This window comes from Cupressus sempervirens, chromosome 5 (assembly GCF_028749045.1).
Source record: "Cupressus sempervirens isolate cs-2001-9-10 chromosome 5, ASM2874904v1, whole genome shotgun sequence".
In the NCBI taxonomy this organism is placed as follows: Eukaryota; Viridiplantae; Streptophyta; class Pinopsida; order Cupressales; family Cupressaceae; genus Cupressus; species Cupressus sempervirens.
In genome coordinates, this window is record NC_143122.1 from 958,470,408 (window position 1) to 958,542,496 (window position 72,089).

Consider the following 72,089-nt stretch of genomic DNA (forward strand, 5'->3'; position numbering starts at 1 on the left):
ACAACATTTCGGTAGTCTAAATCGAGAATTGAAAGAGTGGAGAGACTGATTGTGCACATTAATTACCATTATAAAACCGTACTCGTACAAGATAACGTATGTTTGGAGTGATGGGTAGTTCATAGCAAGATTTGTTGACAAGAATACTTCATTGGTTTCTTTTGGCAGACTAGAATTTTTTATTTCTACTTTCCCATGACTTCTATATAACTACCTCGAAGAACCCATTCTATACCATTTGCATCCATGTAACTTGAATTGCCGCTACAGTCAATGCTGATTATAAATCTTGCTTTAACAGAAATACATTCAAATATAGAAGCGTTGTCAATATAAGAAAAATTGTACAACAGTACAAATGGATAAATCATGTGTCTGTTTGGTTATTCTCACCAGATTAAGCAATAATAGAACAATCTACAAGGAATTTTTTTGATGGCAATTGATATACAATATAAAATTGATCCTGTATGGTTTTATTAGTTTTCAACGATTTCTCCATTAAAACTCATCACACTCAAAATGCCTAACAATATTGACACAGTGGGAAATACCGCTTGAAACTTATTATATGGCTTTTCGGCCTGCCTGTGCTACTGAGAGAAATAAATGCTAAAGATAGTAATCAGACAGAATTAATTAGCCTACTACTAGCCGCATGATTTGCATGGTAGGAAAAACTACAGATTGCTTCTGTGATCTGGAAAACAATGTGAATGAGCTCTGAACAAATGTTTTAAATTTTCCTTTTATTATGTTGTGTCTCGGAAATAGAAATGAATGGAAACTTTTTTAAAAATATTACACATAGCTCACCTGCATGCCAAAAGATACGTGCAACTATGCCAAGTGTTATGGCATGGGAATACCCTGTGCAATAATTATAGACCCAACACTCGGTAGTAAGCCCCTCATGCCAAAATCTGTCATCAATGATGACCACCTGCGAACACGGTAAACCAAAACACTGTCATTTTGAGTTTCCCGTCTTCTCTTGCATTGAAACCTGCGGAATCATTTATCTGACCAGAGGAGATGTGCCAACAAGCATAGTGAATAGTTCGTTAATAATGATCGATCATTTCATGTGTATTTAAAAGGAAAATTATCAAACGAAACGAATGCAAAAGGACAATGAAACGATTCGATTGGTAGTGGAGTAGATGATTAATCACCAGTTATGCTGATCCCTCGGCAATAGTTTTCTGCTACGGAGGATAAACTCACAATATTAACAATCATATTGTTAATAATAAGTAAATGTTAAACTAGGCCGCAGAATAAAGATATTTACTCTTAATAACTTAGACTCTTTCCATGATAACGAAAAAGATAAATATAATGACTGTCAGAATTGATTTACCTAAAGAAATGGACATTGGTCTAATTTTTAATGTTACTGAAAATATACCTATATTAAGCTACAACTATTGAAGCTCAGATTGAAATTGAGCACAATGAAGGCAACGACATTTACAATGAGAAGTTCGCAAAGAACAAGAGAGAGAGTAGAATGATGGCGATGTTAACCATTTCATATAAATTTTATTTCATTAAACTGGAAAATTCGCCAGATCCTTAAAATTTTCCAAATTCTTACAATTCAGATTTTATCAAAGGAGGGAAGAATGATATGGAGCATCTTCTTTAAATTTCACTACCCATGTTCTGACTGTGGAACTAATAGAGTATATGCTTTTTGCCCTGCTGCTTTCTACTGTTTGCGTTGTGTTATGGTGCTGTTTTGAGCTTTCTTCTATTTTGAGGTATGAATGTTATGTTGTGATATCAACCGCATGTTGGATATGTATCATTTAAAAAAAAAAAATTTGACAACTTTGGTGGGATATGTCCTGAGGATGACCGAAGAGAAACAAATGAAACACGATATTCTAAACAACTGGTCTTTATTTTCCAAGAATGTAATGGTTGCATATTCAATAAGAATTAAGTAAGAGAAAAGACTAGTTCTATATCAATTAGAATTAAGTATAAGAGAAGACTGTTTAAATTTGAGCCTATTTATGTTTCATATCAATGTTTTTGACATTTGTTTTCTGTAGGTTTTGTATTTCAATTTTTTAAATTCTATTATAAATGATCTATTTGTAAACAGATTCTAACAGTTAATATCATCAACTCTTACATGGCATCATAGTTCATTCTTTAATATTCTATATAATATTAAAGTTCAATATATACTAAAATTATAATTTTAAAAAAACATAGATATTCTAAATATTTGTAATTTAATTAACATTATTGATAATAGATTCAAATTGTTTTTGTTAAATAAAAGTGTAAAGAGAGTGCTGGCCCGTGAAACAACAAAGAGCAACCCTACATTTATATCTATCAAATATAACAGTATTATCATAAAATTATAAATTCAAATTGTTGACTTCCATGTTATAATGACATTTAATTTTAAAAATGAACAAGACTTACAAAAGATAGAAAAAAATAGAAAAAAAGGTAGCCTTCCGTTAAATAATTTTATCTCTAATATGGATGGTGTTGTTAGAATCTGAAAAGATTAATAACCTAGAAAACTAGTGCAAAGAGTAAATATCTAAACTATGAATGCAAATGATACAAAATCAAAATAACATCATAGAGTTAGTTTCCAAGAGAGTAATGCAAATGCTGGAAGCAAAAAAGCATTAAGAGGACGCAAAAACAAGAGATGCAAATACAAGCTAGGTAGCATGCTTATATAGGTTAAGAAGAGGGAGGAGGTGGCAACACTAACCAATGAGGAGCAACCATCTATCGGACTAAAGATAGAAAAGTATCTTCCCAAGATAGCTAATGGATGCTCACATGTAGTAAGGTAACACCTCACAACCATTCACCTAATAAGACATGCTTTATTAACCTAAGCAAGATTACTAAAAGTGTAGGAAAAACCTAGCAAAATAGGAAAAATAAAAAACTACACTAACACCCCCCCATAAGCAAAGCTTAGGTGGATATAGAAATGGGTCTCGGCAAGTCAAGCCTGATGAGGTACCCATGTACATAAAATTCCCCCAAAAGAGAGAGAAAAGAGACTCTCCAAAGAAAATTAGGACTCCAAGTGAGAGGAAGAGGCCCCCCCAAAAGATGTAGCATCTTACGCCTCCAGCAAAGCTTGCAAATTTTGTCCGGTAGATCCACTTACATCGAACAAGTTTTCTTCCCTTAGGAAAAGGGACAAGATCCTAAGTGTGGTTCCTCATCAAGGAACTATACTCTTCCTGCATAGCTGTATCCCACTCAAAAATACTAGAAGCCTCATGAAAGGACTGTGGATTTGAGGTAGTAGCAATGAAGATATGTAGAGCATCCTAGAATTGTGAACGAGTCTGCTTGGTGTCTGATGGATCCCCAACCCAATCAACTGCAAACTATAAGGTCTGTCTAGCCCAAAGTGGACCAAAAGATGGAGAATCTAGAGGAGAATCATCAACCTGTAAATGATGACTAGGAGAGGAAGGAGGTGAGTCCTCTGAATCACTCTCTGCATCAAAAGTGGAGGTAGAAGACTGTTCAAGTGAATCTGACCCATTAGAAGATCTATCATGTATTCCAAGTGACTCCAATGTCAAAGTAGAAGGCAACCCTATGACCATGCTTTCCTGGTTAAGTTGATGCAAGTAGTGAAAGTTAAGATGGCCAAACCGCTCATGCCATAATCTGCTCACATCATTAGAGTGAATGAGTGAAACAGTCAAAGGAGGATCAAGAACAAAGTGAGAAAACATATAGAGTCGTGACTGATGATCTGCTCTCCCAACTGCAACTGTAGAATCATTGTGCAACTCACATATCTCCACTGAATCAGGAGTGAACTCAACCCGCTTGCCTAAACCTATGTGAGTGATCTGGTATACCGATAGGAGATTAGTTGACAATGAGGGTACACAAGGAACATCATGGAATGTGCCAACCCCCAGATCAACAGACCCTCTCCCACACACCTTAACAGGAGTGTTATCACCCATCAAAATAGAAGGCATAGTACATGGCTCCAAGGATGCAAGTTCTTCCTTAGATGAAGCCATGTGGTGTGAAGCACCCAAATCAAGAACCCAACTGGATGGTGAGGAAGCAACTACAAAAAGGGCCTTGCCCTTTCCTGTCCCCTTGCTATTTTCTTTTTCTTTGTTAGACCCTTCATTAGAAATTTGTTTGATAGACTCAGGAATACTGATATTATTCTTCTCAAGAATGTATGTTAAGTGATCAAGTTGTTTCTGCAAACATTTATGTTCATCATGACCAGGTCTTTTACAATAGGCACATTTGACCTTTTCTTTCTTAGGCTTATCACCCTTGGAAGATGGTGTATCAATAGTTTCTTTTGAAGAAATCGATATCTGATCCTTCTTCTCCTCGCTATTCTTTTGTTTCTTATCCTTACTATTGTTGTTACTACTTTGTCCTTGTTGTTCTTTTGTGCCTTGGTTGGCAACCAAGGCATGTGACTTAGAGGACTTAAGAATGCCCATCTGGATTAGCTTGTCCTGTTCTCGAGTGAGATTGACAACAAAATCATCTAAAGATGACATGGTGAATTGAGTACCAAGTGCACCCTTAGTAGCATAGAAGGTAGAGACAAATTCAAAATATTTTGAACTTAGCTTAGAGAGAATACTAAGAATCAGTTGTTCATCTTTCTTTTCAATTCCACATTGTTTTAACTGTAGCCTTACTGATTTCAATTTGGTGAAGAAATCTTGGATTGTGTTGAAATTGCCTGGACTCAAACTAATTAATTCATTTTCCAACATATGACCCCTCATTGAACCTTGTGTGCCAAATAGTGTTTCTAGATTTGTCCATACTTCATTTGGGGTATCTAAAGATTCAATGTGAAATAGCAAGTCAGGAGAAACAGACAAACACAATGTTCCAAATGCCTCATCACATTTGTTAAACCACTTAGGCTTATCTTCATCTTTAGTAGGTTTAGTTTCAAGTCCCATAGTTATCCTATTTAATCCAGCTTTCCTTAAGTGAATTGTCATGTGTGATTTCCACTCAACATAATTGTATAGAGTTAGGATGGGCATATTTTTTGATCCATGATGAAGAAATGCAGAGAAGAAATGCTAGAAAGAAGAGAACCCAGCCACGACAATGCCCCCCACCTTTTTACTCAATCAAAGAACCCTCCCCCAAAGAAATATGATTTGGCACTTTATTTTAGTGTGTTTACAACTACCACTAGAAAAAAATACTTAGTGGTCTTGATTTCAATGCACTACAAACCCTCATGAAGAGCATATGTTAGAAGTGAAACTTGGGCACAATAATCAAGGAAACCAATAGCACCACTACAATCTACTCAAAAAATCATGCACTTTCAAAAGAAGAATCGCCTCGATACGAGGTCGTATGAGAAAGTTATGATCCTCCGAAATTTCCAAAACGAGAACTGTGCACAGTCACGATTGAGAATTTGCAATTTCTGAAGAATTCATGCATGCAAATCAAAAAACAACTCCACTAGTGGTTAAAGCACAAAAAAATAGCCAAGTTCATAACAAGAATCATCAAAATCGGAGTCTGTATAAGCAAGAACGAGAAATTTGAAAACTTCATTCAAATCTGCGACTGCCAACGGAGAGGGGTATGGCTATAGCTTTGCATGCTCTATTTTGAAAAATATACACCTTGTATGCAAAATCTAAAAGATACCCAGATGGTTTTTCGCGGCTGCAAACAAAACCCAGAAAGTATTTTTCATGTTGATGTACAGAAGATGTTGCTGTAGTGCAAATCAGACGCCTTTAACAGTTAAAAACGGCTCCAAAAATCAAGAAACGACCCCAGCAACCAAAATATGACATGCAAATGTTGGATCAGCTTCCTAAGTCCATCAATGGCATGCTGGAACCTGCAATACTGATTGAAACCTCCAAATATGCAAGTTGGTTGTCAGATTTGAGATTGAAACCTCAGAGAAAAATCGTTTTTGTCAAAACTTTTCTGATTCTCAAGATCATCCAAAGATGCAAGAGAAGAGCATACTTCGTTTTTCAAAAAACTATAATAAAGTTTATTAGCCCCCCTCGAATCTCTCAAATAAGGAAACTAAAATCTACTCTTGCACATAGAAAAGCTCTAATACCTTGTTAGAATCTGAAAAGATTAATAACCCAGAAAACTAGTGCAAAGAGTAAATATCTAAACTATGAATGCAAATGATACAAAATCAAAATAACATCATAGACTTAGTCTCCAAGAGAGTAATGCAAATGCTAGAAGCAAAATAGCATTAAGAGGATGCAAAAACAAGAGATGCAAATACAAGTCAGGTAGCATGCTTATATAGGCTAGGAAGAGGGAGGAGGTGGCAACACTAACCAATGAGGAGCAACCATCTATCGGACTAAAGATAGAAAAGTATCTTCCGAAGATAGCTAATGGATGCTCACATGTAGGAAGGTGACACCTCACAACCAAGACATGCTTTATTAACCTAAGTGAGATTACTAAAAGTGTAGGAAAAACCTAGCAAAATAGGAAAAATAAAAAACTACACTAACAGGTGTTGGTGCTCAAAATTGCATTCTCATTTTGAGCATCTTTTGAAATTTTGAGTCAAATCAAGCCCCATAAATGCATATGTACCCAGCTATACCTTTGAGGCCCCTGAGGTGTTTAATGTTTCTAACACCCTCTGTTTAGCCTGTCCACCTGTTCCATGAAGTTATTTTGAGATTCTAATTCATTTGGTGAAGTCCTATTTTGAGCTAGTGTCGATTTTGCATTTTCATCTATGTGTCAAACAACAATAGGAGGCCTTGTTTGCAAGTGAATATCTCAAACCAAGAAATGTTTTGTGTTTCACTACTTTGAGAGTGCCTAGTGTCCATATCTGAGAACCTATGTTTCATATTTCACGTTTTTTCAAGTTTTTTTGATTAGGTTTTTAACCCCTCAAAGTTGGTAGTTTACTGTTTTCATGCTAATGCACATTGCACCTAATTCTGGGAAGCCGTGTTTGACGTGTTGTAATTTTCACCTAGTTGACCAAAATGCTAAAATTCCTATTGGATTGCATTGTAGACATTAGATACTTGTAATGTTTCAAGTTTCATCTCATGACGAATTCGTTTGATCAGTTTTCAAACGCAATTCCAAAGGAAATTTCTATCTTTTTATTGGTGTCAGTAAGTGCAAGTTGTTTGGTATCCCTGTTTGTGATATTATAACTCTTGATCTGTGATTGGTCAAGTGAAATGGATTTTACCCCTCTATTGTCCTCTGAAAATACTTTAAGTGTGCCTAGTTTCAAGTCATGAAGAATCCATATGTGCACTTTTCCAAGTCATTTTCATTTGCGAAAATCACTTTTCAGTCATTGTTCCAGTTTGCAAAATCCAAGTAACCCACTTTGACCGTCTGCCATTTATGCCCTGTTATTCATCATGAGCCCAAATCAAAAATCTGTACTCTCCTCATGATAGAGAACCAATGTCCTAGTTTTCAGAGCTCGATCAAGTGTTTTGATAAGTTTTTAAGCCTAGTCAAGGGACCCTCTAGCATCAAAATGACAGTTTGCAGATCACTGGTGAAATGACTTTTTAATGATCGATCAATGCTCAAATTTGAGTTTAATTAGTATCAGATTGATCAATAGGTTGCTTTGCAATGTTAGTCGCCCAAAAATGAATATTTTTTTTTAGTCAAGCCATTATGTGACCCGACTCATATGATCAGGATATGGCTTTATCAACATTGTTGCATTGTAGGGATGACAACATTTATTTGCCTAGAGGTAAAATTAGATAAGGATGAATATGATGAGTTCAAAAATGAGGTTACAAGTAGTTTAGTCAAGGTCAAGATGATGACAATATAGAGACAATAAAAAAAATTCTTTATAATGTTTAGGGCATCAACTTTTCCCGTAGTTGATTACTATGACTAAGGCAAAGGTACTTAATATGTCTTCTTGTTATCCAAAAGGGAGAGGGTCTTAAAAGAAAAGAAACCCATGTAGTAAGGAAGCCTTGAACAAGAAATGAGAAAAGAGAGGTTGTTGAAATAGAATGTAGAACAAAGAACAAGTTATTGTATCCATTGATTCACATCCCATTATTTATGAGGCAAGTGAACAGGCACAATAAAAGTAGCATTCCACACAATGAAAGGGTAAATCAATTTTATTAAAGGGAATCAACTAATTGAAGAGCCATCCATGGTTGTTAGAGTGGGATAGTATTTTAAAAAGATGCCCAATCTATATACTGAGACACAAAGAAGCTCACACTAAATCACAACATCCATGCATAGATTAAAGAGAAGAAATTCGCAAGCAGATGAGTTTCAAAAGCCCATGCAAATCTACGCAAGGCAACTCGATGACATCTTCAGAGGAACACTCATATCTCCAACAGTCAACGTATCTAAGAAGCCACTGGTCAAGGTAAAAAGCTCAGCCCAACACACGATCAAGGTAAAAAGCATATAACAATAGGGAAGCCATTGCAAAGGATACTGCCTAGATTATAAAGGGAGTTTGTGGCATGTAAAGGAGTACTCACGCTAAGAAGAAGGCAAGCAAGTTTGAAATGTCAGAGGCAGGGTAGAGAAAGATAGACACAAAAATCAAATGAAAAAAGCCGCAGCACATTTGAGATACTTATCCCACGATGGGGATATAGAGGATTTCTAAGATATTTAAATGCCCCAACACAATAAATATTAGTAATTGAAAGCCACGCGGGTTTTAGGGCTCAAGCAAGAGTTGAGGGGCTTGCAAGGTCAAAGCTTAAAGTATTTTGATGATCCCTATGATCGAACGTATGAGCATGAGATAATTTCAAAACCTCTCTACTCTTACACCTGAACATATGAGCAAAAGATGAAAATTTAAATGCTTCCGATGATACGAGAAAGGAAGTGTCCCATATGCTCAAGAGGCAATTTTCAAACCTCTTTGGTGTTATGACAATGAAAGGCACATCATATGGGCCTGAAGCAAATTTTGATGCTCTCTGGTGTTACGCCAAGGTCATGAGAACGTACAAGGTAGACTTAGGTGTGTGAATGTGAATAGAGATGAGGAAGGGTCCCAGGGCTAGGCTATGAGATTCATTGTGCGTGAGAGCGTAGGGAAATTTTCATATGCTCACAATCTCAGAGGAAATGAGAATGATGTAATCAAAGGAAAATTAATTAATTAATATTTCAAAGGTCACAGCAAATCAAATTTTGACACATGGCAATAGCAGGTCGAGGAGACAATAAAGTGAATATCAAATGGAAATTCAGAGGAGCATAAAATGAAAAATTGAAATATTTTGAATTGTTATATAGTTCTAACTATGTACATTTTTTTTTTTTTAATTTTTTCATTTTTTAAGGCTCTGATACAATCCAAGTCTAAAATTTTCAAACTGCTACTAGGAGGCATTTTTTATCCAAAATATTCCTTATAATATACCATCAAAATTGGGAAAAGCTAAATTTTCTAGATTTGAGATCAGATATTGCATAGGTCTTCATTAGTTCATTCTATAAGCAATTTTGTTATTCCTGGGGCCTTCTCAGTAGAATGGGCAGATTTGATCATAGAGCATCAAAGTTGGTTACAGGGAAAATTTGAATACTTTTTGAAGCCTGAATGTGGAGAAAATAGTCTAGAAAAGGTTATATTGGCTTCTTGAAAGCACTTTTCAACTGATTTTTACTTTTATTGTGAATTCACTTTGACATCAAAAATCAGTTATGATGGTGAATCAAATATTTGAGATTCTTTATGCCTTTAGAAGCCAGACTCATGGGGATTTTATTTTCAGTTAGAGAAAGAAGGTAGAAAGATATTTTTTCTACTTCTTGAGAAGGTTTTCTAAGTGGACAAATGTCATGTTTTGATCAGATCTGGGAATTAACTCTTCTACTATATCTTCTTTTCTTTTGCTCATTATAAGGGTTCCAATTTTTTGTCACTAAGAAACCAGTTGGTTCCAGTCTTTGGAGAAAAACTAGTCATTGTTGTGATACCAAGGTTTTGGATCCAGTTCTTGTTGCATTCCCAATATTGAGACACCATTTCTTTCATCATATTCTCTCTTGTATGAACAACAATAGGAAAATATATACAAAGATTTCAGTTCCATTAGGTTTTTCTATGTTTTTATTTCATGCATATGGTTGTATTATTTCAAGGAAATGAATACAAATGAATAAGAATTTCATCAGTTTCATTTTGATTCTCATCTCCTGTCTCAGTGAATTTTCAATTTTTTATGGTTTTTGAACAAAGAGCCTAGGTCATAGTTGCAGTCCCTTAAGGTTGTATGTTGTTTCATTTTTGCTTATGACTCAAAGGGTTATGTAAATGCTTCAGAGAATTCAATAGGGTTGCAAGTTTACTGAGGGGGATATCATGTAAGAATGAGGTTTAGATTGAGCATAGATGTGTATTTACAAGGTAAATAGATAGATTGTATATCTGAATATATAAATAAGTATCAGATATCCATATGTATGCATTTGATTCATGAATTTTCCCAATGGTTAAGGCACTGATCAGCTACAGGGTCACTTAGTTCTTGTTGTTATATATTAGGGGTTTTGCTAAATTCAACATTATTAATCAAACATGTTTTACGCTTTCATATTGAAGGACCTAAATGTAATGCCCTCACTTAGCTTCTGAGATTCATAGATCTCTATTTAGCTATTGTAGGTCGATGTCTTTTCATAAGCCATTAGGAGATATAAGGTTTTTCATCTGCTTAATAGATTCAGGGATATGTTTTTGCACTGGTACAATAAGAATTGAATCTGAGGTCTACTCACTTAGGTTTAGCAGAGCCTTAAGTAGAAGAAGGGTCATGCCTTATAGTTGGCCCAGTTTCTAAAATAGCATGTTGAAAATGGGAGTTAGCTACCCCTAGATGTGTCATATTCTCATTGGGATAATTGAAAACCCTCCAGCATTTTCAAACACCAATAGATGGAATCATGAAAAACAACCTCTATCATTTGAAGATAGTAGTTTTGCATAATCTATTAAAATTGTTTAGTGGGTATTTTTTGGATAGACTGTGTTTCTATTTTTGCATGAAGGTTTTTAGTTTATGTCTGATCCCCAAATGTTGAAGCAAAAATAGGAACACAATCTATTTGGAAAATAGTATAAACAACTTCTACCATGCTAAAATTAGAAAATAGCTCAAAAAGCATGATCAGACTGCATTATGTCAAATGATAGAAAAAAAGTTCTTTTAGGAACACCCTATTAAGGATTTCAAACTCCTAAGTAATACTTGCTTAGAGGATTTAGACTACAGATCATGTTAGAGATGTTGCTCACTCTTGTTAGAAGTAACCTCATTGGAGAATTTAATAAAAGACTAATCTTATTGGAAAATTTAATTTGCAAGGTTATTAAGACTTGCCTTAAATAGACTCAAGATAAAAATTACCTGAACATACCAACACTCATCAATATACATAAACGAATTGATTGCACCTTTAGAAAATATCCATCTACAATTTTTTTCCTCTATCAAAAACATAATACTACTCATAGAGCTAAAAGTGTTACCATAACAATGTATCAATAAAAGTAATGACATTTAAATTCAAAAGTGAAAAAGACTTACAATATATAGAAAATCAAACAAATGGAACATTCCATTAAATACTTTAATCTGTATTATGAAAGAAGCATCTACCCAAAAAACATAATAGACTTCAATCTATTATTAAAAATTAAATTAAAATTTACACAACAATTACTTTAGAATTTATAAATAATTAATAAATTACAATAAGAAGCAATTCCCTTTGTTGGATAGTCATTTCCCATGAAGAATAGCCAAACTGTATTAGGTTAAAAGAAAGAAGAAAAGTTCTTTTAAGAACATACTAGTAGGATTTCAAACTCGTAAGAAATACTTGATTAGAGGTTTTAGACTTCAAATATTGTTAGAGATCTTGCTCATTCTATTAGAAGTGACCTCTTGAAAATTTTAATAACAAAGTGACCTCATTGCAAAATTTAATAAGAGTGACCTCATTGAAAAATTTAATCTACAAGCTTATTATTGATAGAAGAGAGAGGATGTCGCTATCCTCCCAAAAAATTGTATAGTTGACCAATTTTCAAAAGATCAAAAACATCATGGATTATTTTGAAAACTTCAGCAATTGATCTTTATGATCTGCATAATTTGTATTCGAGAAAAAACAAAAAAAATTGGAAAAAAAATCACTAATTTTTTGTGAATCCGAATAGAGAAGAAGTTTGTTTTATCTTTGGTATTTTTTTGTTGGAGATTAGCCTATACCAAAGTAAAATTTGTATCTAAGCAGCAATTCCCTTGATTGGATAACCATATCCCATGAAGAATAGACAGAGTGTATTAGGTGAAAAGAAAGAAGAAAATTTCTTCTAAGAACATACTAGTAGGATTTTAAACTCATAAGAAATACTTGATTAGAGGTTTTAGACTTCAGATGCTGTTAGAGATCTTGCTCATTCTATTAGAAGTATCTATTGAAAAATTTAATAACAAAGTGACCTCATTGCAAAATTTAATAAGAGTGATCTCATTGGAAAATTTAATCTGCAAGCTTATTATTGATAAAAGTAAGAGGAGCCGCTATCCTCCCAGAAAACTATACAATTGACCAATTTTCAAAAGATCGAAAATATCATATATTATTTTGAAAACTTCAGCATTTGATCTTAATGATCTGCATAATTTGTATTCGAAAAGAACAAAAAAAAATTGGAAAAAAATCACTAAGTTTTTGTGAATCCAAAATTGACCAATTTTCAAAAGATCGAAAATATCATATATTATTTTGAAAACTTCAGCATTTGATCTTAATGATCTGCATAATTTGTATTCGAAAAGAACAAAAAAAAATTGGAAAAAAATCACTAAGTTTTTGTGAATCCAAAAAAACAGAAGAAACTTGTTTTATCTTTGGTATTTTATTTTTTCGTTGAAAATTAGCATGTACCAAAGTAAAATCTGTATCTGAAAATTAGCATGTACCAAAGTAAAATCTGTATCTGACATTTACAAGAAAGGAATTGAGTACCCTATGTTATTGAAACTAATTTAATCTGCAAGCTTATTAAGACTTGCCTTGAAATAGGGTGGAGCTAAAAATATTACCTGAATGTAGAGAATCGAATCGATCGGTCTATGTTATTGAAAGGATCTCCGTCAGACCAAAATAGGGATCCATACAAGGCAGATCTCCGTCAGACCAAAATAGGGATCCGTACAAGTAGTTCTCCTCTCTGTACTCGTCGAGAAAAGGAAACTGAGTCTGCTGCGCCCCCTCGTCTTGAGAGTCTTGCATCAGTCTATCTTGATCACCGCCAGAGGCATCTGATCCTTGTGCTAAATTGGACAGACATATCGGTGCTAAGTCTTGAACAGGAGCATCCAAGCATTCGCCTTTGCTGGTTGTGGTTGTGGTTGTGGGAGGCACGTACTGGTGGTGACCTTCCCCAGAGAGGGCGGCAACATGGCGGAACAACTTATTCTTGGTAGAAAACGTGGCGTTGCAGGAGCAGCGCCAGGAAGAGCGTCCGCATCTCTTTCCATGGGTTTTAAGATCAGTAAGAAAAGAGAAGTCCTTACCACATCTGTTGCAGGCGTACATCTTGGGGCAGTGGCGTCTTCTGTAATGGTTCCTCAGGCACACCATCGATTTCAGGGGCTTGAAATTCGGATGCCCACCGTTCCGCCTGCAATCCTCTATTGGGCATGCAAAATACGATTCTCCTGCAACCCTCTTCGGCCTCTTCGATTTGAGGGCCTCGTGTGTTTTGTATTGCTCCCCGTGGGATCGCATGTGAATGCGGACATTCCCACCTCGCCTGAATTCTTTCCCGCATACCTCGCAGAAATGGACGAGCTCTTCCAGAATATCGCCTTCCTTGACCGTTATAATCTTTTCCTCCTTTGGCAGCTGCGACAGAATCGAAGCAGATGTGTAGATGATCTCGCTCAGGACCGAATCCAGGGATAGTTTTGCTCCATGAAGATTCTGTTGTTGCTCAGGATCGTACTCACTCCTGAAAACCTGTTCCAGCTCATGGGCTTTCTCACCAAGGCGTGAAAGCTTAGACGTCAGAGCAAACAGATCTCTTCTCTCCTCTCCCCGCTCAGATTTCTCATTGGGACTCTCCAGCTGTGAACAATACTCTGCACTAGGAACTTCCATGCCTTCGCTACTGCTGCAAAACCCAATCTCTTCCATCATCATGCTAGGGCAATCTCGCCCTAGTTTCTTTGGTCGTTCGAGAGGAAGGCGACGCGAAGCTTCCTAAAGGCACCTCCTCATGGGAAGCTTCAATTTTTAATGGATGTGTTGAGAATAGAGCCTGTGACCCTATCAATACTAATTTCTGTGCAACTCAAATTTCAACATAAAATTTTGTTTTTCAGTTATTCAAGTCAATTGTAGCTCTGGCTGTCACGTAGAAAATAATTACACTATAAGTTCTTTTGCATTTTATAATTTTCATGTATGACGAGTTTAAAGTTCATATACAATAGCATCGTTTTGAAGAGACTTTGCAAAGATTATCTACCAACTGTATAAGATTTCATCATTCCACAATAGTCTTAGATGAACAATAGAAGACATTCGATAATTTTTAATCATAAGATCAAAGATTGCAAATAATTTTTTCAATGGTTTTAAATATGCATAATTTAGCTCAATTAAATTGTACTCAATCTAAATTAAATTGTACTTTTAATTTTCAACTGTGTATTAATTTTTACTCCATACTTGATAAGGTGTTGACTTGAGATGAACCTTATGTGAAAAATCAAACTATTGCAGTCACTGATTATTAATCTCCTATCATAAATGATTATTAAACTGCTGAAAACAAATTTCAAGCTAATATTGAAAAATAACACAACTGCAACTTCACTTATAAAATACGGAAAGAAATGAACAACACAATGAACAAAATATTTTCAGACAAATTGTCCCTAGAAAAACCCCTAAGGGAAAACCAGTTCTAGAGATGAGGAATTATATTAAACTTTAGCAAATCAAGAGATACAAAATTCCTTGCCTCTCACTAGCAGAACTCCGACAACCTCTTAATTTCTCCCACTGATATTCCCCACTGCTATCTTCACGCTACCACTGCGCCCTTGCTAACACTGCAAGACTTTTTGCTAACACTGCAAACGTTTCTCCACAACTTCTTATCCAAATGACCCAATGACCCCATTTTATACTACTCCTGTTGGTAAACCAACGACCGAGATTAAATCAAACCAATGGCTGAGATTAAGACAACTCGACAGCCAATAATAGAATTGGTTGCAAGGTGTCCAAAAGGGAATCTCTAAAATTAGTAAATAATAACCATTTACTAATTCTTGGCAAGTGGACAAACAGTTGTCCAAACCACCCATAAATACAACTGCTATTCATAGATAAGGACGAACAGCTGTCCAAGCTACCCATAAATACTACTGCTATTTTCGGGTCAGAAATAACAGCTGTCCAACTAACAATAATTAACACTCCCTCTTAGCGAGGAAGTTGTTCTGCATTACACCCATCTTATCTCTGAAAAATATAAATTTGGCCTTTCCCAAAGCCTTCGTCAGAATGCCTGCTACCTGCTCCTCTATAGGTATGTACTGTAGTTGAACAACTTTCCTTTGTACACAATCTCTGATGAAGTGATATCTGATATCTATATGTTTAGACCTATCATGAAACACTGAATTCTCAAACAACTTGATGCAACTTTGATTGTCACAATGTATCACAGTAGTCTCAACCTTCTGACCAAACAAGGCTACTAACAACTTCCGAAGCCATATAGCTTCACATGTCACCATGCTAGCTGCTATGTATTCTTCTTCTGCTGAACTTAGAGCCACAGACTTCTGCTTCCTGTTGAACCAAGATACAACTCCTGATCCCAAGCTGAAACAACACCCTAAAGTGCTCCTTTTATCTATTGTACTTCCTGCCCAATCTGCATCAGTATAGCCTATCAACTTGATACCTTCACCTCGAACATATCTGATCCCATACTCGACTATGCCATGCAAGTAACGTAGCACATGCTTAGCCGCTATCCAATGCATTCTCTTTGGTTCAACCATGAACTGACTAAGAGAGTTAACTGCAAATGCTATATCTGGTCTAATGTTGACCAAATACATAAGCGAACCAATCAACTGTCTATATAAAGTGGGATCTACATCTTTCTCCTTAGATGTATCTACCTTCCTCCAATTTGTGATCATGGGTGTAGACATGGCTTTGCAATCCTCCATCCTAAATTTCTTCAAGATTTTAATGCAATATTTCCCTTGACCAAGGAAAATCTCCCCATCTGTCTGCCACACTTCCATGCCTAGAAAGTAGTGCATAAGTCCTAAATCCTTCATCTCGAACTCTTCTGCAAGGTTCCTCTTGCAATCCACTATGAGCCCTAGTGAACCTATAAGAAATAGATCATCCACATTAAGAACAAGAATAAGAATCTCACCCCTAACCATCAAGTAGTAGAGGTTAGCATCTGCTTCACTCTTCACAAAGCCCATTTTCTGCAAGTATGTATCAATGCACTCATACCACGCTCTAGGAGCCTGCTTGAGTCTGTATAATGCTTTCTTCAATCTGCACACGTGGGTCTCTTTGTTGTGCGCTACAAAGCCTTCTGGTTGTTCTATGTATACCTCCTCCTTAAATTCACCATTGAGGAATGCTGTCTTGACATCCATTTGATGGATTTGCCATCCCATCTGTGCTGTAAGTGAGATTACAGCTCGTATAGAAGTATACCTGGCAACTGGAGCAAATGTCTCCTCATAGTCTATTCCCTCCTTTTGAGAGAACCCCTTTGCCACAAACCTAGCCTTGTATTTCTCGATGCTACCATCTACACCGTGCTTTATCTTATAGATCCAGCGTGATCCAACTACAACCCTATCTGTTGGTCTAGGTACTACCTCCCACACATCATTCTGCATTATTGAAGAATATTTCTCAACCATAGCATCTCGCCATACCTGATGTTCTACAAATTCTTGATAGCTAGAAGGCTCACTATCTACCAACTAACTAACTAATGCCACATAGTCATTGAACTTGGCTGCTTGTCTTCGCTGTCTAGTATTCTTCCTAGGAGCTCCCACAAACTCCTGAGTATTCCTTTGTGTATCTAGAACCACATGATTCCTACTGCCAACTGTAGAAGATGAAATGTCAACCTCTAAGTCTTCTAGATGCATTTCCTATTGCACTTGTTGCTCCATACTCTGTGAATCTTCACTAACTGAGTCTACATTCGTACTGGTAACTGTGCTTGAGCTTTGCTGTCCTTGACTTGGTCTTGGAGCTTCTATTGGCTGCTTACTCTGATCATCTGCTGGAAAATCTCTGGATCTCCTGAATGCCTTGTACTCCATGAACTTGACATCCCGTCTGATAATAATTTTTTTAGTCCCTGGAATGAAAATCCTAAATGCCTTTGAGGTCTCACTGTACCCAACAAAGTACCCCCTCTCTATAGTCTGATCTAACTTTGTACGTGTATCTCCAAGAATATGACAATATGCCAAACTCTTGAATATCCTGAAGTGACTAACATCTGGCTTCTTCCCTATGAAAGCCTCCTCTGGTGTCATATTCCCTAGCACCGTGTGTGAAACTCTATTCTGAATGTAGATTGTTGTATTACACGCCTCTGCTCATAAGTAACAGGGCATATCCTGGTCATTTAGCATAGCTTTTGCTGCCTCCAATATAGAATGGTTCTTCCTCTCAGCAACTCCATTCTACTATGGATTGTAAGGAACATTCCATTCTCTCTTGATTCTTTCTCTAGTACAGAACTCCTGGAAGACATTTCCTTTGTACTCGCCTCTATTGTCTGACCGAAGAACCTTTATCTTCTTTCCTGTCGAGTTCTCCACAAGAGCCTTGAACTCTTGGAATCGACTGAAAACCTCATCCTTAGTCTTCAAAAAGTATATCCAGGTCTTTCTAGAGAAATCATCAATAAAAGTAACATAGTACTCATATCCTTTGAGATATTTCATTGACATTGGTCCACAAACATCTGAATGTACTAGATCAAGAACACCCTTAGATCTGGTGTCACTCCTTGGAAAAGATGCTTTCACAAACTTCCCCAACACACATCCCTTACATTCATCGTCATGCTCTGTGCTTACCTCTGGAACACCTGTCACAGTCTCACGAAGCAATCTAAGTGCTCCATGATGAATATGGCCCATCCTCCTATGCCATAGCTCTCCAAGATCTCTAGGATTACTATTGCTCATACGTGCCTTAGGAGCATCAAACTGTAATCTATAAAGGCGACCACTCCTAACTCCAATAGTTATGGGTGATTTTCAATCCTTGCGCTTAATCAACACATGTGTCCCTCTAAAGAGTACATTATACCCCCTATCCTGAAGAACAGATATAGAAATCAAATTCATACCTAAGCCTGGCACATATAACACATCATGAAGTGGAATTATCTTTCCATTCTCCCTCTAAAATTGAATAGTCCCTTTTCCAATAGGGTTGAGTTTGGACAAGTTTTCCATAGAAATCTGGATGGTGGTGTCCTCCTCCTTGTAATTGGAGAAGTACTCTCTAACTCTTGTCATATGAAATGACGCCCCACTATCTATATACCAAACACACTGTGAGGTTGAGCTAACCATACAAGCTATGAGTGCAAACTCATCTTCCATTCTACTGGAGAGTTCTTCTGCACTTGCTGAAGCTGTCACCTGCTTCTTACCCTTCTTCCTCTCTGGGCAATCACTGACATAGTGGCCAAACTCATGACATCCAAAGCACTTGACCTTAGAAAGGTCCTTCTTCTTCTTTTCACTTTTTGAATTTGATCCTTTGCTAGATCCCTTCTTTGCTTTCCCTTTACCCGCTAGGGCAACGTTCTCTTGTTCCACCTCATTTTTCTGACTCTTTTTGGCCCCATTGACAAGACTTAGTCTAAACTCCTGCTAAGTGAAATCAGTCCATAGTCAATCCCAACTCGGTGAAGTATCTCGTCCACTGACAACTTGAACAAAGACACTCCATTTTTTAGTAAACATATTTAGGGCTATTCTCACTAGCTCATCATCACTAGGGCTATCTCCAACAACTGCTAACTCATCCTTGACAAGTCTGAGCCTGGTGAGGTAACTTGTGACGTCTTCTCCTTGATTCATTCGAGTATTCTTTAGCTTCTTTCTAAGAATCAACTTCATGTTGGTGGTAGCATTCTGGTACAAATTTAGAATGGCGTCCCACATCTTCTTCATTGTATCTAGCTCTGAGATATGTGGAACAATATGATCTTTGACACCATCAAGGATAATCCTCCTCACTTTGGCATCGTCCTTCCTATATGCTGCAAGCTATGTTGCATCCATTGGTACAGGTACACCACTGGTAGCATAATCCTTGATACCATTCTCTTCTAATAATAAATTTTTTTTGGCCTTCTAGACACCAAAATTTGAGGCACCATCCAATCTATCCTGATCTCTCAAACCAGCTAAAGCCATCTCAAGGGTTTAAAGCAATAATAAATCTAAAGAGATCAAAATTTCTTTCCTATGGAAAAACTCTTCTACCCTTAACAATGTTCTGATACCATGTGAAAAATCAAACTATTATAGTCACTGATTATTAATCTCCTATCATAAATAATTATTAAACTACTAAAAATAAATTTCAAGCTAATATTGAAAAATAACACAACTACAACTTCACTTATAAAATACGAAAAGAAATGAACAACACAATGAACACAATATTCTAAAGAGATCAAAATTTCTTTCCTAGGGAAAAACTCTTCTACCCTTAACAATGTTCTGATACCATGTGAAAAATCAAACTATTATAGTCACTGATTATTAATCTCCTATCATAAATGATTATTAAACTACTAAAAATAAATTTCAAGCTAATATTGAAAAATAACACAACTACAACTTCACTTATAAAATACGGAAAGAAATGAACAACACAATGAACACAATATTTTCGAACAAATTGTCCCTGGAAAAACCCCTAAGGGAAAACCAGTTCTACAGATGAGGAATTATATTAAACTTCAGCAAATCAAGAGATACAAAATTCCTTGCCTCTCACTGGCAGAACTCTGACAACCTCCTAATTTCTCCCACTGATATTCTCCACTGCTATCTTCACACTAACACTATGCCCTTGCTAACACTGCAAGACTATTTGCTAACACTGCAAATGTTTCTCCACAACTTCTTATCCAAATGACCCAATGACCCCTTTTTATACTACTCCTGTTGGTAAACCAATGACCGAGATTAAATAAAACCAATGGCTGAGATTAAGACAACTCGATAGCCAATAATAGAATTGGTTGCAAGGTGTCCAAAAGGGAATCTCTAAAATTAGTAAATAATAACCATTTACTAATTCTTTGCAAGTGGACAAACAGCTATCCAAACCACCCATAAATACAACTGCTATTCATAGATAAGGACGAACAACTATCCAAGCTACCCATAAATACTACTGCTATTTTCAGGTCAGAAATAACAGTTGTCCAACTAACAATAATTAACACCTTACATATGTATTATATAAGTGAAGATGATATGTTACCTAAGTCAACTACTTGTTCAAGGAAGATTAAAGTGAATATGGTGATACTTAAAAACTTGGAAAAAGTCAACTATCTAAAATTTCATAAAATGGATTAAAAATTCCAAGTGATAACTTTGAGATTAATTTTAAAATCTTGCTAAATTCCATTAGATTTAAGTTGTACATTACAACAAAAAAGATATTTGTGGAAAAAATATCTTCTTTTTTAACTTTAAAAAATAAAAAGCACACATCTAAACAAGTGCCACATAGAGGGGTGTATTTTCTATTATAGTAAAAAAATTATTTACAATATAATGGTAGTTTTGTTTGATCTAATGAAATTTGTAAGATTAGAAATAAGAATTATTTTTTATTAAGAAATTCAACAATTAATGAGTATTGACCCAAAGTACGCTTAGGCCTCTAGACACTAATAACAATCCATTATTAGTGCTTAGTAATGAAAAATGTTGTAAGATAAGTTCTTCTTCTGTCAAGGATAAAGGTCCACAAGAGACTGACCCACCAATGATGGTCAATGTTGTCACTAGAAAACTTGAGACAAGCCCCCACAGTAGCTACAGACTTAAACCAAAAAAAAAAACAAAGGACTAGAGTGTGCCCTTTAAAACTACCATCAATCGCTCCATTATAAGGAAAAGAAAAACTAAATATCATCATAATAAAAAGCAAATAAACTCAAGCGATTCACACATGTTAGGACCTTTAAAAAAATATAAGACCAAGCAAGGCTATACCTCTAGCCTTGGGAAAAAAACTACATATCTTTCAACCATGGGTCTAGGCAAAGGTCAACCTTCAGCTTTGCAAAATGCAATCAAAAGTATTCCAACACCCCCCCTATTAGGATAAAACCAGGACAAAAATTTTAAAAAATAACTACATCAAAATATAACCAATAATAGAAAATAATAGATCACATAGAAATGAACACAAGACACCAAGATTTAATGTGGTTCATCTAATCCCTAGGTTACATCCACCAAATAACTAGTCCAATATTATTACAATCTAGTGAATACAACCTAATTACAATCTGTAATCCCTTACAACTCAATATTGCCACAAGAACTAATTTTGCATCACAACATAATGAAAATACCTAACCCTAAACCCTTTTATACAAGTATTTTATGTTGTTTTAGGGTTACAACATGTCAGGCATATGTTAGCTACAATATCAGCCACAAATCTCAAAGAATTTATGAAGTATGTATAGTACTTTCCTAATCAGTCACCACAATCTAACAATCTCCCATTTGGAGACTAATCAAGCTCCACACTAAACAACAATCTCCCACTTAGAGACTGATCCTGTAGCAATACCACTACCACTTGGGGCTCCCACTAGATCAAACCACCCTGGACTTTGCTATTCTTTTATTCATGTTCAATCTAGAAGACTAGCCGAAGCTGAAGAGGAGTTTAGCTTCTCCCTTGTTACAACCTTCGTCAACATATCTACTAGATTTTCATTTGTATGTATCTTCTCTAACTTTAATTTTTCATCCTCCAAAACTGACCAAATGAAATGGTACTGCAATTGTATGTGTTTGATCTCAGAATGCAGAGCTAAATTCTTTGCAAGATGAATGGCACTCTAACTATCTGTGAACAAATAATTATCCTTCTAAGGATGTCTCAATTCTTCCAAGAAGAACTAAAGCCATATCATCTCCTTGGCTGCCTCTATAGTAACAACATACTCTACCTCTATAGTAGATAGAGCATTAATCTTCTGTAACCTAGAAACCCAACTTATGGTTGCCCCACCAACAATAAAGACATAACCTATAGCAATTCACTTGGTATAAATATCCTTTGCCAAATCTAAGTCAACATAGCCCTGTAAATTAGTAGTAGAGCCCCCAATATGTAAACACTTATTAGATGTGCCTCTCAAATATCTGAGAATCCATTTGATTGCATTCCAATACTCAATTCCTGGATGACTCATATACCTGCTAACGACTCCCACTGCATGTGCAATATCTGGCCTAGTGCATACCATAGCATACATCAAGCTTCCTATAGCTAAAGAATAGGGTACCTTGAACATCTTATCCTCCTCTTCTTGTGTCTTGGGACACATCTCCTTAGTCAACTTCAAATGACTAGGTAAAGGTGTGCTGACATCTTTGGCATTCTCCATACATAAATGTTGCAACACCTTATCAACATAATCAACCTGAGATAACTTCAATGTTCTATTCTTTCTAGCTCTACAACTATTCATAGCAAGCATTTTTTTTGGCTGCCCCCAAATCCTTCATAGAAAATGCATGTGCTAACTAGCATTTTAGCCCCTTAATATGATGCATGTTAGACCCAACTACAAGCATATCATCAACATATAAGCATAAAATAATGTAGCTATCATCATCCAACCTCTTAAAATAAACACAGTAATCTGAATGACACCTATTATATCCATGCTCATGCATTAAATTGCCATATTTTAGATACCATAGCCGAGGTGCTTGCTTCAAGCCATATAAAGTTTTCTTCAATTTTCACACTAAGTTCTCCTTACCTTTGACCTCAAAACCCTATGGCTGAGCCATATATATTTCTCCATCCAAATCATTATGAAGGAAAGTTATTTTAACATCAAGCTACTCTAAATGAAAATTTTCAGTAGCCACAAGACTTAAAATAGTATAGATAGAAGTCATTTTAACAATAGATATCTCATCGAAATCAATTCCCTTTTTCTATGAAAATATTTTTACAACTAACCTGGCTTTAAATCTTTTCTTACCGTCTTCCTCTTCTTTCAACTTGTAAACCCACTTATTTTGTAAAGCTCTTTTACCTGCAGGCAACTTGCACAAATCTCATGTCTTATTCTTCAGCAAAGACTCCATTTCATCTTTCATTGTACACTCCCACTAAATCTTAGTATCCACTTGCATAGCTTCATCATAACTTTCAAGTTCACCAGCATCAGTAGGTAAAATAGAATACAAAGAGGGAGAAAATCTTTGTGGAGGTCTAATTTGCCTCGTTGACCATCTAACATTCACCAGTGTGTGTTGTATTTGTTGTTATGACTATTGCACATCATGAGGAATGGCTGGAACATAAGCTTTTGGAGTATCATCTAGCACTACATAATCATCTTTCTTCTTGATACAACAGATCTTTGTACAAAACTTTGTCATTGAATATGACATCCCGACTTCTTACAACTTTATTATTTTCAAAATCCCAAAGCCTATAACCAAATTCATTAATGCCATATCCAACAAAGACATATTTCTTTGGTTTAGCTTCTAGCTTGGTTCTATTTTTAGAGTCTACATGAGAAAAAGCTTCACAACCGAAGGTCTTGAGAAAAGAATAACTCAGCTTCTTACCAATCCATTCCTCCTCTAGAATACCACAACCCAAAGGAGTAGATGGACCTCTATTGATCAAATATACAGTAGTATTTACAGCCTCCACCCACATGTGTAAGGGCAACCTAGCATGCAACCTCATATTCCTTACGCGCTCCATTATAGTCATGTTCATGCATTCAGCCACTCCATTTTTTGGTCGAGTCCTTAGAATAGCTTTCTATCTATGAATACCATTAGTCGAGCAATAATATTCAAATTCATGACTACAATACTCACCACCATTATCAGATTTGAGACATTTTAATTTCTTACCAGTCTCATTTTCAACCAAGCATTTCCACTTCTTAAAAGTTTGAAATACATCAGATTTCTATCTAAGGAAATAAACCCATACTTTTCTAGTTGCATCATCAATAAATGCAACATTATAATGAGAGCCACCAAGGGAAGATACCTGAGCAAGTCTGCATACATCTGTATGCATAAGCTCTAATTTCTCCTTTTTGTTTTCCTTCCCAGTCTTTACAAAACTCACTCTCTTTTGTTTTCCATACACACAACTTTCACAGAAATCCATATTAACACATTTCAGACCTGGTAAAACTTTCTTTGAATGAAGTACTTTCATACCTTTCTTGCTCATGTGCCCAAGTCTGTAGTTCCACAGTGTTGTATCAGAATCTACAGTAGCTATTTGTTCTCCCTACTCAACTGCAACAATTGTTCCTGAACATTCATTTTTCTCTAAAACAATCAAAGTAGAATAAACAATATGACCTATACAAAGATATAAGGTGCCTACTTTCACACCTTTTGCTACTACAAGGGAACTTTTTGAAATCTCTCAATTTTTATCATTAAAAGTAACTGCACAACCCTCATCACCGAGTTGCCTTTCTGAAATTAAATTCCTACTCAGCCTTGGAATATGTCTTACCTTATGTAGTAGCCAATGATTCACATTCTGCAATTTAATATTAATTTTTCCCTTTCCAACAATCTAACAGGGTTCATTATCCCCTAAATAAACAAGCCCAAAATCCCCTTGGACATAATCAATGAAATAGCCTCTATGAGGTGTAGCATGAAATTAAGCATCAAAATCTAAAACCCATGAATCATCAACACTTTCTAAAGTCAAAAGCAAAGCATTCTCTTTAGATTTGTTACTTACCACATTTGCTTCCTTGTCTCCATCTGATTTATCTCCTTCATTTTTCTTTCAATTCAAGAAATCTTTCTTTTTGGGCCCTGGTTTCCCACAGTACCAGCAGTCATTTGGTCCTTTTGATTGAGACCTCCTCCCCTTTGGCTTTTTTCTTGATTTCCCATAATTTCTAGAATTACTTCCTCTCTCAATCGTTCTGCTCCTGCTTTGTGCATTCAAAGCACTTCCTCATGTAGATCCATGTGAGGTTTTCCTACGAGTTTTCTCACTTAAAATAACATCGATCATATCATCATATTTTAGGGTACTAGATCCATGAACAGAATTACTCATAGCCATTACCAAGCCATTCTAGCTTTCAAGAAAAGAACACAAAATCAAGAGAGCCCTAATTTCTTCTTCAAAATTGACACCCACAAAGGATAGCTGACTAGTAATAGTATTAAACTCATTTAAATGATATGTAACAGATCCACCTGCTGCCATTTTCATATTAAATAAATGCTTCATGAGAAATACCTTGTTTGAAGTGGAGGGCTTTTCATATAGTGTCGCTAGGGTTTTCATCAATTCTTCTATCGTCTTTTCTTTTGTAATATTAAATGCCATCGATGGTGCTAGACATAATCAAATGCTTCCAAATACCTTTTTGTCCAAAAGATCCCATTCATTATTTCACATAGTTCCCTGATTCTTGGCTTTGCCTTCCAACGACTTCCATAAATCCTTCTGATACAGATAGTCTTCCATTTGCATCTTCTATAACTGGAAGTTCTGCCCATTAAATGTATCAACCCTTATCTTACCCTCATCTGCCATTGCTCTCACTCAACCGTGAGACTCCCACTTAACTATGAGACTTTCCTATAGAGTATAACTGAAAGACAACCTCGCTCTGATACCACTTGTTAGGATAAAACCACAAACATAAATTAAAAGAAAAACCACATGCAAATATAACCAATAATAGAAAATAATAGATCACACAAAAATGAACATAAGACACCAAGATTTAACGTGGTTCACCCAATCCCTAGGGTACATCCACCAAATAGCTAGTCCAATATTATTACGATCTAGTGAATACAACCTGATTACAATCCGTAATCCCTTACAGCTCAATACTGCTGCAAGAACTAATTTTGCATCATAACATAATGAAAATACCTAACCCAAAACCCTTTTATACAAGTATTTAATATAATTTTAGGGTTACAACATGTCAGCCATATGTCGGCCATATGTCGGTCCAAAAGATCCCATTCATCATTTGACATAGTTCCCTGATTCTTGGCTTTGCCTTCCAATGGCTTCCATAAATCCTTCTAATATAGATAGTCTTCCATTTGCATCTTCCATAACTAGAAGTTCTGCCCATTAAACATAGCAACCCTTAGCTTACCCTCATCTGCCATTGCTCTCACTCAACCATGAGACTCCCACTTAACTATGAGACGTTCCTACAAAGGATAACTGAAAGACAACCTTGCTTTGATACCACTTGTTAGGATAAAACCACAGACATAAATTTTAAAAAAATTACATGCAAATATAACCAATAATAGAAAATAATAGATCACATAGAAATGAACACAAGACACCAAGATTTAATGTGGTTAACCCAATCCCTAGGTTACATCCACCAAATAGCCAGTCCAATATTGTTACGATCCAGTGAATACAACCTGATTACAATCCCTAATCCCTTACAACTCAATACTGCCACAAGAACTAATTTTGCATCACAACATAATGAAAATACATAACCCTAAACCCTTTTATACAATTATTTTATGGTTTTTTAGGGTTACAACATGTCAGCCATATGTTAGCTACAACATTAGCCACAAATCCCAAAGAATTTATGAAGTATGTACAGTACTTTCCTTATTATTCACCACAATCTAACAATCTCCCACTTGGAGACTGATCAAGCTCCACACTAAACAACACTCCCCTCTCAAAAAAAATTAAAAAATCTCCAACATCACTATAATAGCAATGAAAGGATTAGGGAGGAGGAAGACCAAACACTAGAGTTAAGAGACAATCTACCTACTTCTAATAACCAAGCTACTAAAAGTAGCACATTGTTAAGAATATTACACTAGTTACAATTAATTTTATACATATAGTTGATAATAATAATAATAATTTGGTTTGTTTAAATTAGAAAACTTATTGTATACATTTGAATTGATTTAAATTATTAGGTGTTAATAGAATATTTATAGGACTAAATATTTAGATTTAAATTTATAAATTCTATATTTTATCAACTAATTAAGATCGAAGAGAATCCAGATTGTAAACTTCAATTTTTTTCAAAATAATATTCACATTTGTTAATTCTAAAAAAAAAATTATTAACATTACAATTTAGAAATGGCATACCTTCAATGTGTTAATGTATTTGAACAAGTAAAACTTAATATTTGAAAAATTCAAAATTAATGAAGGATAATTAAAAATTGAAATACTATTAACAACAATTTAAATAAATGATTATTTCACATTTTTGTGAGAGTCATGAAAGTGGAAAAAATATTTTTGAAAACCTAATATATATAAATATATGTGTGTGTATGTGTGTGTATGTGTATATGTGTATATGTATGTATATATGTGTGTGTATATATATATGCATATATGATTATATATATATATATATATATACACAGAAGGTCAATGTCCTATAGATTATATTAAAAGAATGAAAAATAATATTTACAATGTCTCTATCCAAATGGACACTAGTAGGAAAGAATGGAGAATAAAAACCTCCAGTCTTGCCCAGTACCAAAGTCCTAATAAAGAGTTAAAAGGGGCATACCCCAATTTAATTTCAATTAGAAATTTCTCACTATTAAAGAAACATACATTCAAGAAATTTTGAGATTCTCCGAAGGGTTTGGCTTTGACAACTTTATATTTTCTTGCCTCTTTCTTCCTCAAATAGCTAATAAGATGTAGCTTTTGTAACCATCTTGCTCCTTTTGGACCTAAGAAACATCTTAAAGAAAATTGCATTCCTTTGTTAGTCTTATAAAACCTTTAATCACTTCTAAAAAAGGATTCCTTTTAACTTTATATTGATATATACATCAACATTTAATATTTCTATTTTCTATAGCTTTTGAATTGATATGTTTCTGATAATGTTGTTTGACATTCCTTAATTGAAACTATTCCTTTTAGTAGACCTTTTTATCCTTTCTTTCTGATGAAATTAATATAAGTTGTACTAGTTTAGTTATTTACTTCTTTTGTATGTTGCTATTTTGAACCTAGGAAAATCTTAAGGGTATTCTATATGTTAATTTTAGTAGGTGATGAGATAAGTGTGCTAGGTTTCAAGCATGATTAAGAGTGTGCAATCCTAGTCATGTAATATTAATATTGATATATTCATTATTCCTTCACTAGTCAGAGGGATTTGAAATATCATAATGGTTATCAAGACTAGTTAAGAGAAAACCATAATTAAACTTATATGTAATTTTCCCCTATAGATTCTTACTAGATTTTTCTTTTTTTGTGTTCATTAATTCAAATTGTTATTGAGATTTCAATCTATTGCATGTATTTCTCTTAGTCTAGAAATATATATATATATATAGATTATGCCACATCTCAGCTCATATAGTTTCCTTCCTACACTGCCATAAGTAAACACTATTTAGTAGTAAATATTTGATATTCAATTTTATAATGCCTATCATTCAGGATTCCAAAAAAGGTAGGTGCTCATAGGTAGAAGCAGAGTGGAATTTACTCAACTATTCTTAGAAGAAATGGGTCTTCAATTAAAACAAAGAAGACAAAATTCCTTTTGGAGAATAATTCGAGTTATATATCATTTTTATTTTTATGCCAAAATGCACATCTATTTGTGTATTAATATGATAAAAACCCTATTAGCTTGAACTAACCAAGCATTACTACTCATGAAAGGTCTAAGAGATGCAAACTAAACTGGGATTCAAAATAAGACACAATGGGTTTAACCATACTAGATATTGAGCATCTCTTGATATACGAGGAATTAAAAAAAATTTGTAGGGCATTATTCGATAATGGGCCCATGGAAGAAAATGGTGAGTCATAATATATTCAAGACCTAAAGTAGAAAATGAACACTACTTATGTTTATGAAAGAAACTAATAATAATTTTGGTTTAGATTGATACATTAGAAACTTATCTAAAGAATCTACAATATAATGTAGAACAACGATCAATCAAGGAAAAAAATAAATGGTCATCCATTTTATTGTTGTAGAGCATGATTTAGTGTAGCCACTCCTCATGTAGATACATCACCATTCTCCTCCAGTCAACACATACGCAAGGTGTTCGTGGCCACTAGAAGAAAGATCTAGTTTTGAATGATTTGTCTGAATCTTTTCTTAAAGTTCCTTTTGTTCTTGATAATTAGAATTGGAAACACTTGGACTAGCTCATCTTGGATTTCATACTCACTTATCTTTGGGATGCATAATTCCTCATCTATGTTCTTCAGAACAAGGTCAAGTTTCTTAGTGATGGATCCCTTAAGGAAAACTCTATAGAAGTCCCTAGTGGAATCCTTATCCCTATCTACATGCATAAAAGGTGGCAACAAACATGGCCACAATGACTAAATTATGCTTTTACTTGTCTATCAGATAAAAAAATAATTGCCCAAAAATAACTATAATTTCCCTATGAACCAAGCTATTCTTGGTTCTAATCATCTTGCTAATCCTAAGGTCCATTACCTCACCAAGAAATCCATCTCCCTATTGTGTGAAATCATTCTGATAGTGCTATCCATGAAAAACCTCAAAAGTGAACCTCTAACTCTAGAGAAAGCTAAGGAATATAGCATACAATAATCTCTAAATCATACTCAAAACCTGGAAAATGTCTCAACATAGGATCATCTATAGTCTTTTAATAGACGAGCTGAAGTCATTAGAAGTTAATGCCCCACCCAAAGCCAAGTGTCATTGATTATTTGAATCCATTACACATTATGTGATGAAAAATTACAACCTTGATTTAATACTCCCCTTGATGCTAGGACGATATGGTGGAAACCTTACTATTTTTCCATCTTGACTGTCGTACAAGTATTCATTTGGGAGAAATCTACTCACATGTATAAGGATAATTATAAAATTTAATGTCTATTTTCCTAGAAGTTTTCTCTATTCCTGAAAATATTATTGTGTTGATAGGAAATGGTGATGATAATTAATAAATTTCTTTCATTATTAATCTATTCAATTTATAATGGTGAATAGAAAGGAAATGGCACCTTATCCTTAACCCAAATTCTCAAAAGGAACGATCCAAATTGATTAACCACAAAGAAGTGATCATTGCACAAATGGATCATGCAATGGAGAATAGGAATAAAGGAGGAGATCCCATGATCTTGGTATGGAAAAGGATGTACCTGAAATATTGAATAAATGGAAGAAAAATACTAACCTCAAATTAGGATGAATTAGAAAAATGCTAGTTTCTAATGTCTACACCTAGTTTCTCTAATTTTGGCAACCTATTTCAAACTGGAAATCCTAAGATGGAGAAAACTAAGAAAACTTTTGTCCTTTTGAGGGTAGGTCGACCTTCACCCAGATAACAGAGCACAATCTTACCCTGGGGCACAATTGTACCGCAAAAAGCCAACCTTTACCTACACTACTCAGACAAAAATTTTGTTCCTAGATTCTACGAGTTCAACAAAAAGAGTATCCAAATCTCCACTTTAATTCGCTATTCCACACCTACACCTACAAGAAAAATGGTTGTTTTTTAGATGAGGGGTGTTCCTTGGTCAAAATCTAGTTTGAAATCAACTTTAATAATGGAATTGAAGTAGAGAAAGCTAGCAAGTAGTAGAAATAAATCTAACAATGAAGCTATGATATTCAATGTATATGTAATTGTATTTGAAATGTAAACAAGTATGTTGATATGAAAGCTTGAACATAACATTAGGAAATGTAAATCAAAACCTCTATAATTGTATGCTTGGAATCCACCTTGAGAGAAGAATGAATATATCTAGAAGATGAACAAAGGATCATGAAAGAAGATCACACCGTCATGATGGTTAGATCTCAGGTTTTGAATTATGAATCTTGAAAGCTTGAACAAGATTCCTTTGAATGATTGAATGCTTCAATCTGTGATCTTCAATAGAAAACTTGAATGCTTGAATGATAAAATGCTTTCTCACTTTTAAACTGGATGTTGGATGATAATTTGTCTGATATATTTTCTTATGCCTTTCTCTCCTCATTCACGATTATAGACAATAAGAGGAGGAGGCTTCTTTATATAGATATATAGTGTACAAACTCCTAGAGAAGGTCAGAATGGGAGAATTAAATTCCATTTAACCTTAACCCCTAGAATTTGTTGGAATATTCAAATGGGAAGAGTACTTTTGAGAGGGGGGGTGGGGGTTGGGGTGGGGAATCAAAAGTAACCAAATTTTATCCTTTTAAACCTTGTAAACATATAAGAAAACATGAAATGAAAGCATGCATCAACACATAACACAAAGATTTGGTAACCTAGAAACCCTCTGGGAATAAGAAGGTAAAACTACAGTGGGGATGACACCCACAAAAATCACTGCAACAATCAATGTTCAACCAAAAACACTTAACTAAGCATTTATGAACTTAACCTTATTGAGTACATTCTTTATCTTATGACTCCCTGTTAGTTGATTATGCCTTGTCCAATCTTGAGTTTGAATTTTTTTGCTAAAGTGCCAGATTCTCTCTGTCCTTTGTCCTATTTCTACATTCTAAGCCTATTTGCTATATCTAATCTATTTAAAATTTTGCATCTCCCCCTTTTTAACTATTTACAAACTTTCCACTTTATTCTCAAAATGAAAGAATGTAATTCAAAATTTCAAAATTTCAAAATTTATGTATCTCTTTCTTACTTGATCTCTCCCTTTTTGACACTAATGTCAAAGGGTTCTATTGAGTAATACCATGCTTAGCCAAAAAAGTGCCATTTACCTCTAGGAGTATCTTTAGAGCTACATCCCAATTTGCTAGTGCAATGTCCAATGACTTATGCTAGATGGAAACCTCTACTGCTAAATGAACAAGTCCATCTGAGCTAGAAAGATTTGAATCTTTCTTGAGGACTATTTCTGCATACATTTACTCCTTATGGATTACCTCCAAGTGAGGGGTTATAGAGGATTGGATTTGCATCAACTTAGCTTTTGTATTTGCCTCCTTTGTTGTTCATAGAACTAATTCTCTTTGTGTGTGAACCATTTAAGTAAAATTCTTCTCACATTGAGCTACATTTGTTGGGAGTTTCATACTAGAAATCTTTAGATTTCTCTCCAAGCTCATTATCTTCTAGCTAGTCTCCTGTGTGAAGTTGGAAAAATCACATAGCTTGTTGTACATGGAGAATATATGCCCAAGTACAATTTTTACTCTATCCAATTTCGTAGCCATCTCAACTTGTGATAGTGCTATATCACCAGATATTTTCTTATTTACCTTTCCTTGGAATTTCCTTTTTGACCATTCCATTAATTTTGAATTTGTATCTTGGTTTTCATTTGTCATCCAGTCAACTATGTTAGATAGTTTTTCTACTATTGGCCTTGACTCATTAGGTCATCCATAAAGATTCCCTTTATCTCATTCAGTGCTTGCCTATATTTATATTCTTTTCTCAATACCTCTTGTCTTCTTCTTCTATCTAGTACATTATGTATTTCATTAATTTTCCCCTCAATCAGAGTGCTAGATTCATAGTAGGGTATTATAATTTCTGCATCAAGCTCAAGAATTCCATAGTGAAGCTTCTTGGCTACTTTTGTTGAGCTTGAGCCTCATGTTCTAATTTGCAGTGCTAGTGTTTTAGTGCTCAGCTTCTAAAGAGTTTGAGTGGGAGTACCTATTTTTGGTAATTCAACAAAAGTTTGTATTGCACATTCCTCCTCATCTCTTATCTCTTCCCTCTCTTCAACTTGTTTCTCCTTTTCACTATCAATTGCTAGGAGTGTGCTTGCTGACTATACTAATTTTTCTTTGTCTTCCCCTGCTACTACACTTGGCACTTGAAGTGCATCTGTGACCTCGTTTGGTGGAGATGGTGGAGGAAGGAATAGGATTCTAATAATTTGAATGGTTGAAGGTGGTTCTTGTGTTTTCACCTTAAATTCCTTTGATTTTTCTACTACCTTTTGTAACTCATCAACACTGACCAGTATTGGGCTTGAACATAATCTAGCTACTTGTGTTGATTGGTCAAGGATCTTTGCTAGATCCTTTGTAGTTAATGGATTGATGTTTTGACCAAAAGTTTCAATAAAATCCTTAATCTTGATTATTTCTATAGGTGGGATGGTGGCATGAGGAGGGCTAGGAGGTGATAGTTGTGTGTCATGCACACTTTTTTGTTGTTCCTCATCTATACCCCTTTCTTCCTCTTTCTCCTCTTTATTCTCCTCTTCATTTTTCTTTTCTTCTTCCACTCTCTTCTCTTCCTCAATCTTCTTCTCTCCTTCCTTCTTCCTTATTTCTTTCATTTCCCTTTTCTTAGCACTTGCTTCTGCCTTGTATTCCTCATCAAACACATCATTAGTTTTCTTTATATTATTTTCCACAATCTTGTGGAGTTTCTAACTACATCTTCAATTTTATTTTGCAGAATACTGAATACTCTATAATTTGGAGTAAATCTATTATTGTGCCTCTTGAATGCATTGGTCACTTGACCCTTAGTCAAATCAAGCAACAATCTAGATAAAATAGATTCCCTTATTTACTTTTCCACTTGTAGACAAAAATACCATTTGTCTTCTACTATTTTGTAAAACTCCTTGGGCATTCAGCCATCTAGCTCTAGAGGTGTGTCCTTGTACTCAACCATCATAGCATACACAAATTCCTCTATTTTATTTTTCTCTTCCTTTGTGAGCTTATTAAAATCTAAATTCTTTAAATCTTTCAAGTCATCATTTCTAATCCTTGTACACAATTTATCAATTGAAGACTTGGGCGAACAAGTTACCACTTTGAACTGACTAATATCTTCTGACTCTGTCTTCTCTTTGTCTGAGTTAGGTTGAGCTACATACTTTCTTCTCTTTCTTGGTTCCTCATGAGTTTCCTTGGTAGTTTTCTTCTTCCCTTTTGCCTCTTCTTTGGCCTTTGGTTTTGTAGCTCTAGTGGTGGCTCTGGTAGGGGGCTTCTTCAGTTTAGGTTTTTCCATTTTCTTTGCTTTGGGTTGAGGAGCTTCTTGAGATTCTTCTTCCTAATAGGTGCTTCTTGTGCTTTGTCTTTGATGGCACCTTCCTCTTTATCTTCACCTAAGCCTTGTGTCAATTGTAGAGGCTCATCTTTTTCATTGTCATCATCTTCTTCATCAACTTCATCTTCCTTTGTTGTGCCCACCTCTTCAAAACCAAATGTTTTCTTGAGCTTTCGTAGCATTTTTTTTCCTTGTTGACCACTATGGTAGTCTTAAGATCTATCACCACCCTTTTTTTGATAGCATCATAGTTTCGAAATGTTTTGCAGTCTTGTCAATTTCCTGTACAAGTAGAGCTATTATTGCTACTGAGGCTTGATCAACATCAAGTTCATAACCTATTGGCCTAAGCCATCTCACTCTAGGTATGACTGCTTGGATATATGTGTAATCAATATCTACAAAGAAATAAAATATTCTTTTCATGCTACTCAACCAGTGAGACTAGTATCCTCATCCTCTATTTCATGGACTTTTTGAAGTCCTCAGAATAGCTAGTCATTTATGCATCAAAATTCTCACCCATCTGCTCAATGAATCCATTTATTTGATCAAAAATGGTTTTATTTTGATCCCACCTCACCTTTCCTACTGAAGGGAATTCTTTCATGATATACAAAAATATGCAAACCAAAACTGAGCCAAATTTTTATTGAGCTCCCTTGGACTTTCTTATAGCTCCCAGATTCTCATTGATTTTCTATAACATGAGCTCTATAAGATCATATGTATGATCTTTCTTCACCAATTTTTAGGCAACATCCACTATTATACATGGAACACTATTTAGTCTACTTGATTAGTAGAATTTGTGTGATATGACTCTCACAACAAAATCTAGTAGGGGTTCTATGATGGTGTCTATTGTCATTCCCTTTTTATTCCATTTTGCACCAATGTTTTTCTCTATGGCTTCCCTTTTGTCACTCCACAGGGTCTTTGATCAATCAAGGGTTGGAATACCAGTAACCCTATGGACTATTTTCTTTGTAAACTTCACTGGCCCTATCTCCAACCAAAAAGCTCCATCATGGATTTTTCTCAACACTATGCATATCTATTCCATTTTGAAAACAATGGGGAAAAATAGGACTTTGGTCAGACCCTTCTTCTCAACTATAGAGAATTCATCTTTAAGTTTTCCATTATCACATAGTTTATCAAATGCATTAAAAACCTCCAAATCTCCTATGGCTCCAATTTTATAGTTATAACACTTTCAAACATCTTGAACCATAACAAAAATTATCAGGTATTACGGATAGGGCATTAACGAGATCATTCTTATAAAAAACTTCAAGAATGGGCCTAAACTCTGGCTATTTGACTTTGTTATTAACTAGATGAATTTCATGACTTTCCTTCTCCTTGGTAGATTTTGACCCAGATGCCATTGTTTACCAAACTAGGGTTTAAAATTAAATAAATTTTCAAACTCTATGTACCTCAACACTTGGATGAAATAACTATGAATCGCTGAAATAGAGTTGAATTGCTATTGGAATCACTATAAATCATTGTTTGATCATTGTAGAATTGCCTCTTCACTCTACTTGACTTCGCTTCATGTTTGAATGACTCAAAAATGAACAATTTTCACCTTTATTAGGTTCAAAAACCTAGCATTTATTGCACTTGTAATTATAGTTGTACACTCAACTTCCAAAGATTTTATCAACTCAGCTTCCATTAAAGTTCATCTATTCGGTAGCTACCAACTTATTTCACTCATCATCAACTAAACTTTTTGATTGCTCGGCAACCACTAAAATCTCTTACTCAACATCCACTAGTCTATTCAACTCAACATATAATGGAGTTTCACTCAGCAACCAAACATAGCTTGGCATCATCTTCTAACTTTTAACTAGACATCTTTTCTCATGCATATTTCTTCTTTGCAGTACTTCTATGTTTTCTTGGGCTAATGTATGATACATCTTTATATGTATCAACCCTATGTATCTGTCTTATGCTTAATTGGATGTGTTGTGATCCCTTGACCTCTTGGGTGAAGTGATCTCACCATTTGATGTGCTACATTCACCTTTATTCTTCCATGCCTTGTTCATCTGTCCTCTTATTTATTCAACATCAATCTTCTCTTTTCCTTTGTTGACTTTAGCTTTTGGTGCTTTTAACTTTGTAGTATAGTTTTTATTGATATGACTAGTCTTCAAGAAACTAAAACTTGTAGTTTCATTTATCCATCTACTGCAACTTCCATTGAAATGCATCCTTATGCAATTTTTAGGAATGTGTCTATACTCTTGACAATAGTGACAGCTATACCTAGTATTGTAGTCCCAATTGTAGTGATCCGCATGATTGATTCCTCTTGCAGGATAATTTGGTGTCCAAATAGGCTTTGATTTGCATCCAAATTCTCTATGTGGATACCTTTTGTAGTTGTAGCAATAACCTTCAAATCCTGATGTCCTCATGGTCTTTTTTCTATAGTCTTGTGTTGAATTTCCTTGTTTTTTGCACTTGTGGTAGAAGTTTGCATTTGTAGGCTTATCATGTTGATGACTGTTCTTGCTTCTCCACACATTAGAGGTATGTCCCTTTTTACCATAGAAATGACAACTAGGTTTAGTGTTCTTACCTTTGTTGCTTCTTTCTTCTATAGCCTTGGATGATTCTCCTTGTTCAATGCTGATGTATCCTAGTCTTGAAGTATCATTACTAGCCCTTGGTGATTTCAGCAATCACTCAAAGTACTTGATGGCCTCATTGGGTTTTTTGTAACTTTTTTCTATTTCCTTTTCTCTCTTCAATTCATTCTACAATTTTTCATTCTACATCTTTAGGGTGGATATCTCAATGTCCTTCATGTTTAGTTCATGATGAATATTCATCATCTAGCTTAAGGTGTCTAGCTACATGTTTGAGATCTTTTCAAATTCAATTGTCTTCTCTTCCAGCCTATTGATGAGACTTCTCTTGTCATCTTTTATCATGGCCTTGTCTTCAATAGCTCTCTTTTTTGGTTTAGTCACTTCACAAAGCATTATGGCTTGTGATTCTTGTTCAAGCTTGAGTAATCTAATTTCTTCATCTTGTGCTCTATTTTTCTCCATTAATTATGCTATTGCTACATCAAACTACTTGGAATCTCCATTGGAAAACACTTGTGTGGTGTCAATCTCCTTTTAGTGTATGTCATTTTCAGCTATGGCTATCTCCTTCCTTCTTTTCAATGATTTTCTCAGTTCCTCCCTGGCTTCTTGTACTTTGTGTAGAGCTAGTTGAACATCAATCACCTGATCACCAATGATCTCTCCAAGTTTGAAGACTTCCATCTTCTGACCTTTTTCTCCAAGCTGTTAGGCTTCTCCTTGTGAGAACTAGCACTATGATACCAACTATTGGAATATTTAAATGGGAAGAGTACTTATGAAAGGGGGGAGGGGCATGAATCAAAAGTAACCAATTTTGGTCCTTTCAAACCCTTATTAACACACAACTAAAAGTAAACATGAAATGAAAGCATGCATCAACACATAACACAAAGATTTGGTAAGCCAAAAACCCTCTAGGAATAAGAAGGTAAAATTTTGTTGGGGATGACGACCACAAAAATCACTATAGCAATCAATGTTCAAACACTTCTGATGGTCTGCCTTGTGAAAGGCCTACCCTTTTAAATGCTTTACACTGTGTCAATAGTGACCTAGTTAGACGATTTACAAACACTTACATGAAGTGTCACCCTGTTAAAGGATTTAGAATAGGTTGTTAAACCCACCTAATACATAGGTTTTTCATGACCTTCTCCAAAGCTCCTCCTATCTAGCTGTTAAGCTAACCTATTAATATAGGATTTCAACCTCTAATACAATTGTCAGAAAGTATTAGAACATTTGACCTAATTTAATGTAATCTCAAATTGTCGGGTTCATGTACTAGATGTGCTCTTCTCATTTTGATCCTTTCTTGATCTGATCTTTGTATGTGTTCCTTGTCCCTTGTACTATTCTGATCAATTGGATATTAAGTTGCTGCTCTGTTCCTCTAAGTCTTTTTCTCTTCCAACTAAAATTTTCTATAATCTCCCCATTTACTATTCCTTTCCACACATGCAATGTGTTCTTAACCTCCTTATAAAGAATGTGAAGACTTTGGGTTAGGTATGGATCTACGATCCGTATTGAATCTCAAATTCCTACTCAAATCCTTACATTTTCTTCATTGCTTGCATGCCTTTCCATTTTTCTAATTGGTTCATGCAAATTTCATAGGGAATGTAAATGATTCATCTTTATCCTTTTTCTCCTTTGAAATTTCTCTAGGTTGGCTCCAAAAATGATTTACATCTTTATCCTGATGCTTGGCATGAACTGATTCCTGGATTGCTCGACATCAATTACTTTCCTAATTTTCTTGACACCTATTAAACACTATATTTCTTAGCACATGTATGTTCTATATTGCTCGAAACCTAAACATTTCCTGGATCACTTGACACATGAACTTTTTTGTATTACTTGACATATACTATGTTCTGAATTTCTCGGAACCAACTGTGGCTTGGCATACATTGTGTACTTGACAAATATACCAAAAAATGGTTTAGTGTGTTGACACTCAATTGTCAAGACTATTCTTTTGACCAACAGAATTGGACCTGCATTAAACGTAATTTAAGATTTTACCTTTCCAAGACCTAAAATAGCCAACCTAGAAGTAGCAAAATGAATCTCTATAAAGCCTCATATCCTAAAACTCCCAAAAATTAAAATGTGGACCCATGGTCAGGGGCAAGGTTGACCTTGCCCTAGGTTAGGGTCAAGGTCTTCCTTGACCTAGATCAAGGTCAAGGTCAAACTTGACATAAAAGGTTATCCTTAACCTAGAAAGTCAAAATCCATAGTTTCATAGAGAAATTTGTCAAAAACAAGATGGAAATAGAGAGAGATAAGAAGAATAGGGGGAAAATAGCCAAATCCATGCAAAGAACAATGAAAGTTCTTGGCATGACCCTAGACCACTTGGAGGGATAAATTCTCTTAACGTGGAAGTGCTTCCATTTTAAGAAGATACATTAAGCTCCCACTTTAGCAAGAGTATGGATTCAATGAAAACATTGGGTAAAGAAGAAGAAAGAAGAGATCCAAGTGAATTTGCTACAAGAAAAAATAACACTTAGGTAAGGATACAAGCCCCCAAGCTAAGGATTCTAACTCAACATATGTACAAGGGTGCAAAAACAAAAGGAAAACCAAAACAACACAAAAGAAGGGTTAATACTAAACAAACCAAAATCAACTAGCACAAGAAACCTTGCTAAGAAATATTTCTCATACTAATATCATATTTGGAAATCTATCATAAAAACATAAATGATTACATAATAAATACAAGAGCAACACTATAAATAACATAGCTTTGTGATCTAGTCCTACTAGCATGAAAGTGAAAAGAGAGAAAAGAAGAAGTGATTACCTCATCCAGTAAGATGCTCACCTTACTATGAATCACCAAGGGAAAGGGAGAGCCTAAAAGGTGGCCAGACCTGATAGTTCACCCATAAACTATGCTTGCAATTGTAATACATCTTCTAATGACTTCTAGAAATACCTATAGATCCACCTTCTAAGATCACTATGAATATGAAATGTGTGTCTTCTTAGGATATAGAAACTTATTTATGTTACCTTTGGAAGATTTAACATATTTGAAAATTGAAAAATGTGTGTTTCTCTTTATGATTTAGCATCTTATGTGTGTTATCCTCCAAGGTTTAGCATATAAAAATTTGAAAAATGTGTGTCTCTTCAGGATTTAGCAACTTATGTGTGTTACCTTTAGAGATTTAGCATATAAAATAAAATAAAACTATAGTAGGAGGGATACCCTATATATGCCCCCCTCCTTATCATGACTATCTACTAGACATGATAAGGAAGAGGAAGAGGATACCTACTTCACAACATAAGGAGATATCCTATTAACAAGAATGTACAATATGTTCTTAGCAAAGGGATATCAACCCTATATCCAAGAGTATAGATACTTGTGAAAAGAATATGTCACTTATGGAAAAATGATCCTGAAAGAAAGAGATCTTATTAACAAGACCCCCAACATAGATGAGTTCACTTATATAAAGTATCTTATTTCAAAGATAAACCGAGCAGGAACAAAGATTCCATCATCAAGCCCTCATATAAAGAAGAGGAAAAGGAATATGTGCAATGAGGAAAACAACTCTAACACCAAGGACAAAGTATGCATTGATAAAGAACATAATTTGCAACATAGAGAAGAGGTGATGAGCTATAACAACCTCTCAAAGAGAAAGATTATCCATAGTAAAAATATTTGTTAGTATGAAGAAATAATATTGCAATATAAATAAGTACCACTAAGATAAGGAAATTAGTTCCCTAGACAAAGAGAAAAAATGAAGATCCTTGCCTTCTAGAGAAGAAGAGAAGGGAAACATTTGAAAAAGAAATGTCTTAGAAAATATATCTTAAATAGAGCATTATGAAATCATAGAAAAATAGGAGGAAAGAATACCAATGAAGCCTAATAAAAGGCCTAATGGATCCTAGTAGACTGGATGGAAATACACCTCTTGCCTCCTAGTCTAGAGAGAAGAGGAAAAGAGATCTATATTATATCAGAATGAGGGGAATCCCCTACATTAAAAATTATGAATGAATTGTAAAACTGCACAAGAGTGAGATATAATTCCTAAAGAATCTCATTCACGAACATACAATTTGAAATGTCTACAATTAAAAAATAAGTGAATATTACAATAATGAAAGGGACATTTATACTTATGTAGAGCATCTTTTGGTATAGGTTGAAATATTTCTTTCTTGGAATTCATTAATTCAACATACAACTATTTAGCAAACTCTTGACAAATATTAGGGTTATCTACAATAGGTGTAGGAAGAATATTATGAAGTGGAGGATGATGTTGTTTAATATCACCTACCTTAACTTGAGATTTTAAACAACCAAAACCATGAAAATCTAGTTTAGGGGGTATATGAAACAGATACTTGATACCATGATCATTAACTCCAAGCCCTAAATCTTTATAACCATTTTTATTTATCATATGATATCCTATAGTGTACATATCATGTAAATCTTCTACAAGAGGTGATTGCTTATTATGTTCATGAGATAAGGTGGAATAATAGGTTGTGATGAAATTACTTTACCCTTTCCTATAATATTATCATGGATCAGAGGAGAAGGTAAATCAAAGAAGTCTTGCATATCTACATCCTAAATTATAACTTAGATCTCCTCAAAAGTATGAGAAGAACTAGGGATAGAAGATGAAGAATTAAGCATTAGATTAGGAATGACAGGATGAGAATTAGGAAGATTAAGAGATGGTGTATCATCTACCAACTCCTCACATAATCCAAGAGATGGTGTATAATTAACCACAAAAAATAATAGGGCACCTAATTGCACATAAGATAGACAGTAAGCTTGTTGGGTTCAATGTTGAGCTATCATTTTGTACGATGCTTAACGACATGAATCCTTTCAAATGCCTCTCTTAAAAAGATAATCTAGGGATGAACTCCAACATTCCAAGTGATCTTGTGACCTACTAGAATCTTCTCAATTGAAGAAAAAAATTGTGTTCACAAGTAGGCCTTTGCTGGTTGTAACCAATTTGGATTAAGATGTCTGATTTTTTGTTTCCAATAGTAACCACAAAAAAATCTCTTTGTGTGTGCACACCTATCCAAGGTGTGTGTATGCCCACCTTTGAATACTAACCTAAAGCTAAGGAAACCTAAGGAAAGGTGTGTATGTGTGCACTTCCCAAAGGTTCGCACATGCGTACCTTTCTTCAAAGCAGCCTTAAGACATATATAAGGGTGCACACATGAACACCCCACCAAGGTGTGCATGTGCGCACCCTTTTGTGCACTCCAAACATTGAATGAAAAAGTTCCCACCTGTGCACTTTCTTTGTGTTGGTGTTTGAAAACTACTAAAAAACAAAAAGTTCAATACCAAAATGATATTACTCACATAACCTAAGCACTGGCCAATTCCTATTAGCAATTACATGTGTACACCAATTGGACCCAACTTGAACAAAACCACGGGTGGTTTTCTACTCTTTAGGCTTTCCAAAACCAAGATGGGTATACCCAAGGATGATTCAAGACTAGGAGCTACTGTATGAGAATTATTTTAGTTTCATTCTAACTCTCATCTCATATCCTCAAATACATGCATGATTCTAACATTTTGAATAAACACATCCCATATAACAGATTTGGTCAAATTTCTTCTATAGATTTGCAAGTGTTCCCAACAATAGTGGCTAACTAAGGCTAAAACATTCCATTCAAACAAGTGTTGACCATCATTTAAAATCTTCAAAAAATGTAAATTAAGGCTGATTGTGATTTTAGATTTGATGCTTCTTCATAGTATACCTATTTGCAGACTGAATTAATTTTGATTAATGCCTATTCCATTGGGATTCAGAGTATAATCCAATTTATGGATCTAATCTATTGCTTTCAACAAATATTATCAGCAATTCTTACTACAATTCATTCTTATAGACATCCTTCCTATTACCATGACAATCCCATCAAATTCATCAAAAGCATTTACTTAATTCATTGAATTAATAGAAGTAACAAATTGATATACAACCTAAATGAATTGCATTGAATTGAGAAAGCTTTACTCACACAATCTCAAAATAACTAGGTAACAAAAAAAGTGACAAAATTCAATAAAAACTATTATGGGGATAGCTCAGAATTTGTATTAATTTTCCTTGAAAATTGTATACAATTGTTGCAAACTCAAAATGACCTTAGGAAGAGACACAAAGATCATTTCATATTAATGTATTCTTAGAAAATATGCAGAGAAAATATACTATAATTTTTTTTCTCAAGTACTGAATCGAAAAGATCCTAAGTGTAATACTAAAAATGCATTAGAAATTGGACCATTCTCTAGCCCTAGAATCTCACTTATATAATGTGAGATGCAAAAAGCTTTAGGCATACAGAACTAATAGGTGTCTATTACAAGAGATATTTACATACACCTATCATTGGAAGAAAAAAATGTGATTAACAGAAAGATTTGTACCTCAAACTTTCCTTTGTGGGTCCCTTTCTGTTACATCCTTTTATATTGCTGATTTTTTGAGCGATTGCTATTTTGCATCCTCAACATATGTGGCTGCCAAATTTTCTAGTGGTTTGTCAGGTTCTGATTCATGTAGATTCACCTCCAGTCTGGCATTTTCACTCATATCATCATGCATTACCAAAGTGACAGTTACTCTTGATTTTGTGTTTGTTGAGTCATCTAACAGATCCATTACATCTTTTTCATGAGATGATTTCCTTTCTTCTTTTATAGGTACTGATGGAGGTGGATTGATGATTTGTAATTCATCTTCATGCATTTCATCATCATCACATTCAACTTCTTCTAGTTTCTCACCAAAATCAATACCCTCCATCCACTTGTCATAGTGTGCATCATCTGGCTAGTCAAAATGCAGAATATCCTATTATTTCTTGATAACGTATTTTGCTTCCCTGTCAATATCAAAAAATTATTGTTTCAAAGAATCAAAGAATATTTGGGCTTTCACTATCTCCTTAGTTGTGGTAGCCCACCATGCATGTCCTATTTCATTGATAATTTTATTCATCCTTAGACAAAATAAATGATCAAGTTGCTTTTCTCGTTTATCTTTGTTTTTCAAATTATTTCTTCTATCTAAGGCACAAGGAAAAACAAACTAAAATTTTGGCTCTTATACTTGTTCAAAGAGCCCACTATTATTTTCTATAGATGAACTCTCTTATTATCAAAATCATGAAGATCAAAAACAATATCATAAGTCTTTTCAATTTGATCATATGAGATTTTTATGATAGAATAACATAAAAATGTTATTTCTTTCCTCCTTCTTACTGACTTATTCACAATAGGCTTCAGAGCCTCATCACTTGCTTTCACTTCTTCTTAGATGCTTATAACTTTAGCATATTTTGTTAGAATATCAATGAAGTTATTCAAGTTTTGAGTCTTGTGAAGTCCCTAGTCTTGTACATATCTTTTTGGTTTTGTTTTTGTTTCTTGTCCGTCTTTTCCTGTTGTTTTTTCTTTATGTTAGGTTAATTCTTGTTTTAGGTTTTTTGAGTTCTCTATGTAGTCCATGTACCCTGTCCTCAGCCAGAGCCCCTATTAGTTGTCCATGAGTCACTATATTTTAAAACATTTTCCTTGGATTTTCAAAGTCCTTTCTTTGTTGCTTCACTTATTCATCATCGAAAGTGTTGCATGAATCATGAAAGCTTCTTGTCAGAGTCCCTTCTTTTAAACCACTTTGAACCACTTTGAACCTCAGTTCAAAGTAGTTCAAAGTAGTTCAACCAAAGGTTTCACACTAATGAGTTTTCTTGCAGGGAGTGTGCGCCCATCTGAAAGAGTGTTCTTCTTAATCACTTTGAACCAATTTGAACCTTGGTTCAAAGTATTTCAAATTCATACAATGGCACAGTCATCTTGGTGAAATTGGATTATGGTGTACGATGCACCATCCTTTTACAAGGTATTGATGGTTGTGTTAGAGAATGATGATTTAAAGGACATTTTTATTCCTAATGCTAAATCATCATTATTAGGAAAAGTGGAAAATCTATGACCGAAAACGAGATTGGATGTTGCAATAAAGCTAATCATTATTGGTATAGCTGAAAAGGGGAATTATTAAATGAAATGGTCATATCAGAAGGCTTTCAAATGTGTGATGTTTAACAAGGAGTGATTTTTCATTAATTCTCTATAATGAACCTGTACTTCTAGATGTAAGTGACTTTCCTTCTTAAAATGATATTGGCTTTCTTTTTTTGTTTATCATGCAAAGAGTTGGAAGTTTGGAGAAGAAACTATTAAGGAAGGAAGGAAAAATCATTTTTGTTTGGCAAATTATAGGTGAGAAACATAAAAATCCTTGTTTTTGTTGTGAAATCTCTACGTTTTTCAATAAAATAAGTTTAGAGAAGTCTATTTTGCATTTCTATCATGATGTTTCAAGTCCAAAATGTAGAAATCCTGTCATAAGTGATACAAATTTAGAGGGTGTTAAGGTAGAGAAATTGCAAGAAAATTTCCTTGAGTATGCTGATAAATCAAAAGGGTGCATGGAGATTTTAACCAGTGGACTACTTGGAGCTATGGATTTTCCTTCATTTCTTTTGAATCTTGAGTTGCTCCAAATGTGTATTGACTACTATGATGTTAGGAGAAAATGCATTGTAAGGAATGATGGTGAAATGGTAATCTCAATTTTGAGAGACACTATTGCTTCTATATTGTGTCTGCCTAAGGGTACTTTTGGCACATTCTCCCCTATTCAAGCTTAAGCCAAATATCAAGAAACTCCAAATGAATTTTGCATAACCTTGGCCAGGAAATGGATTAAGACCATGTATGGTGGAGGTTCTAGGCTACCCAAAGTTATCAATAAAGATCACCTTAAACCTCATATTCATGACCATGTGGTGTTATTCCATAGAGTCAAAGGTTCTGTTAATGTCCTCCTCTTTGACGAATGGATGTATACATGTATAAAATTATTTTGAAGGGAGAACAATGGATGGATTGGGCAGAAATTATCTCTAGTTCACTAAGGATGCAGCTTAAACATGCCAAAGAGTCTAGGTAAAATTTCTATATGGCTTCCTACTTGACTTATTGTATTGCATGTGTTTGTGACCTTACCCCTCTCCCTCATGAAATATGAAGTGAAGAAATAACAATGTACCAATATTGCCCTCTACTACAAAAAGATAAAGCACTAGAGAACATTAGGAAGGTTCATGATGTGTTAATTTAAAATATGCATAAGGGTTTGAAGAATACACCCATGCCTAGGTTGACCTATCAGAGAGTAGTAACTACAATTTTCCATGACATGATGCATGAGACCATGAAGGACTACGTGGATAATACCTTGGTCAAAAGTGCTAAATGCAATACTCATCTGCAAGATTTGGGACCCATCCTAGATCATATGGATACATTTGGACTCAATCCTAAGAAATGCACATTTGGTATCACATTAGGAAAGTTGTTGGGATACATAGTGTCCACGAAAAGAATTAAGGTGGATCCAGAGAAAGTACAAGCAATAATGGATATGCCACCAGCTCAAAACATTAGTCAGGTGAGAGGTCTATAAGGAAGACTCCGATATATTCATAGGTTTATCTCACAATGTGGTGGTGGATAGGCTAACAAAATATGCTCACTTCTTCCCTATCACTACTACATACTCAGCAACTCAGGTGGTAGAGGTCTTCTTCAGGGAGATTTTTAGATTACACGGTTTGCCTTGGAGCATTGTGAGTGATAGGGACAGTTGCTTCATGAGTCACTTTTGGTAGGAGATATTTTGGTTGTGTGGAACTGACTATACAAATGATATCCTTCATGACACTTTACGGTTATGAGGCACCTAGTTTCTTAGATTTGTTGTTGGAAGATAGTCAAGTACCCTGTACAAGTGAACTATTACAGGAAAGTAAGGATATAGTTGCTACTCTCAGAGACAACATTGCTAGAGCTCAGAACCAGCAAAAGTAGTATGCAGACAAGAAGAGGATTGAGTGTAGTTTTGAGGCAAATGATATGGTTTACCTCATGTTGCAACCATATAAGCAGTCCACTCTCAAGAAGAGTGGTGTAGAGAAACTCAAGCCAGGCTATCATGGACCATTCAGGATCATGAAACAAGTTGGTGAGGTGGCTTATGAGTTGGAGCTTCCCACATATAGTAAAGTGCACAATGTGTTTCATGTATCATGCCTCAAAAAGGCATTGGGTCAGAATCTGATGCCTTCTGTAGTATTACCTCCCTTGGATGATGCAGGGAAATTGATCTTAGTGCTAGAATCCATTCTAGATAGTAGAGAGAAGAAGCTTCGTAGGAGAGTAATCAGAGAGTATCTAGTTAAAAGTAGAAAGATTTACCTACTGAAGATGCTACTTGGGAGGGAGAAGTGATTTTGCAGCATCCAACATTAAGATTGCATGAGGCCAATTAATTTTAGGAGGGGCAGACCTGTAATGTCCCATTTTTTTGGCAGAGTTAATTATAAAGTTATCAATTTAAAAAAAAATTACAAGGTAACTTTATATATTAAATAAAAAATCTTCTAGAGGTTGCTGGAAGAAGCAGAGAAAAAATAAAAAATGAGGCCGACCTATCGAGGAAAAAGGAATAAATAAGCATTGAGGGCTCATTTCCTATCATCGAGATTTATTATTGATTTTTTCTTATGTGCCTTGTGGAGCCTAGAGTTTCTGCAAGTAGTCACAATTGGCCATTGAGAACAAAAACTCTCAATTGGTATGCAATTTTAAGGGTGTGAAAGATCACCTAAATTATTTCAGCTATGGGAAAGATATTTCAGTCCTTTCACTTGTGCTTAATTGCTGGTTTGGAGTTTCAAGTGGAGTTGCACTTTCACCATATAATCTTCAGCAGTCAGTCTCCAGTATCTGATCAACCCAGGTTCTTCATTTCAGTTTGTAGCTGTAATAAGTTCTCAATTGTATACAACCAGTTAAGGTTCTCTGTAATGTGCCATGTCATAATTTTTCAGTGCTAAAAAATGCCCTATCATTTGTAAAAACATTTGGTTTTCATTGAATGAATACATTGGAACTATTATTTCTTTATTTCAGCAATATACTTCAGCAGTGTATTAAATTAAGGGTTTTTTTAGTGGCCTATTAGAAAGGGTCATTACAGGATTCTTGATGGAGGACCTACACAAGCCTTAAGACTTCGTGTGAAATGCCATTATGCACTACATTACACTTGAAAACTAGTTCCAGGTATTGTACTATTACCACTTTCCTATTTTAAACCACTTCTGGAACTAGGACTTGATTTCCTACCTACAACTTATTTTACATTTGATGCAGGATAGTGTGTTTAATGTTAGGAGAAAGAGGGAGGAAGGAAGACCCTTTTATATCTTGCAGCAAGCCTTCATGTTTAAAATCTATAAGTTCCAACTCACCCTCAAACTGCCTCTTCTTGTTAATCATCTTGTCATTGTTACACATCAAATATTGAAGGATGCTAGCCCTAGTTCATCCTTGAAGATGGTGGACAAAAATCCCTTGGGTACTAGGAATAACATCAAATTTATTGACTTTGATATTGATATTGGGCAGAGTAATAAAGCTAGTAGGAGGTCTAGTAAAAGACTTAAAATGGAAAAATTCAAGAATATCACCAAAAAAGAGGTGAGTTTTGAGTCCATGGAGAGTGAAAGGAGATCCACCAGGAGGAAGAGGAAAGTTATACACCCTGGCTCTCAGAGTAAGGATATTCCAAGCCCTTCCCACATTTCAGACAACCTAGAAGCCAACCCATCCATGGATAAAAGCTTTGGGGAAGGTATCACCTCCCATATGAAGGATGCTACTAAGGATTGGGGGAAGAAAGGGCATCATAGCCATGGGAAGGAGCAAAGAAAAACTCAGTTAGATAGCTTGGAGAAATCAGTACATGACCTGGCCAACAATCAAAAAGTCTTGTGCCACAAAGTTGGAACCCTCACTTAGTTCTCTACAAAGGTCATGTATTTGGTAGCCAACACTCTATACTTTCTGCAAGTGAACAAGGAGTAGAAGGAACTAGGAAAATAGAGTTAGACCACCTACTCCTACAACTACCTAGCAGATGATTGGTTCAAGACTCTACTGGAGAAACTCATCAAGGTGGAGGTGGAGAAACTGCCAATGGAGGATCTTGATGAAAAGGAGGGGGAGGACCTAGAGAAGAAAGAGGGGAACTATCCCATGTGCCTTTTTTATTTTTTATTTTTTTAGGTTATTGTTAACTATGAACTTCATGCCCTATGTGGCATTTTTGGTTATTGTAGATTATTAATCATTTTAACAACAACACTTGTAATTTATGCTCTTGGGTGACATTTTGGTATCATACGTATGTTAAGGGTAGTTTGGTTTATAATAATATTATGAAGTACCATGTTATGATGTTATATGTTAAGATGCTTTTGATGTCCAAAAAAGGTATTAGTTAGATAGTAGGGGTAACTACCAATTATTCTCTAGCCTTCTGTACTATGGGGTCAACACCCCTTCTTTTGGTTGTTATCTAGTGCATCAAAACATTAAACTTCCATGATATCATCTAAATTTAACTTGTTTATTTAGATATTAAAAGTTCTATAAAAAATTTTCTTGGAGAACAAGTGTCTAATTTATACTTACCATATTAACTTTCTTTATTAGAATGTCTTCTCCATCTTCTCTTTTACCTTCCCTATAAATATTTTTTATAATTGTTTCTTTGAATTAACCAATGACAAATAGTTCATATTCAAGTTTTGAATTAAATGTAACTTGCAAGCCCCCTTCAATAACTAATTTATTTATAAGAATCACTCTACTTAGAGTTAAGCCTTTCATTAGGGCCTTTAATTTAGATAAGTTATTAGACATTATTCCTAATTATTTGGCATGTTCAGTTAGGTATGATCCATTATCTAAACAACTAATACATCCTTAGCTTGTTGGTCCTAGATTACCTCTATATGCCCCAAAAATTAAGTTTGACCATCTTGTAGGAGTAGGTTTCCATTTACATTCTTTCCTAACAATCTTGTTTGATTTTTCCTATATCATTGTTGGGTTAATTAGTTTGAACCAATTTTTATGCATCCTACTCTGAAAATGAACCTTCCTCATTAAATGAGAACTTATGAGATTATTGTTAGCTAACTCAATAATAAAGGCTTCCAATTTTTTTAAAAATGAGGTTAGACCCATTTGTTTGAGAAAATTTCACTTAATAATTTGTCTTCTACTAGAAGGAGAATGTCAAGATCTCTTATTCAAGGATATTCTACTATTCATAGACTACCACTGTCATCATGACACTTCTTATACAATTGCATAGTTTGAAACTACAATTGTGTTTGACAAATAATGAATGCTCATAATTTATATTTTCTTGAACCATTATTTTAATTAAGATTTAATTTTAACTTATTTATTATACCTTTCTTTGTAGATATCTAGTTATAGAAGATGTCAACAGATCTACATTTTAGAATAATTTGATAATGGTTCAAAGTTTAAAACCCTCTTCTTTAAATTGAAAAGCTATTACAAAGTCATTTTTATATATTTAAAGTTTCTATATAAAAAGAATTAAGGTAAAAAGAAATATTAGATTGTGTAAAATCAGTCAATAGATATCTAGAAACTCTTGAATTTGAACGAAAAGTTTTCAAATAGTTAGTAATTTTGGGATCTTTTAAATCATATAAAATCTTCACTAAAAATGTATATTTAAATATAAATATTAGATCAAAATATTACATTGAAAGATAAATTCCTCATTAGATTGTACCATCTTGATCCAAGTATAATTCTTATGAATATTTGGTCGTACTAATGAAGAATAATCATAGATTTTATATGACCCAAACAATTAGAGAAGAAAAAAGTATACTATATCAAAGAATTGAACTCCATGCACAAGTATGACTATAACAATTTAGTAAGGTGAATAATATAGAGAAAGGATAAAATTATAATTATATAACTGAAGACAAACTCTTAATCTAAAATGTAAATGTCCACAAATAACATTTTGAAGAAAAGAACTTGCCTTCTTTACAACCACTAATAGAACCTAAATGGCTCTTCATCAAATTTTCTACAATTTATAGAGCTATTCCTAGTTAGTTACAACCTTAAAGTTAAGAATTGGAAGGGTATTCTTGAAGAGGGAAATAGTAGCAAAATATGAAAAATAAATAAAAATAAAATAATATTTTTATCTCTTTGTCCCTTAGGCTATGAAATATATTCATTTATTCAACCTTTTCTTTAGAAATAGATCCACATGTGGTACATAGATATTGAAGTCAATAACCATCTGCTGTCAAAATAAACCCCACTTGCCACGTTAATACACATTCAATACTAATATGGACCTCCTTGATAATGGGGAAGCAATGGAGAAACAACCCCATCGTTGTGCAAGTTCATCACTGCTTTCAATGGGTGTCAGCCAATCAACATGGCCATAAAAGAGTAAAGGACAAATGTTAAACTAGGCCTCAGAACAAGGACATTCATAGTGAATGTTTTCATGCCTGCAACTTAAGAGGCTTCCCTGATACATGATAATGAATAAGATAAATATAATCTGTCAAAATGATTTACCAGAAGAATCGGACATTAGTCTCATTTTTAATGTTGCTGACAATTGACTCATATTAAGCTATAACGATGGGAGATCAAATGAAAGTTGAGCACAACGAAGACAACGATATTGACAATAAGAAATTTCTAAAAATAAGAGAGACAGAGAGTACAACTAGCATTAGAAACAAATATATGCCAATGTTAAAAATTTCATATAAACTTTATTTCATTCAGCTGGAAAATTTGGAAGATTCAGGATACCATAACCAAGAGTTTCAGATTTTATCAAAGGATAGAAGAATGATATGGAGCATCTTCCTTACATTTGACCATCCATGTTCTCACTATGGAATCAAAGGAATATATTTTTCTATATCTACTGCTTTCTACTGTTTCCGTTGTGTTGTGGTGGTTTTGGGTTTTCTTTTTAATTGAGGTATGAATGGTATGTTGTCAAATCAAGCGCATGGTGAAGCGGATTTGACTCAAGTTTAGGAAGACTGAGTCTCAAGGATGACGGAAATGAAAGGAACGAGAGTTGTTATTCTAAAACATTGGTTTGTACTTTCTAAGGATGAAATGCTTGTCATTATCAGTATTTTTACTATTAGATTTCTGTAGGTTTTGTATTTCAATTTTTTTAAAGCTATATCACAAATTTTTGTAAATGACTCATGACTTGTAGGTATAAGGATATCAGAACTCACTCTCTCCTCTTCTAGAATTCAATATTTACTTTTTCTATAGTAAAAGAAAAAAAGAAATATTATTTAAGAAAAATAAAATTAGATAATCTTGATCTTTACAATATAATTATTGTTGATCTACGTGTTATTATGACATTTAAATTTATAAGAGAAAATGACTTACAGTAGATAGAAAATAGAACAAATGACTTATTTCTATTAGTAACGACATCATAAAAATTAAAGAGTATAATGAAAACAGTTTCTACCATTGAAAATAATAGTTTTCCACAATGCATTAAAATTATTTTCTTAATTTCACATCAATGTTTCAGATTTAAAGCATCGATACAAAAATAGGAACAGAGTCTATCCTTCTTCTACCATGCTAAGATTAAGAAATAGCTCGAAAAGAATGGTCAGACCGCAGAGGACAAGAATGCTCGAATAGAAAGAAACGAATCTGGAAAAACGTAGACGTTCAAGTGGCTAGGCCCAAGGGAGATCTCCGTCAGACCAAAATAGGGATCCGTACAAGTCGTTCTCCTCTCTGTACTCGTCGAGAAAAGGAAAGTGAGTCTGGTGCCCCTCGTATTGAGAGTCTTGCATCAGTCTATCTTGATCACCGCCAGACGCATCTGATCCTTGTGCTAAAGTGGACAGACATATCGGTGCTAAGTCTTGAACAGGAGCATCCAAGCATTCGCCTTTGCTGGTTGTGGTTGTGGTTGTGGGAGGCACGTACTGGTGGTGACCTTCCCGAGAGAGGGCGGCAACATGGCGGAACAGCTTATTCTTGGTAGAAAACGTGGCGTTGCAGGAGCAGCGCCAGGAAGAGCGTCCGCATCTCTTTCCATGGGTTTTAAGATCAGTGAGAAAAGAGAAGTCCTTCCCACATCTGTTGCAGGCGTACATCTTGGGGCAGTGGCGTCTTCTGTAATGGTTTCGCAGACACACCGTCGATTTCAGGGGTTTGAAATTCGGATGCCCACCCTTCCGCCTGCAATCATCTACTGGGCATGCAAAATACGATTCTCCTGCAACCCTCTTCGGCCTCTTCGATTTGAGGGCATCGTGTGTTTTGTATTGCTCCCCGTGGGATCGCATGTGAATGCGGACATTCCCACCTCGCCTGAATCCTTTCCCGCACACCTCGCAGAAATGGACGAGCTCTGCCAGAATATCGCCTTCCTTGACCGTTATAATCTCTTCCTCCTTTGGCAGCTGCGACAGAATCGAAGCAGATGTGTAGATGATCTCACTCAGGACCGAATCCAGGGATTGTTTCGCTTCATGAAGATCCTGCCCTAAAGACCACGGGGACTTACTCCTGAAAAACTGCTCCAGCTCATGGGCTTTCTCACCAAGGCGTGAAAGCTCAGACGTCAAAGCAAACAGATCTCTTGTCTCCTCTCCCCGCTCAGATTTCTCATTGATACTCTCCAGCTGTGAACAATACTCTGCACTTGGACCTTCCATGCCTTCGCTATTCCTGCAAAACCCAATCTCTTCCATCATCATGCTAGGGCAATCTCGTCCTATTTCTTTTCTCGTTGGAGAGGAAAGCCACACGAAGCTTCCTAAAGGCACCTCCTCATGGGTCTGTTTAGTTTATTTGGCTATACTTCAATATTTTAAACACTATTTTGTAGATCCTCTGACTCTACCAATAATAATTTTTTGTGCAGGTTAAAGTTATTAGTTTACTAATCAGTATATATTTTAATATACAAATAGTTTACTCTTTTTAATCATACTTTAATTATTCAACATTAAATCTTTTTTTGTATTTTAATTATTTAACATGAAATCTTATTTTATTATTATTAATTCTATTTAAGTAAATTGTTGCTTTTAATATAGCATATAAAACAATTACATTACAAGTTGGTAATATTGAAAAACATATTTCATAATGAATTTGGAAAGTAAAATTAAAGAAGTTAAAATTCATTGCATTGTAATTTACATTCTAAAAATTAACGGTTGAAATAAAATATTAGCTCAATTATATATTTTTTTCTATCTAAATTACAATAGATGTGTTAATCTTTTGTATTTTTTTTTTTCTTGATGACATCGTACTCTCATATTGATCAAACATGTAATTTAATCTTGGGCTTACTATATAAAATATATCACAATTAAAATAAAATAATAGTTTATTGTATACCAAATACTTTTTTTTTTTGATGAATAGTCCTTTTCAATTAATAAAATTTACTAAGATTACAATTCACAAAAAAGGGGCCGGGGGATACAGGATCACCCCGTGAATGAGTTCAGATGACTAAAGCCAAAAAAAACAACATGGCCTCAACCAAAAACTATTAACTATTCATCAAAAAAACTTTTAAGCTAAATACATATTTTTTATTTTTTATCTTAAAATAAATAAATATTGTTTCAATATTTTAGTAATCTTGTATTCAAGAGATCTCAAACTTATTATTGTAAGGCTTTGAAATAATCTATTCTCCATAATAACTATTATAAAATTTAATTGAGCTATCTAGGGTATTCATAGATATTTTCTACATAAACCTTAACGTTTGTGTAAACTGTTTTCTAATGTTTTCTAGATGGTTAGTGTAATCCACATTTTTTTGTATTCATCTTTTGTCAAAACACTTATGTTTGATGTTTTGGGCCATAAGGATTTGATGATGGTCTTTATGCAATCCCCTTCTCTGAGATCCTTGGAACAAGGATAAAGAAAGGATAATACAACTTTTTTTTTAGGGTAAAATGGAACATCAACAACAACTTACATGAGAAGCAACAAAAGACTAACATAAACTAGCATCAAAGATCCCCACATGTCACTACTTGCCAACATAGGATCAACATCACATGAATCAAGAGAATACATGAAATAGATGTTCTTTTTAAACCCAAAGTAGAAGTTCATAGCATGGGTAAACATACAAGTTCATTTCCAACTAATATAAACAAGAATAGTATGCAAAGACCTTCAGATAGTCATGCACAAGATCAAGGCTTGAGGTCACAACCACTCATCTCACTAGACGCCATGTTACAATACAAACCTTGAATCTTGAAATTTGTCGAAGTCTGAAATTTTGAAGCCTTGAAATTTGGCGAAGTCTAAAATCCTAAATCCTTGAAATTTTCTAGAATCTTTATCTTGAATCCAAGAGGACTAGGACCTATCTTAAATGAATTGTCACACATATATATAATATATCTTATGTATAAGAAATAAAAAGGAAGAAAGGAGAAGGAAGAATAGAATGTATATATTTTATATATGCAGAGAAAGAACTCCCAAAAGAGTATCCAAATAGGCAAGTTAGAATGTACCCATTGTTTGGTCAAGGAGGACTTCCACAAGTCTCGGTATGACACTTTACCAATATCATATAATAATATGTATAGAACCATTACAACTCTTTACCAATATTATATAATAACCATATAGTACCAATAAGATACTTTATTAGTATCATACGATACCCTTACATACTAGAGTATGATACTTTACCACTACTGCATAGTGTTGAAATAATGCTGCCTAGTTTAGAACATAAGGCTAATTTTTCAACTAAGAAGAAAAGTAGAGTTAGAACTACCACACTAGGGATTACCACTCAAACATACTACAATGAAGAAGAAAAAGAATTTATCGATTAAACCATAATATCATAAGAAAAACATCAGTGTGAAAAACATGGAAAGAGAGGGATAGAATTCAACACAACAACTCTTCTTGTTAATGGTGGTTAATGGTGGTAACTAAACTAGAAAACCTAGCCCCTCATGTCCATGAGGTCTTCTCTGACTTATGGTTGGTCATGTCAAATGGGAAAGGCTTGGAGAATGGGGGTACTTTAGCTGGAGGGGAGTTGACATTCCCTACTTCATCAGATCTTCTAGAGGATCTGCATTTTGTACAATCCTTTCAACTAAGGAATCCTAAGCCAGATCGAGGTGTGGTTGACTTTAAATTGAGCTAGAGAGGTGTGCTAGTGGGAAAAAATGTGATAGGACCCAACCCTAGAGAAGATTTTCACTAAGCTTGGTCTGAAGATTCTTGGGTTATTGATATACCATAGAGATGGTTAGGAGATGGGCCTCTAAGATGTGGAAGCTCTGAGGATCGGTCATGGTTTCTACCATGATAGGAGCAATGTTTCTATTTTGGTTAACAAATGAAGAGGATGGGAACTAGGTTTTGGCAGGCTCCTGGAAGTTGGGGAAATGCATGCAAGTCATAGCCAAATGGAAGCCTAACTTCAACCTTGTTGTTGACCTATAGAGAATGGCCCCAGTTTGGATTCGTCTCCTAGATTTTCCTTTGGAATTTTGGAATGAGAATGTCTTCCAATGGACTAGGGATTCTTCTCTGCAATTCATTAAGGTGGATGATATTATGAAAAATAGGTGTCATCTAGGGTTTTCCATACATTGTGTGAGTGTAGCTATTAATAACATACTGCCTGGTTATATTGTTCTAAGATCGAAATGGGGAATGTGGAGGCAAGCTATCGATTACCAGAATGTGGAGCTATATTTCAAAAAATATAGAGAGTATGGTCATGTTATCTCTACATGAAAAATGGACCTTAAGGAAAGGAATGAGAAAGTGTTGGAACCTTCTAGATTCCATAGATGTGAATCCTGATGATTCCCTAGTGGTGTCCCAAGACCAGCCCCAATATTTGTGGGAGTTGGGGGATAGATGAACAAAGAACGAGTTATGACATAGGCTAGCAATAATGATTTGGAGGATCTCTTGGAGGAGGGAAAAATCTACAAAGTTACCAATGAGGAAAAACTACCCCAAGTCAAAGAGGCATGGGCACAAGGTTCAGGTGACACATTGGAGATTTTAGGAAAATGGAATGTGGTTGTTGTAGAAAGAACAATCTAGAAAGTGGAGACACCAAAGTATCAAAGTAAATATGTGGTAACTACTTGAGACCAACCCAAGGATGACTGAGGGGCATGACTACTAGAGTGGGAATAGATGAGTTGAAGAGATAATCATCATGGTTGACCCTTACAATAAGCATACCATCTATTGACCTTCAAAGAGCTAAGCTAAGATCATTGTCCTCAATTCTAGAAACCCTTGTGGGATGGAGGGATTAGGAAGAGCCCAAATAAAATGTACAATAAGGCAAATGTTGGGTCAAAAACTTCGTGTTGGAAAAGGAAGCTCTGTTATGCTTTTCCAATAAACATTCCTTAAAAATTGTGTTAGTAGGCTTTAAAATCTTAGGAAAATATCTAAATGCAAGCAACCTACTGGTTCTCACAATGCTGTCAAAGTTGATATGACAAAATATCTTATGCTATAACCAACTGTCATCTACCTTTGCAACCAAACATGTCATTACAATGGGATTCAACCAAAATACATTACCTTTAGATCTAGTTCCTATTTTGATTACCTTTCCATATTTTTCTCTGAGTATACATTTCTTCTCTGTGATTTGCAACTCATAACCTTTATCCACTAATCATCCAACACTCAAAAGATTGTGTTTTAATCCATCAACAAAGTATACATCCTCAGTGTTAGTCTTACCATCAAGAGTTATAGATCCAATACCTTTAACATGACAAGCTTCATTGTTTCCAACTCTAACAATTCCTCCATCATGACTTTCGAAATCAACAAACTTTTTTATATCACCAATGATATCATGTGAAGAACCAATGTCAATTATCTAATCAGATTTCTTTTCAACTTGTTATACCAAAGCTACTTTTTTTGGACTTTCTTCTTTAATAGCCTAAAGTCCTATTTCATCATCATTGGAACTTATTGCTTGTTCATCAGATTCATCTTCTTGATGGACATACAAACAATCTCTATCTCTTCTAGGTTTGAACTTTCTTCTATATATTTTCTCTCTTTCATTACATATAGATGCATAATGACCAAACTCATTACAAGTCAAAAATCTAAAGATTTTCTTACCATCTTTCTATCTCCTTACAAGAATCCCAACCCTTTTGTTAGAATTATTTAGAATAACTGAGGGGGCGGGGGGTGGGCGAATCAGTTATCCAAGGTCCAATGATGTCCAATTAAACTTTTTTCTACAAATCCTTAATGTCACATAACTGAAATTATCATGTATGCAATTGAACATTGAACACCCATGAAAAGTAAACATGCATCACACCATAACACTATGGATTTGATAACATAGAAACCCTCCAAGAATAAGAATGTAAAACTGGAGTGGGGATGATACCCACAAAATAACTGTGCAATTGATTTCAACCCCTTCTGATGGTTTGTCATGTTAAAGGCCTGCCTTGTTAAAGGCTACAACACATTGTTAAATGTGACCTTGTTAAAGGATTTAAGAACATTCAACTTGGAATGTCATCTTGTTAAAGGATTTACATAGAGCTGTTAGGCTCACCCAAGTTTTATAGGTTTTGTAGTCACCTTCACAAAAGAATCTTTCATCCCTCTCTAAGGATCTCCTATCCTTCTCCTAAGGATTTCTTTATCCTTCTCTTGAGGATCTCTTTGTCCTTCTCCTCGGGATCTTCTATTCTTTTCTTGAGGCTTATCCACCTAGCTACTAAGCTAACCTAGCAATGTAGGGTTTCAGTTTCTAATACAATGATAAGAAAGTATTAGAAGGGTTTTGACCTAATACGGATTTGCAACCCTCGCTGTGCAAATTTCAGATCACTCTTCAGTTCCTTTCTTTGCTTGGCTTCTCTTCCGTGCAGTGCTGATAGCTTGTTCACCCTTCAAGATCTATCTCCTTGAGTTCTTCTACTAATTATGCCAATGCAATCTCTAGTCACTTGATCAAATCAGAATCTTGATGCTCTATTCTTACTCCTTTAGGCTTCTTTGCACGACCACACTTATGACCAATTCCCTCTCTTGCATGCGCACTTGATCTCTAACTTATAACTCCTTGTACAGAAGTTTTGTTCTTGATTTCCCGCTCAAATGTTAATTTTCTCTTGAGAAAATGGTTTTTTTTTCCCTCCAAATTATTTCTTCTAGAAAATTCATGATGAATCCATTAGCATTCACCTTGGATTGGTTTACATGGCTTACATAGAAATTTGTGACATCTACTCATCATTCATAACTTCCAACTAGTTCACAAAATTTGATGTAACAACCTTATCACTGCTGATCTAGTGAATCTTGTTTTAACAAATGATGTAGCAACTCGACATTATTGGTTTACTGATGCTCACCACCTTCTGTGTTACTCAGCTTCTTAATGTTATTTACTAGCGCTCAGCACCTGAAGCATTTTGGCTTTACTCGACACTTGAAAACTTACTCGCCATCCATTATCTTTTTTTGCTACTCAGCACCTAAAGGATTATGTGTTACTCGGCATTTGGTAATCACTCAGCTTATACTGAAGTTGAACTTGCTTGACTTCAACTGAGAATATGTTTGGCTCTAACTAGCTTGCTCGGTTCTTTCTAATGAACTTAGTTAATCCTTACATCTTTGATATATCTCAGTGTGTCCATCCTCTTAGAGTATGTTATCAATACATTATTTCATCAATGGCTTAGTTGATCCTTATACTTCATTACATCATCATAACTTCAACCTTTGTCTAGGTACTCTAGTTACATCTTATTGATTGCCACCTCCTTATCAATCAACCAATTAATAGTATTTGGATCACTAAAACAATTTTCATTCCTGCAAGTAGCAAGGTTGACATCAATGACAAAGAAATGATCGAAAAAATTCCTTACCAGTTCCAATATCCTTCATTCATAATCTTTTCAATCATTTTCAACAATCTCCCTCTTTGGCATTAATGGCAAACCAAATTGACCAAATGATTAAGCTGACCAACTTAGTTACCATCAAAATTACAAACATTTCCTACTAATACAAACTGAATCCTTTGTTCGGCTTCTCCCTCTGTACTGCTACATCCTTACTCTGTATTCCTGATCCTTCATAGCTACTTTCTAAATCTTATTTCTTCTGAATCTCCCTCTTTCTTATACATCTTTTATATATATCTCCCTCTTACTTTATATTGATCGGTTTCTGATATTTCTCCCTCTTTGACATAAACATCAAAGATGTAGCATCTTCAACATGCTAAATATAAGCTTTGCATTTTCATGTTTTTCTCCTTCTTTCACCATGCTTGTGACTGATTTGGAATTTATGTTCCTGTTGTCATCCTCTGCATCATTCTTCTGATATTTCAATGATCTACTCCTATTGATGCAGGGTAGCTTCTATGTTGCTTTAGACTGCTTGAGTTAGGGGCATTACCCCCAATTTGCCTCTAAGATATCACATACATCCTTGGGCAATGGTTTGGTAAAGATATCTGTAGTTTGTTCCTTTGTGTGAATGCACTCCATCTTTACTTGTTTTTCTTCCACCAATTCTCTAACATAGTGATACTTGATTCCAATGTGCTTGGTTTTTGCATGCATCACTGGATTCTTGGATATGTTTATAGCACTTGTATTATCACAATACAGTGTCACAAGTTTAGTTACCTCTTCTTTCATCCCTTTCAATAGATGTTTAAGCCACAAAATGTTTGTGCAATTGACTGTTGCTGCCATATATTCTGCTTCTACAGTGGACTGAGATGTGCATGTTTATTTCTTACTAGTCCAAGTAACTAGCCTTTTTCCTAAGAATAATGCTCCTCCACTTGTGCTTTTTCTTTCATCAATGTTTCTTCCCCAATCTGCATCCATAAATGCATTGAGCTCAAACTTTTCATTCTTTTTTTAATATAAACCAAAATCATCAGTTCCTTTGAGATACCTCATTATCCTTTTTACTGCCATGAGATGATTTTCTCTAGGATTGGCAGAGAATCTAGCCACTATTCTAACTGTTAGTGCTATGTATAGTCTTCTATGTACAACATATTGTAGTTTTCCAATCATGGATCTATACATTGTTTCATTGACTTTAGTTTATTCATCATTTTTAGATAGCTTATGCCTTGTTTCCATTGGTGTGCTGACTGGTTTGGAGTTTTCCAATCCAAACTTCTTGACTATCTCCTTGATGTATTTTGATTGTGTCACAAATATACCATGTTTTAGTTGATGCACTTGTAATCCTACAAAGATTTGATTTCTCCAAACATAGACATTTCAAACTCATATTTCATTTTGTTAGCAAAACTTTTGCACAGTACTTCCTTTCCTCCAAAAACTATATCATCCAAAAATATTTCAAATACAAGAGTATCCTTACGTTCTTCTGATTTGATGTACATGTTGTTGTTATCATCAGTTCTTTCAAATCCTATTTGCACCAAAAACTTGTGAAGTCTCTCATACCAAGCTCTAGGGGCTTGCTTTAATCCATATAGAGCCTTATGTAGTTTAGATACCTTATTTTTGTTCTTTTCATCAACAAAACCTTCTGGTTGCTCTATGTAGACTTCCTCTTCAAGTATACCATTTAGAAATGTGGACTTTACATCCATTTGATAGACTTTAAATCCTTTGAAGGTTGCATATGCCTGTAAGGTCCTTACTCCTTCCATTCTGGCAATTGGAGCAAAAGTTTGTCCATAATCTAGTCCTTCTTCTTGTGCATACCCTTTACAAACTAGTCTTGCCTTGTTCCTTGTGATTTCACCATTTTCATCTAACTTGTTTCTGAACACCCACTTGGTTCCAATCACATTCTTGTTAGCTGGTCTTGAGACTAAGGTCCAAGTCTTGTTCTTCTCAATTTGTTCTATCTCTTCTTTCATAGCATTATACCAGTCATCATCTGTTATGGATTCACTTACTATTTTTGGTTCCAATTTTCTTAGTAGACATGTTTCATTTCTGAGTCTATTCCTTGTCATTGGTCTTGCCTCTTTATTTCCAATAATTTGATCTACAGGATGATATCTTTTCACATACTTTGCCAATACAGCTTCTTTCCTTGTTTGCTGTTGTCTCTTTCAGAATTTGTATCATCATGCATATTTTCATTAGGTATTTGTTCATTTTCTTCTTGTTGGCTATTCTCAAAGTCTCAATGAACATTTTCTATATTTTGTAGCTCGGCTTCTGAATGTGTTTGTTGTTCGACATTCATTGTCTGTGACTCGACAGATACTAGACTTTGTTGTTGATGGTCAGTCTAAGTTGCAACTTCACCATCATTAGGTATACCTTCATAAAAGCATACATAGGTCTTGTATTTCTCTACTTTCTTGGTGTTTTCAATACTTGGAACTTCTGCAAGCTCATCAAATTTTACATTTGTGCTTTCTACTACTTTGTTAGTGTTAACATTCAAGCACTTATAAGCTTTGCTTCTAGTAGAATAACCAAGAAATGTGCCTTCCTCACTCTTTGCATCAAACTTTCCATTTCTAGACTCTTTATATATAGAGCATTTGCATCCAAATATTTTGAAATGTTTTACATTAGGAGAATGCCCATACCATAATTCAAAAGGTGTTGCATTTGTACCTTTCTTGACTTGAACTTTGTTGAGTGTGTAGATTTCCATACTTATAGCTTCTCTCTAGTACTTGAGTGCAACATTTTTCTCCATCATTAAAGTCCTGGCATAGTCAATAACTAATCTATTCCTTCTCTCTGGTATACCATTCTGAGGTGGAGTCCTAGGTGATGATTTCTGCCTTTTGATTCCTCTTTCATTACAGAACTCTTGAAATTCTCTTGATGTGAATTCACCTCCTCTATCAGATCTGAGACATTTTAGGCTCTTTCTAGTTTCTTTCTCAACTCTAGCCAAGTACCATTTGAGCATTTGGAATGCATCTGATTTTTGTTTCAAGAACATGACTGTCATCATCCTTGAATAGTCATCTACAAATAACATTATGTATCTTTCACTTTTGTAGCTTTGTACTTCAATGGAACCACACAAGTCAGTATGAACTAGCTCTAATACTTTATTAGAAGTATAAATCTTTCTTTTGAAAGTTGACTTGGTCATCTTCTCTAATTGGCATTGTTTGCACATGATGTTATCAAGTTTCTTCAACTTTGGTAGTCCTTTGACTTTCTTCATTTTACTGATGCTTATCAGATTGTCAAAATTTACATGACATAGCCTCTTGTGCCATAACCATACATCATTAGTTTGAACAATAAGACAAGAAACATCTTCCATGTCAAGGTAAAATAAATTACACCTAGTCTGATCACCTTTTCCTATTTGACTTCCTTGAGAATTATAAATCTTAGCAATTCCTTTTTCAAATTCAACCTTACATCCTATGTTGCCTAACTGTGAGACACGTAACAAGTTATAATTTAGTCCTTCAACATAGTATGCATTATCACATGATTTCTTTTCAGTAAGCTTGATACTACCTTTCCCTTTGATCTGACATGGTGCATTGTTACCAAATCTAACACTATTTCCTTCATTTTGAGTAAAGGAAATGAACTTACTTTTATCTCCAGTCAGGTAATGAGAGCATTCGCTATCTATGATCCATCTATCATTCTTGTTCATGCAAGTTACCAGGGCAGTTGCTTCTTCTTCATTTGATTCATCCTTCATAGCCACATAGACTATTTCATCATCATTTTTGTCAGATTCTTCTTCAAGAATGTAGCATCTTTTTCCTTTACCTTTGTAGTCCTTGTTTTCCTCTTTCTTATTCTTGAAGTTGCCTCCATCTTTGTAATTTTTGTTTTGTGTGCATCTGGCTGCAATGTGACCAACTTCATTACAATTAAAATAAACAATTGGTAGCTTACCTTTGAATTTGCCTCTTCCTCTGTGAAATCTTCTTGCTAGTAATGCCTCCAATTGGTCTACATCATCTTCATCAATGCTGTTGTCACTAGATGCATACTTTTCTTTTCCATTCTTTCTCTTTGTTTGCACCTCATCATTTTCTTTTATCGTCATCTTAGCTTTGAATGCAGATTCAAAGTTTTTTGGCTTGTAGTTGTCAAAGTTGGATAACTCAAAAGCAGTCAGTCTTCCAATTATTCCTTCAAATGTCACTGTGTTGCCTGGTACACACCTTAGCTCTTAGATAGCTAATACTCTTATAGCATAGATGGGAAGCAAACTTCTCAAATATTTGCTGCATACTGTTTCTTCGGCTAACTGTCCTCCTAGGCTTCTTATGACACTAACTACTTCCTTCATCCTTTCACCATACTGAGTAGCATTCTCTCCTTCTTCCATTTTCATATCATCAAATTTTTCTCTTAGACTTTCTCTTTTGGCTCTCTTGACATTGTCATCTCCTCCATAGATTCTTGCTAATGTATTCCACATTTGATGCGAAGTATCACATCCTTTGATGTCATCATACTCAGCATAGCTTAGTGCTGAAGAAATATCTAACATTGCTTGATTGTTCTCCTTCTTCTTGCTCATGTCATCTATAGTGAGGGGTCCTATAGGGTCTATATGGTCAATTGTGATTGAGGTCTATGCATAGTCACCTATTGATCCGAGGTGTAGCTTCATCAAACTTTTCCATGCAACAAAGTTTCCTTTGTTTAGCTTGGGAACTTCTCTCTTGGACATCTTGATCTTTCTACTACTAGTACCTTGAAAAAAATCAGCAGTCTGCTCTATACCAATTGTTAGAATTATTTAGAATAACTAAGATGGGGGGTGAATCAATTATCCAAGGTCCAATGATGTCCAATTAAACTTTTTTCTACAAATCCTTAATGGCACATAACTAAAATTATCATATATGCAATTGAACATTAAACAACCATGAAAAGTAAACATGCATCACACCATAACACTATGGATTTCATAACCTAGAAACCCTCCAAGAATAAGAAGGTAAAACTGGAGAGGGGATGATACCCACAAAATAACTGCGCAATTGATTTCAACCACTTCTGATGGTCTGCCCTATTAAAGGCCTACCTTGTTAAAGGCTACAACACATTGTTAAATGTGACCTTGTTAAAGGATTTAAGAACATTCAACTTGGAATGTCACCCTGTTAAAGGATTTACATAGAGTTGTTAGGCTCACCCAAGTTTTATGGGATTTGCAGTCACCTTCACAAAATAATATTTCATCCCTCTCTAAGGATCTTCTATCCTCCTCCTAAGGATCTCTTATCCTTCTCTTAAGGATTTCTTTATCCTTCTCTTGAGGATCTCTTTTTCCTTCTCCTGAGGATCTTCTATTCTTTACTTGAGGCTTATCCACCTAGCTGTTAAGCTAACCTAGCAATGTAGGGTTTCAGTATCTAATACAATGATAAGAAAGTATTAGAAGGGTTTTGACCTAATACAGATTTGCAACCCTTGTTGTGCAGATTTCAGATCACTCTTCAGTTCCTTTCTTTGCTTGGCTTCTCTTCCTTGAAGTGCTAACAACTTGTTCACCCTTCAAGATCTGTCTCCTTGAGTTCTTCTACTTGTTATGCCAATGCAATCTCTGGTCACTTGGTCAACTCAGAGTCTTGATGCTCTATTCTTACTCCTCTGGGCTTCTTTGCATGACCACACTTATGACCAATTCCCTCTCTTGCATGCACACTTGATCTTTGACCTGTAACTCCTTATAAAGAAGTTATATTCTTGATTTCCCACTCAAATCTTAATTTTCTCTTGAGAAAATGGTATTGTTTTCCCTCATAATTGTTTCTTCTGGAAACTTCATGATGAATCAATTAGCATTTTCCTTGGATTGGTTTGCATGGCTTACATAGAATTCTATGACATCTACTCATCATTCATAACTTCCAACTACTTCACAAAATTTGATGTAACAACCTTATCACTGCTGATCTGGTGAATCTTGTTTTAAAAATTAATGTAGCAACTTGGCATTATTGGTTTACTGATGCTTGACACCTTCTGTGTTACTCAACTTCTTAATGTTATTTACTAGTGCTCAGCACCTGAAACATTTTGGCTTTACTCCGCACTTGAAAACTTACTTGGCATCCATTATATGTTTTTGCTACTCAGCACCTGAAGGATTCTGTGTTACTCGGCATCTTAGTAATCACTTGGCTTATACTGAAGTTGAACTTGCTTGGCCTCAACTAAGAATCTATTCAGCTCTAACTAGCTTGCTCAGTTATTTCTAATGAACTTAGTTAATCGTTACATCTTTGATATATCTCAGTGTGTCCATCCTCTTAGAGTATGTTATCAATACATTATTTCATCAATGGCTTAGTTGATCCTTATACTTTATTACATCATCATAACTTCAACCTTTGTCTAGGTACTCTAGTTACATCTTATTGATTGCCACCTCCTTGTTAATCAACCAATTAATAGTATTTGGATCACTAAAACAATTTTCATTCCTGCAAGTAGCAAGTTTCACATCAATGAAAAAACAATGATTGAAAACATTCTTTACCAGTTCCATTATCCTTCATTCATAATCTTTTTAATCATTTTCAACACCTTTTGTCTATCTTTCTATCCTGATCAGATCTGCTATTGCTAGAAAAATCTCTTCTAGCACTTGTACTTGTTCAAAGATTAGGTCAAATGTTTAAGGCACTAAAATTTTTCCCTATTCTAGACAATACTCTAGATTACCTAAGCTCATTCTTGACTACTTCAAGTCTCCAAAGTAATGTTTTCTTGGTGAAACCTTTGGTATAGGGGATTAACAACTATATCATTTGAGCTGTTAACTTAAATGTTGTTGTTAAAATCTTCAATATCTTCTAAACCACTTGAATATCTTTCTTAGTTCCTCCTTTAGATCTAATACCTATAGTAATTTTTGATATTCTTCCTACATATGGTTTTTATAGATTCATCTTCCATCATTTTAGCATCTTGAAATGTACAAATCCAATTTTGTAACTTCATATTCTATTGGCAATATGTACAATTAATCAAATAAGATAAGTTATGGTTGTCATATATGGCAACATATTTGTTTTGCAGATTAGTCATGTTCATTTATGAAGGAAAATTGTTTAAGTATCAGACAACATTACAACAACATGACAAATTTGATGATAGCAAAATATTCCCTTGGAATATTCTATTGCATAGTTAACTAGATATGCATGACATTATACTAATGATGTATACTAGTGTGCATATCTTTACAATGAACTAAGTTCAAGTTATGAAGGAATTAGTGATGCAGTAATGATATAATGCAAAACAAAGCATATTAGCAAAATGTGTTAAATGACTTGATTTATTGTTTTGAGTTAGAATTTCTTAATAAGATGACTCTAATAATTATATATGAGCTAAATAAGGTAGAATTTACTAATAGGCTTGGTATAAGTAAAGAACATCATTTGAGAAGTTAAAAGTGTAGAAATATAATGATGGAAATGTGTGATTAGTGATTGCGAAGTTGGTATGATCTTGTGAAATGTGAGTAACAAGTGAATGCAATATTTTGATATATGATGTGAGGCATTGTCATGCAGAATATGATGCAGATTGATATGTGTGTAGTCACTCTTGTATGAAAAATTGTCAATCAAAAGATTTGCAAAGTACAACAAGTATCTGAATATTGTATGTATAGTTATTTTTTAAAGAACTTATTATATAGTTGCATGTTAGGGTAGTGGGCTCTGCTTGCACACATTTGTATATGATTTACCAATTCCTAATAGAGTTGGAGCAACTCCTAACAAGGTTTAGGCTTCTAACAAGGCCTAGTCTCCTAATAGAGACCCGAGACACAATACATGCTTCATAGACTCCTAATAGGGCCAATATCCTTAACCAGATCCTTTTATATAGTGAATCATCTAGTGGGTTTCATCCCCACAGGGTTTTTCCCTTGGCTAGGGTTTCCCTAGTTAACAAAATATGGTGTCATGATCTATCTTTGTGTATAGTTTCTTATGTTGTTCAACATTATTGGTTTACTTTCACATGCATGTGGTAAAGTAATTAATAACATCAATTTGTGGGTAAAAATATTGAAAATACTAATTTACCCCCCCCCCCCCCCCCAAGTATTATCTATTTCTAACAATTAGTATCGGAGCCTAGTTATTCAAAAGAGGCTTAATAGCTTGAATAAGATCCCTATGGATATGGAACAATTGAGGAAGAATATTGAAGAAGCATTTGAACAGATTGATCTCCTTACTAGTGAAAGAGATGACCTTAAAGATAGATACAAGGATGCAAAGACCTACATTGGTGAATTAAAGAAAAAAAAATAGATGACCTAAAGCAAAAAGGATCTAGTAATAAAACTAGTGATGATGATATTGAAGATATGAAGAAAGAAAATGAGATCCTAAAATATGAGTTAAAGGTAGGTTAACTTAAGATCAGTCTTAAGAAAAATGGAGGAAAGAATGACTCTAAAATTAAAGCTAAAAATGTAGATTTGAGCTCCCAGTTAAGCAAGGTAGCATCTGAATTGGAATCTATTAAGTTAGAGCATGCAGAATTAGAGATATACAACACTATTTTGAAAGGTGAGTTGGTACAAACCAAATAGTAACTTGAGAAGCTTTATAATATTAGTGATAAGATTTAAGAACAAATATGTGCACAAAGACCCAGTTATGACAAGACTAGACATGAATTCTTTCTTGGAAAATCTACCAAGAAATCCATTGAGAGAAAAGAATATGATACTCCTAAAGTCAATGAGGATGTAAGAAAGATAGATGATACATCTAAAGACAAAGAGAATATTTACTCACTTTGAGAGAGATAAAGAAACTAATCAAGATATCAATAACAAAAGAAAGGAATCTTTTTCCTAGTGTAATGAACCTGAAGACACTGAGGCCGATTGTAAAGGTAAGTATTTTAAACCTATTTCAAAGATTTATTGCCATAATTATCATGGATATGGTCATTATGTAGTAGATTGTAAGAAACCTAAATTTGATAGTAATAATGCAAATAGTAGGATATATAGGAACACTAACCATGAAGGAAACAAAAGAAGATCTCACAGTAATAAAAGTGGAGAAAGAAGACAAATTTTTTGCTATAGATGCAACAATCTTGGACACACTGCAAGAAATTACAAAACACCTGATGACCAGCTCAATGAATAGAAAAGAGATGTACTTATATGTCAGTTATATAATAACTTTGGACACAGAACAAAGTTCTACAGAATGGACAGAAGAGACCTAAATAGGAATTAGAATTACAAAAGAAATAATAGAAGAAATAAAGGAGTAGACAAATGAATTAAAGGAATCATTTGTAAAAGCTAAGGAACCAGAAAGCTCTCATATAGTTCCACAAGATGTACTTGACAAGACAATAAAGTCACTTATTGTTTGTGACTCTTCTTACTAGAACTAAGCACTCTAAGTGAAATAGAGTATTAGTTATTGATAACTGATGTTAGAGGATATATCAAAGGTTGCATAGTTGACAGTATGCAGTGGACATCGAGAGAAGTCTATAGCGAAGTGCACATTTCCTAGTATGATCAAGGTAAAGATATGTGAAAAGAATAACCTCTCTGCTATACAAAAATAGAAAATTGAACTAGCAGCAGAAATGCATTCAATGGGAAGTACAAATTGTGAAAGATTTAAAAGACGTGAATCGATTTGCATACATGACTTCTTTGGGAAAAATCAAAGCGTGACATTGAAGCAAGATTTGAAGAATTAAGAGGCCTAGAAATACACGAAGTCACTAGAAAACCTATTACGAAAAACCAAGGTGTTTTTCTAAAAGTGTTGAGCATTATCTTTCAAGAATGCCAAGACAAGACGTTTATAATGTGAGCAATAGACCTAGATATAATTTCAAGAAACACTCATTTGTTTCTTTGCTTGATGACCCTATTGGAGCATTTTTGCATGTTCCAAAAGATGTTCTTAACATCAAGGATATCAGAGGATATATTAAATGGAAGATTGAAAGCATTATAGGTGATTCAAAAATTCATAAGGATTTGGAGAAAATGTGCAGCAATGAGTTGTCATTGAAACCTAAGCATAAATACCTAGAATGACTTAACCTAGTCAAGCACATGTTCTACATGGATTTTGACAATAATAAATGGACAAGGATAATTCTAAGAAGAGTGAATGATGATTGAAATGGTTGGGAGAATCTATCATATGTATTGATAATGACCTAATTCACAATGTCATAGGCTTGAGAAATGAAGGCAGCAATCTAGTAAATATCAAGAATGTGTGCAAGATAGTTGAGGCAAATCTCAACACATATTTTGATGGCAGAAACATGAAAGTCAACACCATTCAAGATGATGGAGTGTGACTTATTTTTAAGATTTTGGGATATAATTACAATGTTGGATCTAGGATAGATTTAATCCCTATAGGATTTCTTCATGTAACTTACTTGGTAGTAAAAGGTGAAGAGGTTAATATGTGTCACATTATCTAAACACAGTTGTTGGATAATATTTCTAGAATCAAGAAATCAAGGAGTGAGGTTTTTAGGTTTAAATCCCTCTTGACACATATATTTTTCTATGCTATCAAATAGTTCCCTAGTATCACAAATTGGGATGGAAGTGAGTGCACAAAGCATTTAATCACTGATGCATATAGATCAAGACCCAAAGTAGTAAGAGACAATAACATTGATAGAATAATGATATCTTTTCAAGTAGAAATGAAACAAAGGTATACCATACCTCTTGCACTAGAAGAAAAGTAAAATGATGAATTATGTTTTATTGTTGAAACTGATTTCACTTGCATGGAAGTTGTAGTCCCTTGGGTAAAGTTTATTGAACCTATGGGATATGAGGTGAGCAAGGATTTGATTGAAGGATATGTGCAGATAATCCTTCATTTTGAAGTTTATTCTAACTATCTTAGATGGGGCACATATACTGAGAAGGTGAGAGAAGTTAAGACAAGCAAGATAATAAAGGATTCCAAGAAAAAGGTTGATAAGGTGATTGATTCCATTTTGAAGGAATCACAAATGTCTAGAAAGGAATTCAATGAGGTAAAGGGGATAGCCATGGAAATGAAGGCCAGTGGTCAATCTGAGCTATTGACCCCTACACCCATTATAGTGGTAGGACCTATTGAAGAGGTCACAGTTGCCCAAAAAAGTGCACATACATCTACTATTCCTTATGCAGTAGTTACACAGTAACAACATCCAAGCAAAACAATAAAGATAAAAGATGCATTACCTACAAGAAATTTTACAAGGACCAAAATCCCTCCTAAAAGGAGAATGAAGTGGACTATAAGTGGCCCAAGAAAAAAGAGAAGAACCTTGCAGATTAGCTTATCTAAATTTGAGAAAGAAACTAGTGATAGACTAGTAGAAGCAATTGATCAAGAAGCTAAGACACTAGCAGGGCATAAAGCATGGAAGCCAAAGGTAGAAAATTTAAACATGCAAATTAATAATGACAATAATTTTGTATAGTTGAATAAGTACTATGATTTGTATAATAACATGGATAGGAGACAACTAGAAAATGTTCTAGTTAGGAATATGATCCTAAAAGATAAAAGGTTTGATAATATAACAGGTCACATACCTAAAGATTTTTATAATAGATTGCTAAATAGAAATAGTAGAGTTGTATAGGAAGATAAGAAAATAAGACTTAATATGGTGAGAAAGTTATCTTCAATAAATAATGAGGAAGAGATAATAGAAATTTTGAAAGGTATAGCACATTTGTTAAGGAATAAAAAGAGATCCATTCTCGTCATGGGAAGTAATTATGAAGAAGTTAATAAGGAAACTCAAGAGGCTATAGTCACATTTATGTCTACTATACCTAAGGAATGTGCACAACCAAAGAAGGGCCAGGTACCTCGAGAAGTGC

The 72,089-nt window shown here is 34.7% G+C and overlaps 2 protein-coding genes across 2 annotated transcripts; both read right to left on the minus strand.

Moving 5' to 3' along the window:
• Window positions 1-13,167: 13,167 nt before the first annotated feature.
• LOC149559142 (uncharacterized) lies at window positions 13,168-14,235 on the minus strand. Its single transcript, XM_089831262.1, has one exon. The coding sequence runs from the start codon at window positions 14,233-14,235 to the stop codon at window positions 13,168-13,170; it is 1,068 nt and encodes a 355-aa protein (XP_089687388.1).
• A 38,450-nt stretch (window positions 14,236-52,685) lies between these two features.
• Window positions 52,686-53,912, minus strand: LOC149559143 (zinc finger protein STOP1 homolog). Its single transcript, XM_089828374.1, has one exon. The coding sequence runs from the start codon at window positions 53,903-53,905 to the stop codon at window positions 52,874-52,876; it is 1,032 nt and encodes a 343-aa protein (XP_089684500.1). The 5' UTR covers window positions 53,906-53,912; the 3' UTR covers window positions 52,686-52,873.
• Window positions 53,913-72,089: the final 18,177 nt, after the last annotated feature.

Excerpts from the sequence above, each read along its gene's own strand:
- LOC149559142 (XM_089831262.1), bottom strand. The coding sequence starts at position 14,235 with ATGGAAGAGATTGGGTTTTGCAGCAGTAGCGAAGGCATGGAAGTTCCT.
- LOC149559143 (XM_089828374.1), bottom strand. The coding sequence starts at position 53,905 with ATGATGATGGAAGAGATTGGGTTTTGCAGGAATAGCGAAGGCATGGAA.